The sequence below is a fragment of the Eumetopias jubatus genome, unplaced genomic scaffold, assembly GCF_037043125.1.
Source record: "Eumetopias jubatus isolate StellerSeaLion01/CBP00866 unplaced genomic scaffold, mEumJub1_p1.0 scaffold_4, whole genome shotgun sequence".
NCBI classification, from domain to species: Eukaryota; Metazoa; Chordata; class Mammalia; order Carnivora; family Otariidae; genus Eumetopias; species Eumetopias jubatus.
In genome coordinates this window covers 104,942,043-105,009,861 of record NW_028274810.1, presented here as the reverse complement: position 1 = coordinate 105,009,861, position 67,819 = coordinate 104,942,043, and the positions used below count along the sequence as shown (strand labels likewise).

The window sequence follows — 67,819 nt, the reverse complement described above, 5'->3', positions numbered from 1 at the left end:
GTCAGAATCCTTGGGTCCAAATCCCCTCTTCTCCACAAGGCAATGCCTGGCGTCCACTAATTGGGCCAAAAGTGATGGCTGTTGATCCTGAATTGGGAGAGCCAGGAGCCTGGGGGAGGGGGCAGCTCCGGGTGGCCAGCAGATCTCCCCGTGGAGGGAGGGAGCCGAGTGGCTGGCATTGAGGCAGGAATCTGCCCAGGGCTTGGGCGGAGGCTGATGGCCGCTGTTAGGGGCACTGGAGTGAGGATGCCTCGGTTCAGGATTTATTTATAGAGTATGCCCCACCCACATCCAGAATGGATTTATTATAACATTGAACACATGTAAACGACGCAGCTAAAATAGAGGTGGAGAGTCTTTGGACTTAGGGAGAGAGGCAAACATTCACCCCAAGGTTCTGACACCCAAAAGGGAACTCATTTCATTGGTGGGTGGATAGAAGCAGCATGTTTATCCACACGGGAGACTGTTTCAAGGGGAATTTATCCTCTAGATACTTATATGACAGTCGTTGCTAAAATAAAGTAAGGGAGAAAAAAGCCATTGCACATGGTGCATTGCACAGTGAACTTCGGGTTTGCAAAAAAAAAAAAAAAGCAGAAGCATTTTCCAAGTGTATTTATTCTATCCAGCCCCCATGAAAAGAGAGGGCACACCTTTATTTCCCAATTCGGGCATTTCTGTGGGAGTGCTGGGTCGATATTTTAAAATATGTTATTTTCTGATGATTTAACTTCATATAGCAAAAAAGGGGAAAAGAAACAAAGGAGTGGTTAAGTAACGCGGAGCTCCCCTGCTACCCTAGGGGTCACCTCTCTAGGTGAGAAAAGTTTTATGGCAGGACCCGTCCTCCCTACCCCCACCCGGTACACTGTGTGATCATGTACCCTTGCCAAGTGCATCCAGTCCTGCCCAGACTTCTTTAACAAGCACAGAACACACATCTGTGATTAGCAGCATCTACCTGTGTGTAACCAAAACACGCAACAACGTTGCCTTTGAAAAGTTTGCCTTCTTAAGTAAGTTATGTAGGATGCCTGGAAAATCTTTTCTTCGTGTGTTCTGTAGAAGAAAATGGGTTCTGGTTTATAGAAGCTCCCTCTGCTCATTGGTTATAAACTTTCCGTCTTCCCCCTACCCCCCACTGTCTGCCCACTATCTGGCCTGTGTTCCTTGGCAGAGCAGACATTTGCTTGTCAAAAGTGCTCTCTTTTCCCCGGACATGCTGCCCTAAATCACACACCCAAAGAGAAAAAAAAGAAAAAATTCAGCCAAACAAGTGTTGGTTGAGCACCTCTGATAATAGGTAACATTTCATCAGTGGTGGCTCAACCTGGTGTTTAGCTAAATACTCCATATACTTTTTTCCCTGCAATGCTCACAACAGCCCGCAAAGTAGATGCTGAGAGTGCCGACTTAACAGAGGGGCGGGGAGGTTTCAACAGCTTGCATACTTGCCCAAGGTTCCAAGCTGCAGAGTGCCCCAGTGGGGGCTCCCTCCGGACCTGGACCCATGCAGCGAGAACGGGAGACGAGAACGGGAGACGTGCCCTGACCCTGGTCCCGGGACCCATCTAAACCAGAATGTAGAATTCCGGGGTGCTGTACACTTGGGTAGCTTCCTTCGTGCTTAACTGAAAAATGAATATCAGCATTCCCTCCGAGTATGAGTGCAGGCAACAAGCCACGATTTTAGTGGTGCCTGTGATTTTTTCTCCAAGAGGAATCGCCAGTATTTTCTTTGTGCATGACCCTTGCTGCAGAAATCTCAAAATTTCGTCTGTGCTTGTCACCAAGTTGAAATTATGAGTTCTTAGACCTGGGGGGCCTTGTCATTTCACCAGTAAAGAAGCACAGGCAGAACTGGATCACAAACTTGCATTTTAAGTACTTTGATAGCTATGTTAAGTTTCCTGGGGCGCCATAACTAATTTACCACAGGGTGGGTGGTTTAAACAACAGAAGCTTACTCTCTCTCCCCGTCTGGGGGCCAGAAGTCCCACATTATCGGGGCCTGGCCCGCCTGGGGCTGAGCGAGCAGCCGTTGGGGTCCTGTGCTCCTAGCCCAGATCCCAGCTCTGCCACGCACGACCCCAGCGCGTCCCGGCTCTTCATCTGTATGGGAGTTGTGGGCCCGCCTACCTCCCTGAATTGTGCCCTGTCTCTCTAGGGAGGCCCTAGCCTTTCCCTCCTGTGAGTTGCCGTGGGAACACACCTGAACCCCGGAGGGCAGACACAAAGTGCCCAGGGACTTCAGCTTCCTCCTACCTCCTCCACCAGCCAGGCACAGAATACCTGGGCACTGCCCATCCTGCCAGTGCCACCAGCCAGGGTGCAGGGGCCCAAGCGGGCAGGGCCGGGCTGGGTACCCTGTGTAGCCGGGGGCATCTCTCCTTTGTGATCCTGCTCAGAGCGGCTGCAGGTGGCAAGTTCCTGTCCCTGCCGTCACCACCCAGTGCCAGCTGGCAGAATCACTCCCTGTGGCCCTGGGTGCCTGTGGGGAGGGGGCAAGGGGCTCTAATTGCTCACCTGCTGCTCCAAGGTGCCAGGCAGCTGGGGAAGCCTTTGGCTAATTGGGCAGGTAGCTTCTCCTTGGAGGAGAGAGGGTTGCACTGAGTCCTTGAAAGTGGGCAGGAAGGATGCCCCCTCACCTGGCCTGCCCCATTTCCTGGGATTTCAGAGGTGACTTTCCTGGGCTATGTTTTCTCCATTGTTCTGCACAACATGAGCAAGACCCAGGGGTTTCTCTTTTGCAGGCTCAGGGTTCACCTGGGCAGCGCACGCTCCAGGCGGGCTGTAGGGGGACAGGGAGGGCTGTGTAAGGTCCCGATGTGGGTCCTGCCCTCCTGTGAAGTGATGTGGGGTAGAGCAGCTTGAAGAGTGTGGGCTGGGGGCACCTGGGTGGCTCAGTCGTTAAGCGTCTGCCTTCAGCTCAGGTCATGATCCCAGGGTCCTGGGACCGAGCCCGGCATCAGGCTCCCTGCTTGGTGGGAAGCCTGCTTCTCCCTCTCCCACTCCCCCTGCTTGTGTTCCCCTCTCTCACTGTCTCTGTCAAATAAATAAATAAAATCTTAAAAAGAAGAAGAAGAAGAGTGTGGGCTGGCCACAGAGACAGGTGTTCCTCCTGCAGAGGAAATGGCAGCCCTTACTAGCTTGCATTGGGGCCACAAGAGAGAAAGGTGCATTCCCTGTTTAGAAAAGGGGGCAGCTGGTTAAATAAACAGATTTGCCGGGCCAGGCCAGGCGGCCAGGCAGTTTGTGCTCCGAGGGCACCTGCAGTATGCGCATGGCAAATGTGGAGTCAGCTCCGCAAATCACAGCACGGGGGGCTGCTAGTCATTGGGATGTAAATGGAAGGGAGCTCGGATGCTTTAACAGCTGTGATCTGTGACACTCTGAACCGCAAGCTCCCTTTCCCTTAGTGCTCTCTGCTCCTCTCCTGGCCCTCACCACCTACAAAAGCCCCTAATTAGTCATCTCCTATCATTTTTTTTTCTTTCGGAGGAAGGCATGCCTCAACTTGCTCCTGGCTTCTTAATTTTTGATCAGGGATGCTCCTTGACTAATTATTTGGCAGTAATGAAGGAGGAGGAATGGAGCCGGGAGCCGTGTCCCTGAGCTTTCAGACAAAGCCGCAAATGTAAAAATGAGGCATTGGTAAACAGGACGCTAATTAGATTAGTATGAAAATAATGGATTCTGATAAAAATAGCCAAAAGGTCAATTGTGAGATTGAGGTCAATGTAAGTCCAAGAACACGGTCTAATCTCACTCTGGTCGGTTTGATGTTTGAAAGTATGAGAATAATAGAGTCTCCTCTTGACTGGAAAACGTGCAGGTAAGTAATTTGAGGGAACATGTTTTATAAGAAAGGTGCAGTGTGAGGGGTCCGCGCCGGTAATTGGCTGGGAACCCCGGCAGGCTGCTCTTTCAGAGTTTTGGGACTGGCTGTCCCCAGAGTCATTCTGAGCAGCAGAACCTGCGGAGTTACCAGACTGCTGCCGCCTTTACGTTATTGCAGAAAACCGCTCCGATGTGTTTCTGTCTCCTTATCAGTGGAAGCGATGACGATGATGGCCCAGCCAGGTGCAGGAGGCGGGGGTGTGGACCCCTGCTGTGCCCTTTTTGACTTGCCAAATTTTGTACTATTCAATGGCATTTCATCGGCAAAACTTCATGATGGTAAAAGGTGACAAAAGTTGTGGTGAGGGTGGCTGGCTTAGGAATCAGCCAGAAACGGGCTCAAATCCACCCCAGATCTTACTCGTGTGACCCTTTTTTAAAGATTTTATTTATTTATTTGACAGAGAGAGTGAGAGACACAGCGAGAGAGGGAACACAAGCAGGGGGAGTGGGAGAGGGAGAAGCAGGCTTCCCGCGGAGCAGGGAGCCCCATGCGGGGCTCGATCCCACGACCCTGGGACGATGACCTGAGCCGAAGGCAGACAGACGCTTAAGGACTGAGCCACCCAGGCGCCCCATGTGTAACCCTTTCTAAGCTTGGCTTTTGTAAGATCAGAGGAAGAACAGTCCTCCCCAGAGGCACTGTTGGGGAGCTGAGGGGAACCGCCATGGTCCAGGAGCGCTGCCCACGGCCCCTCATCCTGGGTGTCTCCTGGCCTGGTCTGGGGGCACCACAGGCTTTGTAAAACTAAACATAGGCTCACCATCCCTTATCCCATATCCCTGGGCCCCTGGTGTTTCAGAATTCAGACTTTAAAAAAATGTATTTTAGAAAAGTAACACGGTACCTGAATCTTACATTTTATGACAGCACCAGTGGGTCTGTTGGGAACACCACACAGCCGAGCTCTCCCCGTTCCTACAACACAAAGGAATGTTTACCCTATTTTGGGCAGCCAGGGGTCACGGGGAGCTTTGGGTCTGCCTGGAGGAGTCTGCCCTAGACGTAAGGAAAACCTTCTAGTTTTCCAAGCTCTCTGGATTTCAAAATTCACAAAAAGGATGTAGAACCGAGCTAGGCTGTATTTCACTTAAGACTTAATTTGTCCACTCGTGCACGATCCTTTGCTACGGAGCACCTGCCCTTCCCCGGTGCAGACGGTCTGAGCAAGCAAGTGGGGGCCACGTTCAGGGCTCACCAGACCTTAAGCCCCACCCCCACCCCCACCACCTAGGGCCTGGGAGCAGCCTTTGTTCATGGGGGTGGGGACGGGTCTTGACGGTGGGGTGGGGGTCAGGGGGACAGCTGGGAAGCAAGAGGGCCTGTCCTCTCTGCTTCTCCAAGCCCGGTCCCTTGCTCGGCATTTGGAAACCTGCCAGCAGGCGTGCCAAATGTGGCAAAGATTTAGCCAACCTGGTGCTCAGGAGACGCCAGCCCAAGGACTGTATTGGGCTGTGAGAACAGAGACAGGCACAGCCTGGGCCGCCTGGCCGGCTCCACCGTTGGAGCATCACAGTCTTGATTGTGGAGTCATGAGATCAAGCCCCACACCGGGTGTGGAACTTACCAGAAAACAAAAAGAAAAGAGGAAACACATGAGACTCAGGAAGTGTGTGCAGGCGGCGGCACCTGGCCCCTGTAGTGGTTTTTAGTCCCCACAGCGCTCCCCCTCTCACCCGCCGGTGGTGGAGAAGTCACCTAACCTCTGAGCCTCCGTCTTCCGACCCATAAGAGGGAGGTGGGTTTTCTCGTGGGGTTGGCCTGATAGCCAGTGACTGATCTGTGTAGAAGGCAGAGTAAGCAGTGTGGTAGGCTGGAGGCATCCATGATCAGCTGGCTGGGTGACTTCCCAACATGCTGTTGGGAGCCCGTCCCTGTACCGGGGAGGGGGGCTGCTGATAAACTTGGGAGGAGCAGGAAGGGCAGCTGGGCGATGGCGTGCCTGGAGGGGGATGAGTGGAGACAGGCCCTTCAGCTGCCATTCCCCCATCTCCCCTCACCCTTGGCTGAAGCCAGGCGATCTCTGATGGCAGAGAGGAGGCGTGTGCTGTGTCTCAAGGAGCAGGACCGGGAGCCCTTCATGGGCAGGAATGAGGAAACACCAACCCCGGGTGTGGTTGGCATCACAGTCTCCAGGCCAGTGTGAAGCTCGGTGTCTGCTCGGGGCCCCCGGTGGCTTTAGCTGACTCCCACACAGATAGCTCACAGGATGTGTCCCTGAGGGGCTCCCTAAAGCACCCACGTGCTAAGGCCCAGAACCTAGAGTCACGTTATTTCATGTGACAAAAGGGACTGTGATTCAATCGCGGACCTAGAGGTGGTGGCGAGCCCGGAGCCCCCAGCTGGGCCCGTGTCATCACAAAGGTCCCGGTGAGCCCGAGGCAGGAGGGTCCGAGTTGGAGGGGGATGTGGCCATGGAGGCAGAGGCCGCAAGGATGCGCTCCGGAGCCGCGAGCCACGGCGCGCGGGAAACCCTGGCCTCTGGGAGAGGGAGGTACAGGGAAGCAGCCGGCAACCACTTTGACTTTGGTCCCACATGGCTGTCCTGGGACTTCTGACCCCAGAACCCGAAGACAGTCCGTGTGCGTACGCGGGGACGGGGGACTCAGGTGGAGGCTGCGTCTGCCGATCTGGCCTTCTGCTCTCCTCCCGCTCAAAGGACGCACAGGTCTTGGGCAGCGGGTCACACTTGGATCTCCCAGTTTAATATTGGGCCGTGGCCTGGGCGAGTGTCTTGGGAAGAGCCCTCCAGGCACGTGATACAGCGGCAGGAAGGTGTGTAAAAATGCTTGTCTGGCTCCCCACTGAACGCCCCACCCAGAGCTGGCGGCCATCCTCACACTGTCAGCTGTCCTGTGGCCAGAGGCCCGCCTGCCGCCATCACTTGGGGCCACCCACCCACCCTCGGTCCCTGACACGGGGTCTATGAGCCCTCAGTGTTTAGGGCTGTGTCTCCGCTCCAGCTCGGAGGGCCGCGCCCCAGCGAGCCTGGCCTCTCTCCACAGGGGATGGCTGGGGAGGAGGGCATGCCGGGACGTCACCAGCACAGCAGCCCAGGTGTTGAGCCCAGAGTCGCATGGCTTCAGGGAGCGGCCGCTTCCGGGAGGTGCGGGTCATGGGGCCGACCTGCTGCGGTCCACGGCCAGCCCAGGGCGTCCTGGCAGCGCCCCGGGTGAGGGCAAGGCAGTGCCTGGCATCCCACTGGCTTCTTTGCCTCCTTTCCCAGGACCAGGGAACCCCTCCCTCCCACCACCACCCGCTGTCCCGTGTGGTCCTAACGCCTCACGCCTGCACGTGACTCAGGCAGCCTCGTTGCACATGTGCACACATAGCTGCCCGCAAACGTGGGCTGTTGGGCAGCACTGGTTCTGTGTTCAGCAGGAGCTGGGGAGCCCATGGCTGCGGCCTGACCCTTCCCCCAGGAGCAGCCAGGGAGGAAGCCTCTTGCTCTGGTGACTCGCGCAGAATGCCGACCTCCCCCTGCCCTCCCTGGGAGTCAGCTGAGAGGACCACGTGTCCCTGGCATGGCCTTCCAAAGCGTGTGCGTGCGTGCACACAGCGTCTTTGATGGGTGGGGGGCTCGGCTCCCGCGAGGGTGGCCTCTTCAGCTGCCATCAGATGGAGGGGTGGGGGGGCGCCACCGGGGCCAAGTGCCCCGCTCCCCGACAGTTTCTCCTCACGCTTCACGGGGCAGCAGGGCCCTGCTCCACGGGCTCCAGGAATTGGGGAAGCCACCGCAAATGACGGTCCCCAAACTTGCGTTACGTGGACCTGTATTAGTTTTGGCTGCTGCCATAATATTAGCCCCGATGTGGTGGCTTAATGCAGCGTAGACGCACTTCCTGTACTTCTGGGGGTCCGAAGTCTGAAACCCGTCTGCCGACCTGGAGCACGGCTGTGTTCCTTCTTGGGGAGAAGCATCTCTTGGCCGCTCTGGCGTCTAGAGGCTCGTGACTCGTGGCCCCTTCTGCGAAGCCAGCAGGGCAGTGCCTGCTCGCGCCCCTGTAATCGGGACCCCGTGGTTGTACGAGGCCCTCCTGGGCAATGGAGGGTGCTTCTGCCTCCAGACATGGCCCTTCATCCCATCTGCCCGGTCCCCTTGTCTCGTCCATCCAGAGGGCCTCAGCTTTCCATGCTGCTGCCCATGGGGGGTGGGGAGGAGATGGAGATTAGTCTCCCAAATCCAGGCCTCCTCAAAGTCCTCCGACCAGCAGTTAAAAGCATGTGCTTGGGAAATCCAGAATGTGGTGTCAAGGCCGCCTATCACGTTGAGTTATCTGAATTCACCGTGTATGTGCGTGTGCACGTGGGCAGGAGAAAAACAGTTGAATATCAACAATTTCCTGCTCGGACCTAATATTGAAAAAAAGGGGTCCTTGATTGTTCGAATCACCACGTGACCACCTGACATGTCACAGGTGCAATGGTACAACCTGTAGAAATTGCTTTAGCTGGAGGGCCGCCCGAGGTTGAGGCCGGGGGAGAGTCACGGGCTTGGTGCACCGTTCTCTCTGCTTCTGCGTGAGCGTGGATGGACGCTTCTACAGCGAGGAGCAGAAGAGAGGCGTGCGCACGCGGGCCGACGCAGCCGGCTCCCATGCCGTACCCCCCCCCCCCGGCGGCCAGGGGCCTGTCACCGGGTCACTGTGCAGAGGGCATGGCATCGCCTGCCCGCCTCAGGGCTCCCAGCCATGCTCCGCCCCGGCCGCCCCGGGCTCCAGGCTGGCCTCCCTGCTTCCTTGGTTCCAGTGTCATCGCCTAGGTGACCAGGACGCTGCCACCACCGCCTGCCTGCCCAGCCACGGGCTGTGGGCCTCCCAGCTGCCTCCCCTCCACACCGACCTCGACCCTCGGGGCCCAGGCTCCCGCCAAGGTAGGCTTGGGCTCAGCCAGGCCCAGCTCTCTTGGGCCTGCACCTGGGGTCCTGTCACCGCCTCCCTGCCACACAGAGGCTCAGGGCCACCCCAGGGGGCAGGGAGTGGGGGGCCCCGGGGCACACGTGGCAGGCAGGCAGGCTGGTGGCCAGGCCAGAGCAGGGAGGCCATGCCTGGGCTTCCCCTGATGTGGTGAGGAGCACCAGCCACTACGGGGTGGTACTTTGCAGAGCCACCTGCTCCCAGGGGGCCGTGGGTGACTCAAGTGGCCCAGGCAGGGGGGCCAGGCTGGGTGGGGGCAGAAGTCCTTCTTGTGCCTCCGCCTGCACCCTGTGGGCCTGCTGGGAACTCTCCACTTCCTGCCGGGGAGGCACTGCCGCCTGCTCGAGGAGGACACCACTCCCTAGCTTCTTGGGGCCAACTCAGCCTTGTTCCTCCAGGCTCACTCACCTGCACGGGGCCCTAGAGCCTGTCCAGACCCACCCCTCTGCTTCGCCTGGCTGCCTCTGTGGAGACCCGGACAGCAGGGCTCGCTCCCTATGTCGGCGCACCTGCCACCACGGTCCTGCCTACACAGCTGGACTCCTGAGGTAGGGGGTCGTCAGGGTCCTGCCATACCTGCAGAGGGACGGCTATGGGGGGTTCGAGGTGAGGAAGGCAGAGAGCGTGCACCGTGGGTGAAAAGGTGTGGGGCGGCTGAGCAGCGGTCCCGTCCCCGCCCTGCATTAAGGGGAGTGGCCTTCTGGGAGCGCTCATGCAGGTGTCACCCAGAGATAACTCACTTGCAGACGCGCAAACGGCCCTGCAGCCAGACAGGCAACCACGCTTTGTACCCCTGAGCCAGTCCAGCGGTCCTGCCAGATGCTCGTGCATAGCTCAATCGTGTGTGAGGGGTGTGACCATCACTGCCCCACAGGCCGGACGAGAGAAACCCCCACACGGGCATGAAGCTGGTAGCAGGCTGGGGCACCTGGATCTCTAGCTAGGTGGAGGTTTACTAAAGAGTGCATTAAGCGGCGGGAATCGGCTTGTAAGAGGGTCCTGGGGCAGGCCCCGCGTCCTTGCCCCTCCCTGCCCCTCTGTACCCCAGCCTTGTCCACTTGTTCTGTGTTCCTCCAGCTTACCTGGATCCGCCAAGGCCCGCCTCACTGACCACCTGCCTCTGGGTTCCCCGGGCCCATGTGTGCCTGCCGGGGTGACCTTCCCACGAACATCCCACTGTGCCCCACGTGAGCTGAACCCTGAAGCTTGCTCCCCGGAGTCCATGGGCTCAGGGCCCTTCATGTGGCCTCCAGAGGGGCCTGTCCCTTCTCTAGCCCGACTTCCCTCCTCCCCCGACCGAAAGGCTGCCAGGGCCTGTCGTTGGCCGAGCCCCACTCCACTGGTGCCCATCGTCCCGTGGCCCCCCAAGCTCAACGTCAGCTTGGGAGACCTGCAGATGGCCATGCTGATGTGGGCCTTCATGTGCCCTCATGCTGACCTTGGCCATGGTCCACACCCGTTCCAGGCACCCCTTATACTGGGCGGTGAAAGCTGGTTTGCTTGTGTGTCCCCCAGTAGCAGGGGCTCCTGGAGGGCAGGGCTGCCTGGTGGGAGCCAGAGCAGGCTCCAGCCCAGCCTTGGCACTTCCAAGCTGTGTGGCCCAGGGCAGGTGACCCACACTCTCTGTGCTGCCGTAAGAACATCTAGAGAGTAGGGGTGCAGAGCTCTTCCCTTCCTACCATGTTACATGGAAGATTGAGGTCAATAAATACAGAGGTCTCCGGGCTGGGGCTGGGGCAGAGGGAGTGTGCAGTGGATTCTGGGTGCCATTATCAGAAAGACACCCCCAAGGCTAGGGGACAGGGGGCAGGGAAGGGGGCAGCGGCAGCTCTGTGGAACGCTGATGGATGTTTCTGGAGGGAGGGATGGATGGACGGACCAATATCGTGGCACCTTGGGTGAAGTCAGATGTGTGGCCGACTTCAGAGCACGGAAGGGACAGAGTGCGGGAGTCAGACTGAGCGTGTCGGCAAAGGAGCTCGTGTCCCGACTGGGAGAGGGCAGGGTGGTGGGGGGAGACTTCAGGCAGCGTGTTTCTGGGCCCAGAGCAGGCACCGGGGGTACGGGAGGCACAGGGTCTGCACAGGTGGGGACACGCCTGGGGGGTCTCCTCCGAGGAATGTGCAGGTGTCCAGAGAAGGGTGCTGGGTGGGGTGATAGTTTGGGAACCGTCATCCAGAGCACGGTTGAAGGAGCTCACATGCTTGCCTGGCAAAGAGAAGATCCCGGAGCATAGAGCAGCACCTCCAGCGAGGACACGCTGGCCTGTGCAAGTGTGACCCCCCGGGGCAGAAGCAGGGCCAGGGAGGGGAGAGTGGAAGGAGTCACAGGTGGGAAGGACCGCAGTGCCTGGCAGCCCAGCAGGCAAGAGGGCGGGGTCTGGCCATTGGCCCCGGGCCCATGGCGACTCTGTCCCAGCGGTCCTCAGGGCAGAGGCGCCTCCAGGGAAGGCAGCTATTTACCCTACGCAGACGGGCACTGGCTGCCCCCTCAGTGTTCCGCGCAGCCACGAGCCCTCGGGGAGGGGGCCTCTAGTAGAGGGAGCTGCTACGGGCGTTCTGAAGGTCTGTCTCCAGACCGGGACAGGGGTCTGTCTCGTTCTGCCCGCACCTCGTTCCTGGACAGACCAGGGCAGGGGAGCGTCTGCTAATGAACTAGGGACAGGGCAGCAACCTGGCCCGGCCTCTGTGCTTCGCTGCCCCCTGAACAGGGCTTGGCTTCTTCTTCCTCCACTGACACCTGATTCTAAGGAACCGTTGGTCAGCTGGTAATCACTGCTGTTTCTCAGGCTCCTAGGATGTGTCTGGGTCAGTGCCCTGCTGAGCACGTGGCAGGAAACAGAGCCTCCGGATGGGCAATATACCTATCCAGGGGCTGTAGAGCCGCAGAGGGGGGCTGCGTGGGCATGGACGGAGAGGGAGAGGGAGCAGGGGGTGTGAGGCAGTGCCGAGCCGCCGAGCGGAAAACCACGGGACAGGAGCTGTGTGGCCGGGCATGACCTGCACGTGTTGGGTTGGACACTGGAGGAAGGATGCTGCCAGATCGGCAGAAGGCAGGTGGGCCTCAGGGCGGGTCGGACTTTGAGATGCTGGGTGAAGAAAGGGGTGGGCAAGGGGCTTCCCAGGCACAACGCACAGTGTGCAGGCTGGGGAGGGTCAGGCCAGGTGGAGGGCGGCAGGGTCAAGAGCAGGGCTGCTGGGGGCAGGCGGCTGGGTTTGACCTTCGGCCCCAACTAGCTGTGTGCCCTTGGGCAGACGACCTCACCTCCCTGGGCATGTCTCCACGTTGACGTTGACAGTAAAATGAGCTGCAAATTTGCTGGTCTCACTACTCCCTCGGGGATGCTGTAGGTGGTTAGTGATGCTCGGGTGTTTCTTGGTTTACTTCCTCTGCCAGGAGCTGCTCTGTGACAGCCCTTTCCTGCCGGGTGTTGGGGTATTCACTGGTGGGTTCCCAAAACTGCTCCGCCGAACGCTTCCCCCAGCCAAGGCCCGAACCCGGAGCCCTACGGCCCTGGGCGGCTTGCTTTACCACGGTTTCCTTCCGCAAGTGTGAGAAGCCCACGTGCTCAGGGGGCTGACGCCGTTGCCCTGCCTCACATGGGTGCTAAGCCAACCCCTAGACTCACACCCAAAGTGCTGGCGCCCTCACAGTCCGCAGCACTGGGCCCGGGCGCCGGGGGAAGGCCACACGACCCTAGCCTGGCTGCAGGAGGCCATTTGCCGTGACGGAGCCTAGCGGCCGGGGTAAGAGGCCGGCAGGTGAGGAGCAGCAGGGCCAAAGGGGCTCTGGAGTCTGCCCCCTGCCCTGCGTCCTTCGAGTGGGCCCTGGCCCAGGAGGGAGGGCGGGAGGGCAGCTTAATCAGGCCCCTCCTGCTGTTTTCATATTTCACAAGTGCTCCCTGGCCCGGGGTGGGGAGGCTAAATTTGTCTCTCATTGCCAGCGCCCAGTCTCCCCCGGCATGGGCAGCAGGCCAACTGCGAGCCGTCTCAGGGTGACCGGAGGCCCCTGGCCACGTCCTCCTCACCAGGCCCTGCAGGACCCTGTCCTTCTGCAGGAGGTCCCCGGCGCAGATCTGGCCAGCCCTGGCCTGACCCACCCCACCCCACCCCTCGTGGCCAGGGCTGCCCAGCACTCCCGTGGCCACATGGCCTGGGCCACAGGCCGGAGGGGCGGGCACAGATGGCCGCTGCCCTGGGTCGCTGAGGAGGGAGGCACTTGGGGCCGCTCCGGCTGCACCCCACAAGGTGAGGGCAGCCCCTGTTCTGGGGGTGGTAGGGACAGCAGAGGCCCCTCAGCGCCGAGGGCCCCGGGAGGCTGGGCCCCGAGCGTCCTGCTGGAACTCGGCTGGGGGAGAGTGCTCTTTCCAGAGGGTTTGCCTGCCCCCTGTGTCCTTCCCTGCTGGCCGCCTGAGCCCTCCACCCAGGTAGGGGGACTTCTGGGCACCAGAGCATTCTCAGTCCCCTCGAGGCCACAGGGCTGATTGGAAGGGGCCCGGGAAGGCCCAGGGGTCCCTTCCTGCGATGGTCTGAGTTTACTGAGCAAAAAGGGGACATAACGGTGGGAAGGAGCCCGGTCATACCCGTGGGGCGTCAGAAGAATAGTGGAGATGGAGTGTTTGGGGGTGAGGGTCAGGATGGAGCTCTTTGGGTCACTTTTCCCCTGAACTGAAGGGTGCTGCCTCCCTCCCTGGACGCTGGTTTCCCGAAGGCCTGGGTGCGGGCTGTGAGCCCCGCATTGGCCGTCCCTGCGCTCTACAAGCAGTGGGAGGGGGTGACAGAGGCTCGGGCAAGGAGTGGGGACTGCCATCCCCATGAACAGCGTGATGCTCTTTGTCGGGGGGGTCACAGGATCCCCAGCTTACCGGAGGTGGTTTTGGAGCCCGGGGCCAGTGGAGCGGACAGGAACACAATCCTACCTACCCAGCAAGGCTCTCCTGTGAGGCACACGGAGAAACCCGCGCTCCACCACCTGGGAGGCAGAGGAAGGGGGTCCTGATTAGGGATCAGGGAGGACAGTGGCTTCCTGGAGGAGGCTGGGTCCTGGCCTGGCCCTAGGAGGACACAGATGGGGCAGGGGGGCAGGGTAGGCAGCAGGGAGGGGACACGTGGGGACAAGACGGGGGCAGGGGACATGTAAGGACAGGGTAGGGAGTGGGGAGGAGACATGGGGACGGGACAGGGGGCAGGGAGGAGACACGTGGACTGGGCGTGACGGGCGGTGTGAGCACCCGGAGGCCCCGTCCAGGGCCTGGCCAGCAGCAGCTAGAAGCAGTGGTGTGGCCCCGTGTCTCCCCTGTGGCACTGAGCCCTGATCTAGAACATTCTCTGCTGTGGGGGGACTGCTGTGAATTGTAGGGTGCTGAGAAGCATCCCCTCCCCCACCAGTGGTGACAACCGAAAATGTTGGCAGATGTTGCTAAGTGGCTCCATCAGAGACCGTTGGGTTGAGGACTCAGAAAACCCCTGAGTCAAAGCTGAAGGGGTCGTGGTGGGCGGGGGGGGAGGGGGTACGGTCTGCACCTCCACTCCGGCTCTGGGCTGCACGATGCCTACAGCCCACCTGAGCTCTGGGGGTCCTGGAACCTCACCGGCAGCCCCGCGATGCCCCCTGAGTCACAAAGATTTGCTCGAAACTCCTTGAGGTGCTGCAGGGTCAGTGGTGCCCGCAGCCCGGCCCAGCACCCTGAGAATGGGGATGCACATGGCACCCTTTCTGGTGGGAGCCTCTGGCTTGGTGGTTCTGGACAGGCCCATGCATGCCCAGCGGTGTCTCACCCCACACTTCCTGCACCCACAACCTTACGCTGCAGGGCCCCCTGCTCCTCGAGAGGTTGAGCGCACTTTCCCTCCAGAGCAACTCACCCTTCATCGAAGGGCCCAGGCAGCCAAGGGCGCATCTGCACTTTGCACCTCGGTTATGACCTAAAGAATGTTTCCTTGGGAGTCTGTCTTTCCCGCACTAACATGTGATCTTTAAGATGATCTGCCACGTTTGCAAAAGCAATCGCCATTAGGTCCAGGAGCCAAGTTTCCACTGAGTGTGTTTCCAAACTTAAAAATGCAGGTCATCGGTGTTCCCTATGAGGAGCTCTTCTGTGTCTCACCTCTGCTGCCCTCCGTCAAAATGACACGGTGGGTCCAGGGTAGGTCCTGCCCCTGCCCTGAGGACAGAGGAGGGGGGCCCATGGGGCCGAGGGGCAGTGCCCAGTGAGGGGCCCCTATCCTCGACCCGACGTCAGCATTTCCTCTTTCTCATGCCCTGGCAGGAGTCCCCAGGGCCTACGGGAACAGGGCATACAGCTCCCTTGACTCGTGGTCATGGGGCCTGGGTTCACTGCAGCCAGCTCTGGGGAGCTTCCCAGGGACCCTGGAAATCATGGAGTCAGTGGCCTCCTGGCTCAGGCCCCACAGCATCCTGTAAGTAGGACAGAGCAGGTGTCTGGACCCTCATTTTGCCAAAGTGAAGAACCTGAGCAGAAGTCACCAGTGGAGGCTGCTGACCACCCTCAGAGTGGACAAGGAAGGGCCCCCACGGAGTGGGGGAGCTGGGCCTGCGTGATGCCTTCTCCCTGAGGGTCTGTCCCAGAGTGCTGGTGAATACCCTGGTGCCAGTTAGAGGTGCAGACTCCTGAGCTCCGCCATGGGAGCCCCTTGGCGTGGGCCCTGGAATATGCGTTCTTTTTTCCTTTTAAGACTTATTTATTTATTCGAGAGAGAGAGAGAGAGAGAGAGAGAGCGCGCACAAGCGGGAGGGGCAGAGGGAGAGGGAGAGAGAAGCCCAAACAGGCTTGATCCCGTGACCCCGAGATCACAACCTGAGCCAAAACCAAGAGCCCAACCGACTGCACCGCCCCGGCGCCCCGAGAATATGCATTCTGATCAGTGTCTCTGAAGCTGGAGGCCCACCGCCGATCTTGGGGCAGTGGGTGAAGTCCCTCCAGGCCTGTGTGGCAGCTGTAGGGGCCTGTGCCCGTGGCTGAGTGTGGAAGCCCGGACAGGCTTCTGTGTCTGTCTGTCTCTCTGCGTCTTTCAGCTTAGAGCCGCTTTGCAGGCAGACAGAGAAGGAAGCAAGATAACGCTGGGTAGTGGCAGCCGGTTTGACCGGGCACCCGGATGGTCTCTCCGAGACGGTGGCCTCTGAGCTGAGCCCCAGGTGCTGGGCAGGGGCCTGAGGGGGATGAGGTGGGTGGGGGTGGGCTCTGCGGTCAGGGCCTACTGGCCACAGCGAGGCACTTGGGGCTTCATCCTAAGCCCAAGGGACAGCCCACTGGGGCGGGTGGTTAGACAGGGAGGGGACAGGTGTGGGGCACTTCAGGGGCCAGGGTGGACCAGGGAGGGCCTGGCCTAGGCAGGGGTGTTGGTGGAGCGGTGGACATGAGGTCCTGGGTTTGGGGATAGTTCGGTGGAAAAGCAGCAGGATCTGCGGAGCACAGAGTCTGATGACCCCTTGGAGTTCCTCCCTGCCCCTCGCCAGGGCCCCAGGGACTTGAGTATCAGTTTCCTGCGGCCGTCCGGTGTGGCCGGGCCGGCTCTGTCTGCCCTGCCCCCCGCCCTGCTGTCACAGCAGGTGAGTGGTCCCCAGGCCAGAGCCGGGCTGACTGGGTGCAGCTCGGGGCACAGCGGCAGGGCGAGGGGGGAGGGCAGATATGCTGGCTGTGTCCCCTGGCGGTTGGGGGGGCTGCTCTGGAGTGCCACCTCCCTAGCCGTTCCCTTGGGAGGGAGGTGCAGGGGCTGGAGGCTGAATGTCTCCCCTTTCCCTGTGCCGGCTCCTGGACGCTGGGCTTCGGGAGGGACATGGAGGGTTTTGCCTTCTTTGCAGCTGGTGAGGTAAGTACCTACCATGTGCTCTGCAGCACTGAGTCTTTGTGTTTTTGATTAATTTTTTTTATGGAGTGAAATTCACGTAATATAAAACTAACCCTTTGAAGGTGAACCGTGCAGTGACATTTCGTACAGTCACAATCTGTGCAACGCCTCCATCCAGCTCCAGAACATTCCACCGCTCCCAGAGGAAACCCCGTCCCCCTTCGCAGTCACTCCCCGGCCCCCTCGGCCCAGCCCCCGGTACTGGAGACCTGCCTTCAGTGCCTGTGGGCTTGTCTGTGGTGGGCGCGACGTTTGCGCAGCCCCGAGATGCCTGCTTCCCTCGCTCAGCAGGATGTCCTCAAGGCTCACGCACGCAGAAGCGAGCCCCCACGGTTCGTTCCTTCCCGTGGTCGACCGATACCCCGTTGTGCGGATGGACCCCGTTGGTCTATCCGTTCGTCCGTTGGGGCTCATGTGGGCTGTGGCCTCTTTCGGCCGCTGTGATTAGACTCGCAGGGTCTTGCTGACCGTTCGCTGTGTGACATTAGCCAAGTGTTTTCCATCTCTGGGCTTGGATGGTCCATCTGCAAATTGAAGAGGGTGGGCCCAAACGGGGCGAGAGGAGTCTCCTGTCGGCGCACTCCCTGCACACCCCAGGGCCCCTCGACTAATAATCCCTGCTCGCCCAGAAAGGGCCAGCCTTAGGGAACGGCTGGGGGAGGGTTTCTGCCGAGCCTCAGCTTGGCGGCTGGCTCCACAGCCCGGCAGCTGGTGCTGTTCTACCAAGTCCACCCCCTTCCAAATGACTGGGTGGCCAGCTCCACGCCCAGCACTCCGCTCCACTGGGCTTTGGACAGCTCAGCCCAGGGGGGGAGTGACCTCCCCAGAACAGGAGACATGCAAGGGAGCATTGCCCAGCCTTGTTAAAGCCCTTATGGGGTTTTAGGGTTCAGTCTGTGGAGCGTCTGACTCCTGGTTTCAGCTCAGGTCGTGATATCGGGCTCCGCGTTGGGCTTCCCGCTCAGCACGGAGTCTGCTTGAGATTCTGCCTGCACACGCACACGCTCGCTCTCTCTTGAGTAAATAAAAAACAAACAACCCCGTGGGTAGATCTTGTGCTGAAGGTGTGTGTGCAGTGCGGGGGTGGGGCGTTGACTGAGTTAATTCTGAATTCTGAGGAAACCACTCAGTGATTTCTGTACATACAGTTGTGCTGTGTGACCTCAGCGGTCACTTAACCTCTCTGAGCCTGCAGGAGAGTTGGTTTGGGGCCAGTGCTCTCTAAACTGCCAGTCCCAGGCCGTCCTTGCTTGGCCCGCCTTAGCGCTCGGGCCAGCCCCTGGCGCAGCCCTCCTGGCCCGTGCCACTGCTCCGGAGACCAGTGGCCTGGCACGTGGCAGCCCCCGGGAGAGTGCCGCAGACCTCCACTAGCGCCCGCCTACCTGGGGACAAAGTGACAGATTGCAGGTGCGCCCTCCCTCCCCAGGCGGCTGCGGGCAGGTCTGGGCCTGCCCGCTGGGGCACCGCCAGGCGGACCGTGGCCAAGCCAAGGACCCGGAGGCCGGCTCCAGGGAGACACCATCTTGGCCTGGGTGGGGCAGTGGGCAGGGGGGGCTCTGGTTTCCCTGCCCCTCCCCACCACGGGAGGACAGGGGCCCCGGGTGTGCCTGGCCTGGTCCCAGGATGGCAGGCCCACTGTGGGGTGGGAGCTGGGTGTGGATGCTCTCGGGAGAGCAAACCCTGGGGACAGAGGCCAGCCTGTCTGGGCACCCCGGGCCCTGGGCATCTCCTGTGACAGGGGGACCACCGTGCAGTGATCCCACTCCAGGGACAACTTCACAGCCTTGGCCCGGGGTTGCCTCCTGGGGTCCAAACTGCTTTTGTGTTCAGGCCACAGGGGAGGAGGGCCCGGTCTCAGAGGTGGATGGCTGGCTGACATCCTACAGCCACGGGGCACAGCCAGCCTCAGACCCGGGGTTTGGCTCCAGCCTCTGGGCCTGCCCTGTACATGCCCTTCCCAAGAGGGCGTGACCCAGGGTCTGAGCTGTCCTCATGTCCGGGGCGTCGGCAGCTCCCAAACCTGGCTTGAGCCCTGAAGGCCGAGCCTAGAGACACAGTTCATAGTGATAGAAACCCTTGCGGCCTGCGGCACCCCCGACGCGGTAAGCGTGAACCACACTGACTGTGAGCCTGCAGAGCCAGGAAACAGCTTCCTCCATAGGTTTGTCAGGACGTTTCAGTGGCAAAGTAGAAAATGTGTCAGCTCAGGAAACCGTTCGTCCAAGGGTAGGACGTGGGTCTGGAGCCAGGCCTGCCCCTCTGCTAGGTGGGGTCCTGCCTGGGAAAGGGGAGGATGAAGTGGGGCGGAGGCCATCCTTCCCAAAGCACCCACTGTCCTTCCTTCCTTGCAGAGTGAGCCGCCCTCCGGGCTGGGTGCCGAGAAGATGTCCCAGCCCACCACCGTGGACGAGGGGGCCACGTTCGAGCATCTCTGGAATTCCCTGTGAGTATTTCCTCCAGCTGGCAGGCTAGACTCAGGCTGGATGAGGGGGAGGCGGGGGATGCTGGTGTGGGCTCCCTCCTGGAGATTCAGAGTCCAGAGGAGTCGGGGCCAGGAGAGGTCCAGGCGACAGAGCTCAGGTGGGGCCACGCCTCCCTGGTGGCCTAGCCCTGGAGAGGCCAGTGGAGGAGGGAGGGGGGCAGAGGAGACAGCCGGCGGGCTGAAGGGCAGGCCCCCTCTGAGCTGAGGGCCAACCCCGAGCCCCAGGCCTGGGCGGGGCTGATGGCTCTCTTCCTGTATTCCCAGGGAACCAGACAGCACTTACTTTGACCTGCCCCAGTCCAGCCAGGGAAATGATGAGGTGGTGGGCGGCGCAGAGGCAGGCATGGACGTCTTCCACCTGCAGGGCATGACCACACCTGTCATGGTGAGTGGGGCTGCTGTGTGTGGAGGTCTCGGGGTGGGGGCGGTAAGCGTGGACCATGCTGACTAGGAGCCTGCAGAGCCAGGAAACAGCTTCCTCCATAGGTTTGTCAGGACATTTCAGTGGCAAAGTAGAAAATGTGTCAGCTCAGGAAACCGTTCTTCCAAGGGTAGGAATGGATTCAGGCATGGCTGGATCCGGGTGTAGGAATGGATTCAGGCGTGGCTGGATCAGGTGTAGAAATGGATTCAGGTATGGCTGAATCTAGGTGTAGGAATGGATTCAGGCATGGCTGGATCTGGATGTAGGAATGGATTCAGGCATGGCTGGATCCAGGTGTAGGAATGGATTCAGGCATGGCTGGATCCGGGTGTAGGAATGGATTCAGGTATGGCTGAATCTAGGTGATCCAACAGCTGCCTCTCTGTCTCTTGCCCTGCTTTCTCCACGGTGGCTTTGTGCTTAGGCAGCCTTCAGTTTCTGTGGAGGGGTACCAGGCTCCACCAGCATCACTCTCCCTGTGGGGAGGACCCCTCTTTGATGATTGTCCAACAGGCCTTCCTCTCACTGGTCTGAACATGGTTTGGTGGCCACCTCTGAGCCATCCTTGTGTCTCTGATCAGCCTGGGTTCCATGGGACAGGGGCAGGATGGGATGGAGTGGAGTGGGAAGAGGGCCCCGAGGGAAGACTGAGCTGCTGTTTCCAGAGGAGGGACTGGATGGGGGCGTGCAGGGACCACTGAGGCCCTGACACCCTGTTGCTGTGTCCCAGGTCCTACCGCCCCTGGCATTCCTCTTGGCAAGAGGGCAGGGCTGTGGGAGCTGGGTGCACCACCCGTGGCAAGGCCCTGTGCATCAGGAGGAGGTTGCCGTAGACGGAGCACGAGAAGGGAGTGTAAGGACCGCCGGCCCCAGGGAGGCCTAGTGCTGCCTGCCATCCCCAGCACCCCCTGAGTTGCCTCCCAGTTGCCTCCTTGGGACAGGCACTGCTAGAGTCCCAGGCTGCCCCATCCCCCTGGATGGTGGCTGTGCTGGCCACTGGGCTCCCCACGGCCCAGCACCAGGCCAAGAGCCAGGGCGCAGGGAGGAGGCAGTGCTGGGAACTCCGGAGGCCAGGAGGGCCTGGCCCCCTTTCCCTAAAATAGTTGGAGCCCCCCACCCCGTCTGAGGAACGCTGAGCCCTTGGCAGCCAGCCAGGGCCATGTGGGCTCCAGGCGTGTGAATGAGCCAGGGGGACGCCGTGGGGGGGGCAGGGGGCAGGAGGGCCCCCCGTGTCCTCGGTAGTGTCTGTCGAAGACACTGGGCTGGCCCACACATGACTCGGGCAGTTGCCGCCCGGGGGTGGGGGTGTGGTGGGCAGGGAGCCCCGTGATGTCCGTGCCTCTGAGGAACGTTTCACACTGGGTCTGAGAATCTGACTGCCCCTGGCCCCGGCCTCCTGCCTCGCTCAGGAGGCCGTCATAGTGAGAGCAGCTCGTGGCGTCCAGCACCTGTTGATTCCCATTATACAGGTGGGGAAGCTGAGGCAGACGCTGGGGAAGGGTGGGCCTCGACGGGCCGGGGTGCTGCGTCCTGCCCCCTCAGAACGTTCCCTGTCCCGCCAGCTGCTTCCCCGGGGCCAAGGGCCCTGACCTCTCCCCTCCCGGGTCTCCCTCCCGGACACCAGTGTCCCCCACAGCGTGTGAGTAACGCCGCTGCCGGCTGGCGGTGTCCAGGGCGCGAGCTCCCGACGGAGCCGTGCCGAGCCTGGGCTGGCCCTAGTGCTTCGAATGACGGCAGGACGCACGTCGGTGATTTTGAAAGAAAACGTTCATCACTCTCAGGGCTGGAGGGCACGTGGCAGGCCTGGGGCCACACAGCCAGGTGGCAGGGAGAGAGTGCAGACGGGGGGGGGTTTCTGCCTTTATTGGGGGGGCAGGGGGAGGGCCTGGGTTTTCGGGGGCTCACTCTTTACCCAGAAGTGGCTTTAAAGGCCGGGCAGGGAGAGCAGGGTCCACTCGAGTGGTCCGCCTTCCAGGTCACTCAGGGCTTTCTACCGGGGAACCGCCTGGCTGGGGCAGCCTGGCTCTCTCTAGCTGGGCAGCTGGCTGTGCGATTACTCGAGATGGGTGTCTGTGAAGTGGTCACCTCCCGATCAGAAGCCGACTGTCAGGCACTCACGCCGTCCACTCTGTGGAGGGGCAGGAGCTCTGGGGAGGAAGGACCCCGAGTGTGGTCTCCTGAGAGGTCTGTCTCCTGAGTTTGGGAAGCCGTGCCCCCCAGCTGCCCAGCCCACCCCTTGAGGGCGGAGGGCCCTGGACACCCCGCAGCCCCGGCGTCAGGAGGGGGTTCTGCACTCCAGTAGTCAGAGGGGGCGGCTCTCATCCTCCATGGCGTGGGATACACTCCCCCATGTCCACCCGGGAGGATGCTGGGTGCTGAGAATGTCTGGGTTGGGAATGGGGGGCTGGGCCTCTCAGCTGCCGTAGGGTGGCGAGGGTGTGGCCCCCCACCTCTGCAAACAGCAGGAGGGCCGAACATGTCAGGTGGGGACCCGCCTTTTAGTGAAAGTCACACAGGAACAATCTGTGTGCAAAGCTCCATTCACAAAAGTGGGGGTTCCCTGGAGCCACCTGGTCGGCCTCACGCTAACCCCTGCTGGGCCCCGTCGTGGGCACCGTGACCGGTCTGAGCGCGGTGACCGTGCACACGACTTGCCCACCCTTCACCCTCGTGAGGCCCCGACGCGGCCCAGACCCACAGAGGGAGGTAGCTCAGCCTCTGGGGCAGAGCCCGCTGTCCGGCTATCCCACCCAAGGGCCTCGGCCATGTGCCCAGGGGCCCGGAGCCAGGCGTGGGGGGGAGCCCCCGAGGCGCGCTACGCAATGGCGCTGTGACCTCCAGCCTGGGCGCCCGAGGGCACGGCTCCCTCCCCACCCAGCGGCTCAGGGGGAGGCAGGGCAGTCCCCACTCCAGGCTGGTGGCCTTGGACGAGAGGCTTCCCAGGCCAGGCCTTGGGGCGAGAAAGCGGTTGTGCAGTTCTGTATTCCCGGGGCCTGGCCAGCCCCGTGGCTGTGACTCAGCACATGGCCAGGTGTGAAGGCGGGCGCATACACTGCAGGCCCGCCGTCCTCTGTGCCGCTGGGGACCTGGCCCCCCAGTCGTGCAGGGGCCCAGCAACAAGGCCCGGCAGGCACAGTCCTCGAGTGGGGGAACACTGGCCCTCTGGGGCGGCACATCCCGCTGTCTGGACCTTGGGTCTCCTCTGCTCTTTGGCCCTGCAGGTGATGAGGCAGGTTCCTTCCCATGGGACGGGCAGGTTCCCACAGTCAGACCGCCCTCGGAAGAGAGGACACTGCAGGCCACTGCTCTCGTGGCCAGGGCAGAGGGGGTGCCGGCCCACCTGAGGGGCCAGTCTGTCCTGGGACCAAGTCCCCCGCGACTCTGGGTCCTTGCTTGTGACACGGAAACGTCAGCATGTGTGGGGCCCCAGCCCGGGGCTCTGCCCAGCCCTGCGGGAAGGACTGGTCGTCGTCCTCGGACCTCCCTCCTGCCACACTGGACTGGCCGAGGAGCCAGGTCGGGCAGTAAAGAGGACAGGGCCCCAGTAGGCCATCTGGCCCCTGGGCAGGCCTTGGAGGGGTCCCAGAGCAGATTCTTGGGGGGGACGGTGAGCTTCCTGAGGTCACTGCCGCCAGGGTCCCAGCACCCTACGCGGCTGAGGGGGCACAGAGGGGGCCTCTGGGCTGGGAGGCTGCCGTGGGTGTGGGGCGCTCTGAGACCCATCCCATCCCTACGCCTCTTTGCCGGGTGACGCACGCGGGGTTACTTAATGCCCCGGGCCTCAGCTCGCTTGTCTGTATGTTGAGCCGGTAAAAGCATCATCGGGATGTCGAGGATGAGGGGTGGTGGTTGGTCCATGGGGAGTGTGTGACAAAGCTAGACGTCGTGTAGGAAGAGGTGGGGGGAGGCAGGGGCGAGGCTCCGTGTTGAAGAGGGACCAGAGGGCCTGGGAGCAGCTGTGCCCAGGAAGGACCCGACGCCCCAGGGCTCCTGTGGCCACCTGCCCACCTTGGGGTCCCTGTAGGAAGAGCCCTGGCCCTGGGTGGTGGCCGTGGCAGCCTACCCCACGTGGCTCACTGCCCAGCACCAGCAGCTCTCAAGTAGCTTCCTGCCTCCTGCAAGGGGAGTGAAGCCTAGTGGGTCCCTGGCATCCCCAGGGGCTCAGGAGGAGGATGGTCTGGCGCCGTGAGAAGGGCAGTCCTGTGGGGTCTGCGCTGGCCCTGGAGGCCCCCCACTGTCCGGGGAGGGGGCACAGACAGGATGAAGTCCTTGGCCGTGAGTCCCCCGGGTTTCCAGAGCAGGCAGCAGGAATCCAGATTCCCACCTGGACTCGGCTGGTGCTGGGCCTGGGCTAAGGGCCTGCGTGCCCCCTCTGAGTTTCAGCGTCCCCAGGGACAAAACAAGGGCCAGGCTCTGCGGGGGAGCCCCCTCCCAGCTCTGATGATGCAGGAAAGGCAGAGACGGTGGGTGCTCCGCCGAGCCTGGCCGGCTGGCCTCCTTCCACCCACTCCTCCCAGCTTCCCTGACAGAGTCCGTGGAGCTACCTGCCCCCCCGCCGCCCGCCCATCCAGAGTGCCCTCCCTCCCTGCGCCCCTTCCCGCCTCACCTGGCGCCTTTCCCTGGTGACAGCTGTTGTGGGCGGGTGGGCCACGGGGTAGGGCTGTGGCCGGCAGGGGCAGCAGGTGCCCACAGAGACTGCACAGCCAGGCAAACGCCTGGGGTTAGAACCTGCAGATGCTCCGGGGGCTCGAGACCCCAGCAGTCTCCCAGGGCAGACCTTCCTGGCCTGGGGAGGGGTCCCTTCCGCCCGGGTGCAGGACAAGCGAGGGTACAGCCCAGTGTAGACCTCCGGGAGTAGGTTCTCGGAAAACTGGGCTGGCCCAGAGAAGGGGACAGGCATGCAGGAGGAGGGAAGGGGCGCCCCCTCCTCAGGGAGGCTCTGCAGCCCCAAGGACGGCGTGGGGGCGGAGCTCAAGGTCATGGAGGGGCGCAGCTCGCCACAGTCCTCAGCTCCAGGACCCCAGCCCGCCTGCCCTCCACAGTGCGCCCCAAGCTCACTTCCTCCTACAAGCTGCAGTGGGAGTTCCTCTGGGGTGCACAGAGCTGAGCCCCGGCCAGCGCCAGGTCGTGGAGCCAGCTCCGCGACATCCCCCGTGGGGTGAGCAGAGCCACCTGCCTGTGGGTGTGAGGAGTTGGTCCTGAGCCGGTGCATCACTGGTGCGCTTCTGGTGGATCCTGTGCCCGTGTGAGGTGGAAGAAAACCCCACTGTGTCTCTGCGGGGCCCGACGGAGGGCAGAATCTCTGGGGAGTTAGAGTCAGGGGGGTAGGTGCCGTGGCCCAGTGAGGCCACCTGGGAGGCCACCTGGAGGAAGCAGCTGAGGGCCAAGTGAGGTTCTCAGGACAGAGTCCCCAGCCCCCGTCCCTGTCCCCAGGACGTAGGATAAATGCTCAGGAAGTGGGTGCTGCTCCGGAAGACACTGGGGCTCCGGCACATGTGGACACCTGCTCTCGGTCTGTCTGGGACCTCAGCCTGGCCCCGGCTCACAGTGCGGGGGACAGTGCTGGTCGTCAGGCCCAGGCGCCCCGAGCCTCCTCTGTGGTGCCCCCGCACTGTGGCTGGGGCGTGGCCCCTCTGTCCTTGACCGTGTGTGTTTGGTGCTCCCGCCAGGGCTCGAGAGAAGACCTCTTTCCAACCTGATGCCCTCCCTCTGGGCTAGCCAGTGTCTCCTGGGTCAGCCTGTGCCCCCAGGCCCTCCCAGTGGCCTGAGCCCCCCCCCCCAGAGCCCTGGCTTCCTCTGCCCAAGGTCTCACCTGGTGGCTTCAAACAGCACTCGCGGCCTCATGGTCTCTGTGGGTCAGGAGTCTGGCCTGTTTCCCCCGGCTCCCCCGCTCAGGGTCTCCCGGGCTGCTGAGTGTCATCTGTCCCGGGCCACTTCCAGACTCTGCTTGTTGGCCGTCTGCCCTGCCGTGCCTCCACAGCCTGGCCGTGGGCTCCTCGAGGCCAGCCGGAGGATGTCTCCCGGACCTCTTTGAAGGGCTTACCTGACCAGGCCTGGCCCACCCGTATAGTCTCCCTGCTGATCAACTCAGAGTTGACTGGTTTGTAACCTAATCCCAGGGGCTGTCTTCGCATTCACAGTACCTCCCAAGGAGAGGGGGGTGCAGGGCATATGCCTGGAGTGGGAGTCTTAGGGCCACCTTGGGGGTCAGTCCCCACACTGGGTCCTCTGTGTGCCAGCCTGGGCCAGACTCCCAGACTCCTGGGGTCTCTCCCCTCAGATCCTTGTTTCCTTTGCTGCCCCCCTTTCGGCCTTTACAAACCCAGCACGATTAGGAAGACAGCTGAGCTGCCCCAGCTGCTGTGCACGGAGCTGGCCTGACCGGCAGGGACACCCGTCATGAGAGGCTGGGGAGGGGCCCAACCTCACCCAACGCCCCGTGGGAGCTCTGTGTCCCGCCAACCTGTCCGCCTGTCCATCTGCCTCCAGCCTCTTCCAAAAGCCTCACTGAAGGATAGGACCCCGGGGGGTGGCGACGGGGCTCCCCACCCCAGGCCTTCCTGTCTTCAAGCATTCCGGGTGAAGAAGGCCCACCTCAGCTCCCAACCCAGGCCCCTCTGCAGACCCCCTTCCCTACCTCTGCTTTCCTCCGTCGGCTCATGATGAGTGGTGCCCCAGCGCGTTGGGAGCTGTCAGCCATGGGGTCATGGGAGTGAGCTGTGTCTCTGCCCCTGCCCCCAGGACCCCGGCCCCGGCTCTCCCTCTCTGGGGCGCTGGGCTGGTCAGCGCACGCCCTGGTGGGCCTCGGGTGGAGCCTCCCTCTGCCCTGAGCCCCGCTGCTCCCAGGCCCCCAGGAGCCTGGAGGTGGTCAGGGAGGTGGAGAGAATGGACTGTCCTTCCGGCACCTCATGGTCTATAAGCCCTTGTTGGGGGGCTTGGAACTTGAGGGTGGCACATCCAGGGTCACATGACTTATCTGTGTATAACCAATGCCCTGCCTTTTCCAGCGAGGATCCTGGCCCCAACCCCAAAGCAACGTTGTGCCACACATGGTTCCATTAGAGTGGACATTCAGACTGCAGGAAGGGAGTCGTGGTGACCACCGCGAGCTCCCTGCTGGCGGGCCACCAATGTGCAGGCCCCGGCCTGGAGCTGCCGAGGCCTCGGGGTCAGCGCAGTGTGGCGGGCGGGGCCCAGCCGTCCTCCTTCTGGGCCACATCGCTGTTTGCAGGGGAGCGACACCCGTGGGGACACAGCCAGTGTCAGCCCAGGTGGGGCTGGAGCACGTGGACTCTGCGTCCCCCGCTCAGTCCCTGCGTTGGGCCATGCCTCGGCGGCTCATTCCAGGAGGGAGGCTCCCTGCAGGTGGACCAGGAGGAGCAGTCTCCTGGGGTGCTTCTCCTCTCCGTTCGGCCCTTTGGGGCGTCCCCGGTGGACCACCGTGCTCTCGGCAGGAGGGAGTGGTTCTCCGCCCAGGGCGCTGGGGCTGCAGCACCCTCTCTTCCCTTTGGGGTGGCCCCAGCCTCACCTACGGAGGTCTCAAGGGCCCCGGGCCGGCCCCCCGGTGCTCGGGGCAGAGGCCTGCGGCCCTCCGAGCCTCCCCTGGGCGGCGTCTCCGGGGGAGCAGGGTGTGGCCCGATTGTGGAGCCGACGCTGGCCCGGCGCGCCGCCCTCCCCGGGCGCCTCCGTGGTGCGGTCCGACACATCGGTGGGCAAGCCGAGGCCTGCCTGGACTGTGATGAATAGGCATGAGGGATAAAGGGGCGGGCCGCCGGTTTTGTTGTTAGATGCAGTTGGTTGACAGAACTGAGGGAGAAGGAAAATGCCAGCAAATAGCCCACATGTCCCGGAGCATCCTCGGCTCCCGCCCCACTAGCCACGGAGTCTCTCCGCCTGGCTGCACCCCGCCGCGTGGCCAGCACTGCAGCCCTCGCCCCCCGGCCACCCAGACCCATGCCTCGTCCCGCAGCACGCCAACTCCCCGGCGTGTGCAGGCCCCCGCGCACCCACCATGCTGTACGTCAGTGACCCCATGCAGCACTTCACCACGGTAGGTGCGGACCCGTCTCCATCCTCCTTGGGGGGCCGTGCTGGGGCTTTCGCCAGGATGGAGGGCGAGGAGGGGCATTCTCTTGTCTGCCTCCCGGTCAGGCGTCTGCTGCCGGTTGGGGGCCACAATCCAGGGTAAGCTGAGGCAGGCAGGATGCAACAGGGTTTGGGGCAGGTCCTGGGCGCAGGGGCAGATGCCTGCCCATCCTGGAGAGGTTTGGGATGAGCGCCCACGGGCTGGGAGAGGAGGGTGGGTGGTTTTCAGTCAGGGCTCGGTAGTCGCCTTGAGATGTGGGGGTTTCTGAGGCTCCCCAGCTTTGGGCTGGCGGCCCTGCCCTGCCCTGTCCCCGGCTGCCAGGAGCTTAGGGGACCCTGGAGGTCGTCCTTCCCCCGGGGCTTGGGCTAGGAGGCTGCCCCGCCTGCTCCCAGGTCAAGAGCATCCTCTCCTGGGAATCTGCTCATTAGGTCTGGGCTCAGGGTCAAGGACTTGCAGCAAGCTGGCCTTGGGGTCTCACGGAGGGGTAGCGGCCTGGCAGAGGGGAAGGAAGGGACTGCAGCTTTTGCTTGTCCCTTGCAGCCTGGGCCTTGGGGACCTGGGCTCATTTCCAGACTTGCCAGGTCCCTGGGGCCAGGCAGGCACCAGGCGGCTAATTGAGCAGGTGGAGGGCGGAGCCATTTTTCCTGCCAGGGAGGCAGGTAGAGTGGGGACCACCGGTACCCTGTGAGACCCAGCGGCGGGCAGAGGGACGGGCCGGACAGCTGGACAGAGTGCAGGCGCCGCCGAGCTCCACGGGCAGAGGACAGGAGCCTGGGGGCGCGGCAGCCTCTGGAGCCTGCGTGTTCTCGGCAGCGTGTGTGGGTGCACAGGTGTGCTTGTGTGCAAGAGCGTGTGAGTGTGCACATGAGAACGTGTGTGTGCATGTATTGTGTGCTGGGACAGGCATGTCTGTGTTTGTGCCTGTGGCCGTGTGTCCCCAGCAAGGCCATGGAAAGAGAGACAGGTGTGTGTGTGGCCCACACCTGCGGGTGGTGTGTGTGGGTGACCCGTCTCTACGGCCCGACTCCGGCCCCGGCTCCATGCGCTCACATTTGGAAACTCCGTGGCCTCTCCCTACCCCCGACATGAGCTTTTTGTCTGAAACCCAATGTGGGCAACTGCTGGGCCGGGGGGGGACATCTTTCCTCCCCGTGCCCTCTTCAGTCACTCACTCTGTCACCGACTCATTTCCCCACGACACGTGTCACAGGGCTCACGCGGCACGCAAGCAGCCTCAGACCCCCAGACTCTCCATGCAGGTAGTGTGGGAGCCAGGAGGGGCTGTATCCCTGCCACTGGGGTTCTCACCCGAGGCAGAGCCAGGGACCCCGGACTCTGGAGGCCAGCATGCCCGCTTGGCCAGCCGAGGGGCCTGGGCACACGGGGCTCATGGGGACTCTGGTATAACTTTTCTCTCGGTTAGGGCAGCTGTCACAGTAAGAAACGTCAGGCAGGGCTGAGCATGGCCCCTTTCCCGGGGTGCGGGGGTGAGGGGTACGGGGCCCTCCTTGGCACCGTGGAGGGAGCATCGCCTCCCCGCAGGAGGGGTGGGCAGCAGAGGGCCGCTGGCATCCACTCTGCAGCTCTGGTCCATGCCCCGGGACCAGCAGGGTCGGGCGCGTCATCCCTCGGTTCTGTCGACCAAGGACAACTCCGTCAGCGAGTATCTGCCGAGCAGCCCGGGTGTGTCTGGGCCCAGGGCAGGTGGACGGCGCCCGAAGCCTCTGCCCCCAGGGGAGGTGGGCTGGGCTGGTCACGCTGATTTATAAAAGTGTCTACTTCCTGTTTCTGTCCCAGGAGACAGAAGCTTCCTGCGGCATGCAAACATCATAAAAGAGGAAGGGGCGTTTGCCCCAAACCACCTAAAACCCTAGCATGAACAAATAGGGATGTACCGAGGAGCTCGTGTGGCCCCCTCCCTGGCTGCTGGGGCCCTTAGGGCAGTCCAGCCCCAGGGAAGGAGGGCGCAGCCGGGTTTCCTGCGTGGCCCATGAGCACCGTGCTGCCCACTGCACCTGCTCAGCCAGCCTGTGCTGGGGTCGGCTCGGGGCGCTGGGGCACCCCCTCTCCCTGCAGTCTTAGCCATACTCAGGGTCTGCTTCTCTGTCAAGGGCCGAGCAACCCTCGCCTTTGGTGGCTCCACGTACTGGAGACATTTGGCCGGCACTGGGAGGGCTGGGGGCTCTGTCTGCAGCAGCTCCTCCCCGCGGCAGCTCCTCGCCCCCGCAGCCCGCTAGCCGCCCCCACTCAGGGGCCCTCTCACCTGGGGCCACACTGGACACGACCCGGAACAGGCACCTGGGACTGACCTTTCCCGATTGGAAATCTCGAGATTTCCCATTCACTAGTCTTTGGGGCTGTTTCACTATTTGGCAAACCCGTAGAGTCTCAAGAGATAAGCAAGGTCAGTGTTAGACCCCACTGGCTCTTTTCACGCATGTGTGTTGACTGGGGCCCAGGGCTGTCTGGGCTGCAGGATCATCGTGAGCTGGGTCATGGGTGTCCGGACCTGACCTCTTCCCACTGTCCGCCAGTCTGTGGCGGGGGCTGGCAGGTGTGTGCCGGGAGAACGCCGGGCTCCTCTGTCCTGGAGCCGCACGGGTGGGCACAACGCTTGGCACCCCCCGTGCCGCGTGGGTCTGGTCACTCTCTGTTCCTGCAGACAGCGCAGCCTCTGGGCAGGAAGGACCCCAGGTGGGAAAGGCCACCCAGCGCATGAAGGAATAGTAGGAAGCGCCTCCTGTATCCAAGGCACGCAGTGGGAGGAGGGAGGAGAGGGCGCAGGGGTTCTGGGAGGAGCCCCTGCTGCAGTGCTCGGAGCAGGCCACGGGAGGGCAGGGCCGAGGCTGGGAGCCCCGAGGCCCACTGGATAGGCCCACTGGATAGTCCCGCAGAGCCATGGCACCTTGGGCCAGGTGGGAGCCGGGGAGGCGCGAGCGCCTGGGGGGGGAGGGTTGCCGGCCGGATTTGCTCGGGGTTGGGGGACAGGGCAAAGGAGACCCCGGTTGGACCCAGGAGGCTGGGTGAAGTGAGTCACCACCTGTTTGTTCAGATGGGAAACTGTGGGAGGGGAATTTGAGGTGAAGAGTGAGCTCAGCTGTGACTGCTGTGTGTGACAGCTGTGCCTGGGCTGAGCGGCAGGGGAGGAGGGGGAGTGTGAGCCCCGCTGAGGGAGCGGCCGCTCAGCGCTCGGGGCAGGTGTTGGTGGAGAGGCCTGGGTGAGGAGTCCCGGCTTGGGTGGGGGCTGCACGGGGGAAGAGTAACGAGATCAGAGAGAGACAGCTCCCAAGAGACAAGAGGGGCCACCTGGGAGCCAGGAGAAGGTGCCACGGGGGACGGGAAGGGGGTGGCGGGGGCGGGCCGCAAGGTCAGGCCTCTGGGGACCAGGCGGGAGGGGCTCCCGTGGCTGGCCGGAGCTGAACCCGCGTGGCCGGGGGTCTGGGCCGCAGAATGGGCTGGCAGCCACAGGTGTCCTCTCCCTGACCTGGGGTAGCGAGAGCACAAGGCTCTGGGGGCCCCAGGCAGGGATGGAATGTCCCAGAAGGGGAATACCAGAGCCTGCCCCGAGGGGAGGGATCACCCCCAGCCGCCAGGCTTGCTGAGCTGACACTCCGCTTGCCCGGGCTCCTGCCGCCTCGGCCAGGCTCTCGGTCTCTCCCCGCAGTTCCAGGCCCAGCCGCCTGTGCACAGCCCCACCTCCACGTAGCAGCCCACACCGAGCTCCCACCTGCCCCGTGGAGGGGCGAGTCCGGCCTCAGCGAGTGGAAAATCCGCTCGTCCTTGGCTTGGCCAAACCCTGGAGCTGTTCTTGACCCTCCTTTCTGCAACACCCAGCGTCCGCTCCATTAGGAGCCCATCGGCGTGTCCTCGGGACGTGCCAGCCCCCTGCTCCAATCCATGGCCGATGTCACAGCTTTTGACTTGGGAGCGAGGGTCCCTTGGCTGAACCGACCCCCCTCAGCCCTTCCTCGGGCTGCAGGCACTGCTTTCTAGTCTCCAGTCTGGAGGCTTCCCTGTGCCCTGCCCATCCCTCACTGCCCCCCACCCAGCTGTGTTTGTGTTCAGCCTGTTTTGAAGCCCAGAGCCCCCAACACACTCACTTGCTGGTTTGCTCGCCGCCATGCTGGCTCCCGGCACCCCGGACGGACGGCACCCGGGAAATGTGTGGGGAGGGGATGGGCTACCTCACCTGCCAGGAAGCTGTCAGGTAGCCGAGCTGGTGGGAGGGACTGGGGTTGGCCCGTCTGTCCACCCCGGAGCCTTGAATTGGGGAGGGAATGGGCCAACCAGCGGCTGAGCCCCTCACTGAGGAGGCGCGTAACGGTTTCTCCATCCCTGGGTCCTGGCCATCGACGGGGGTGCACTCATGACTCTCCCTCACCCTCCCTGTCACCTTCATCACACTTGTCACCGAGAGGAGCTGCAGCCCCCCGGGGAGGTCTGGTGTGGGCAGGGCCTGATCAGCACCTGCAGAATGGACAGACAGGCAGACAAGGGAGACATGGGCGAAGGAGTTCAGGGCAGATGCCTGGGTCAGGGCCAGGCTCCGGGGCGGCAGGCAGGGGGATGGGAAGGCTGACTGTCCCCAGTGGTGCTCAAGCGCGAGGGGTACCCCATGAGCTGTGCCCCAGCTTTGCTCGAGGCCCTGGGCACCCTGGGAGGTGGGGCCTGGACAGGGCTGTGTTCTGGGGGTTAAAATAAAGTCTGTGCATCTGTGGGCCACCTGCCTGTGTCACGGGCAGCCCCACAGGGGCCGGCAGGACACATCCCAGAGAACCACGGGGACCCTGCCTGACCCCCGGCCCCAGGCTGCTGCCCCCGTGCTGCTCTGTGCAGGCGGAGGCGGGCAGGGGCGTCCTGCAGACACACGCCTCGGCAGCTGCAGGAGCAGGCTTCTGGGGGCACGTTTCTCCGGCGCGAGGTGTGGAAAGTTCCACATGGCCCTGGTGTAGGATTGGGCAAGGCCTTGCTTCAGCCCCGGGTGAGGAGAGAGTGTAAGTGCATATTTTCAGGAGGAGAGGGTGCCTCCCCCCGGCACGAGTCCGGTCTTGTTGGCGTTTCCACCCGTTTAATCACAGACTCCGGGAGGTGCTGTGGGAAACCCCGCGGGATGGAGGTCCTACTCCGAGTGGGTTATCTCCCCCGAAGCCCAGATGTGCCAGTCACTCACCTCTGGGTGAGGTCACACCCGAGCCCAGACATGCCTGCCAGAGAAGAGCAGGGGGCTTGGAGTTTCATACTCTACAAAAAACAGTCTGGTCTTAGTATTCTCTGGGGAGCTGGGGGACACGGGGGTCAGAGCAGACACCAGGCAGAGCCCTCCGAGATCAAAGGGGTGCCCGCAGCGGGGGGTCAAGGGGCTCCAGGTCCAGGCTCAGAGCTCCTCCCCCAGTGCGGGAGACAGTGACCCGCACCCCGGGTCAGGCGGTTCTGGGTCCCGGGAGTAGAGAGCGCTCACCCCAGGAGGTGATGTCTGAGTGGGGCGCAGGGAGCCTCCCGTCCGTGGAGGTCTGGGCAGAGGGCTCAGCAGACTGTCAGGGGCTCCGGTGACCCCTCCCCGAGCCGGTCGCAGTAAAGACCCTTGCACCCACTCCTCCAGTCAGATCCACGCTGGTCCCATGAGGAAGCCGCCGTTCACCCATTTTCCACAAAGACAAGGACCACACAGCTGGGCCGTGGTGAAGCTGGGGCCCCAGTCCCCTGATGTGGTCCCAGCTGTGGAGCACTCCGACCTGGGACAGGATGGATCTGTGTGCCTTGCCAGTTGGGCTCAACTCCAGCCCCAGCCCCTGGCCCGGAAGGGCAGCAGGGCCGGGAAGCGTCCTGCGGACGTGGGCTCTGTGCGGGGCCTGGAGGCTGGAGGGCAGAACCCGGCCGAGGGGATGAAGAAGGGGCCAGGGAAGCCGGGCAGCCCACCGTGGGCTGGAAGCCAGGACGGCTGTCTGCTAAAGGCTGCAGGGTATGGCCTTGTGCTGGGCCTGCAGCGGGCAGCTCAAATGTGGGGTGCACAGGGGCTGACCTTGGGGGGAAGTCACGAAGACCTTTCCTTCAGACTGTTCACTCGCGGCTGTGAAGGGAGACGTGTTTGCAAGGCCCTAGGGCCGCACGGGACACCCATGGTGCTGCAGGCTTGGGGAGCAGTGGACACAGCATGGCACCAGGTCCCAGCAGGGCCTGGTGGGGAGGGAAAGAGGGAAGGAGTGGGGAGAGAGGAACCCGTGAAGCCTCCGGCCAGCTGTGTCACCACCTTCCACATCTGGGAAGGTCAGGGGTGGATTTTGCTCGGAGTTGCATTTGGGCCTCTCAGCTTTCTTGGGAAGGGCTTTGGAAATGTCCTCAATCCCCATTGTCATGAGCCTCAGGGGACGACGGATGGAGGACTCTGTTAGTACCAACCCGCCAGCCACGCCTCGCTTTCTGGGCACTCGGGGATCCCCTGCATGATCCCTGTGAGCCCGGCCAAGGTTACAAAGCAGAAGAGGGTTGCTCCCTGCACAGGGTTAGAGGGCGATGGGCTTTCGTGTCCAGGAAGAACTTCCTGGGGGTCGAGGGCGTAAGGAGCTAGACGGGCTCAGCCAGGTCAGCCAGGGAAGCCCTTTGCTGCAGGTTTATAAACCGGCAGGAACGGAGACGGCTGACCCGACCACCACGAGCTCGAACTGCTCGGGTCCACTTGTATGCGGACTTTTGTTTTATACATACGGGGCAGCCCTGAGATGGGTTTCCTCTTCTTGTGACTCCCTTAATGAGATTTCCTTTCCTCCAGCTTACCTCGCTGTGTGAACGTCATCTATAACACCCACAGCCTTCAGCATCTGTGTTAACTGACTTGATGTTATCGATAAGGCTTCCGGGAAATAGGTTATCAGTAGTAGTTCAGTTTTGGGGGACTCAAAAGTTATACTTGGATTTTTGACTGCACGGGGTGTCCACGCCCCTAACCTGGTGTCGGTCAAGGTTCACCCGTATTTTAGAGGTTTATAGCCGGGGGAAAACGGACACCCCATGGTATATGAACCCCCAAGGGCGTGCATCCTGATGTCTGTTATTCTACCCAGAGAAGTGGGAGAGAAAGCCCCAGAGCACAGACCACAGGCAGGTGGAGAGCCTGGAAGCTTCTAGAAGGAGGTGAGCCTTCAAAGGCTCCACAGGTGGGAGGAGACAGTGTTCCAGGAAGGGGCCGGCGGGAGCAAAAGCCCTGTGGTATGGACACAGCAGGTGTACAAAGGAGGCTGGGCACGGGGGGCCCTCTGGGGGACCCCATATCACCACCCGAAGGTGCAGGAGCTCTGTCTTTGGGATCTGTGTGTCCTCGTGGCAGGGACAAACATGCTTCCTGATCCAGGGTTTGAGCCCAGTGTCCCCGGCTGCCCCCGCTTGGCCCCGTGCAGGGACGGGGCAGGAGATGTCCTCCCTCTGCCCCCAGAGTCCCCTCCACTAGTGAGTGAGAGCCTGGAACGGAGCCTTTGGGGACATACTAAGAGGCGCTGTAAATTTCAGTGGCAAGGTTTTCTGTCCCGTCCGGAGAGAGCACGTGGGACACACACCTGCACACACACCTGCACACACACCTGCACACACACCTGCTGCGGCCGCATGGTCACAGGCCACCTGTGCTCTTGCTTTTCCTATCTCGATCGCCTGGAGTCCGCCAGAGGTGGCCACAGACCACCTTCCCACCCTGGGAAGCGAGCGGGATGTGAGGAGGGAATCAGGGTACAGGCTTTTAAAAACAATCTGTTTTCCATTTACATCCCAAAAACTCACTTGAGAGTGCTTATCAGTTTTAAATAAATAAACACATGAAATAGGAATCTTCTACAACTGCAAAATCCAGCTCACAGTGAAGGGAGGGCCTGACCCAGTGTGGCCGGAGAAGTCCGGCCCCTGAGGACGGGTGACGGGGCAGACGAAGGCACAGGGGCAGGGGGTGGCCGGGCCCCTGGGCAGGGTGGGCTGGCCACACGCACGGTGGCTGCTCCTGCCAGGTGCTCCTGGAAAGGCTGCAGCAGCTGCTTTCAACCCCAAAGAGCAAGGGCGGGTGCCATGGTCCACATGGGCTTTGGGGTCCGTTTGTGAGTTCCCGGGGCTGTTTCATTCAGCCCAGAGTTTCTGAGCATCCCGTCTGGGGCCGGGCATGACCGGACTGTGGGAAGTGACCTCTAAGCGACGGGCTGAAGGTCTGAGGCTGGCCGGGACTGCTTCGTCATCGTCTGCAGCCCTTTCCTCGTTGGGCTTTTGTGCAGACGAGGGGAGATGAGTGCATCGTGCATGGTGGGCTCCCTGGATCTGGGGAGTCTCCTGGGCAAGGGTCATTCCTCCTGATGGGAAGTCACGGGTTACAGCCTTTCTGGACCCTCCTGATCCCCACAGCCGACCTATGGCTTCACCCCTACTTTGCAGATGGGAAAGCTAGGGCCGAAGAAGGTGGATTGCCCGGCTGGGTAACACAGGCGGGGCTGGGACCTCGGCCTCTAGGTCTCCTGACCTCGGAGGCCTGCTCTGCCCTGCTGGGCCTGGGAAGTCCCTTCTGTTCCTCTCTTTTTGCCCCAGGACATGGTCCTCGTGGGCGGTACTCATCCCAGACCTGGACACACAGAGAGGCCTGTAGGTGGGCAGTGGGTTGGCCAGGAACGCCCATTGTTCTGGGATAGCCAACCCAGCACCATCTCCTGATCAGCTGCAGGGACCCCCAACACTGGCTTGGCCAGCAAAGGGTGCTGGGAGCTTGTGGGGCAGGGGCTGCGGGGCTGGGCTGAGCTCAGGTTGCTGGGCAGGAGGACAGGTAGGCAGGCCAGACCCTCTGCTGCCTTGCGGGGGGTGCAAGGTGTGGCTGGGGAGCTGGGGCCTCTGAACCCCCACCCCCTGGGCACAGGATGGATCAAAGCAGCAAGGTCTGGGGATGGGGTTGAAAGCTGAGCCGGACCAGAGTGTCCCCCGGGCATGCACGCAGGCAGGTCTCCCCAGCTCACTGTCCCCAGGCGGGTGCTGGTCTCTGCAGCTGCCTGGGCTGGGAAGGCCCCCAGTGGATCTGCAGAGGAGAGGAGGGCCCCAGGCTGGAGAGGTGGTGACGAGGTGGGGTGGGCTGGAAGCTGGGACCACTCCACCCCAGGGTGGTTCGCTTCGTCCTTCCCCTACTGGTCCTCGGGCAGCACCCTCCTTCCCTGGGACTCCGAGCCCTGACAGTCCAGCTCCTTTCCCAGAGGAGGTCAGGTGCTCAGACACAGTCCAGGTCATCCACCCAGGGGCGGGGCCTCTGCTCACCCTCATCGCATCAGGTGGCCTTCTCCCTCTGCAGCCTGAGGTCTAAGCCCCTTGCCCCATCCCTGCGTGTGTTTTGAGCCCTGCTGTGCGAGCACATGTGTGCATGTGGCCCCCAGACCGACGCGTGCCCTTTCCTGAGCAGAAATGGGCGCCCCTGGGGTCCTGGTCCGAGAGGTGCTGACCCTGGGAGCAAGCCCGGCTCCCTGTGGAGGCTGGACACCCTGCCTGCGTCCTGAGGGCAGGTTGACCCTCTCTGCCCCACCCAGTGTCCCCTCCAAGTTGGCGGAGAGCAGCAGAAAACATGTTTGTGGAACAAACGCACAGAGAGTGCCTCGGGGAGCCTGTCTCGTCTTGGTGGAGGGAGCTCCCAGGCCATTGGCCACCGACCCAGAGCCAGGAACGGCCTCCGGCCTCTGAGGCAGGCCGGGCTCATCGTCTGCCCCGGACCTAGAGGGGAGGCCACCGCCGGCTCCTTCGCTCCCGCCCGCTTGCTCGCAGCCCTCCTTGGGTTGGGCCCAGGAGCTCTGCACGCACATGTAGGCACTTGTGGGCCGCCTGGGGCCGGGCATGTCCTAATTAGCCCACTCTCTTGGGAGTTCTGATTGAAAGCAAAACAAACCAAAAGAGTCTTGCTTTTGCCCGGGTTCCTCCTGCTGCCAAGTGGGTCTCACCCCAGCTTCCAGGGACCTCTGGTCTGGAGGAGCTCTACCCCAGGCTTCTGTGTGGCTGTGTTGGACCAGTTTGGGCAGAGAGATCAAAATGGGGGTGGGGGCTGGCCCCCCGCAGCGCTCCCCATCCCCACTTGGAAGGAATGCTAAGGGAGGGAAGGAGGGGCCTTTGGGGAGCCACATGCAGAAGCTGCCGCCCAGCATGGACCAGGAGCTCCTGGGGGTGCAGGACCCTGAGAAGGACTCGCAGGGACGGCTTCCCCCCGCCCCCCCCCCCCCCCCCCGCCACAGTGGCCGGACACAGGGCCCTGTGCTCTGCTCCCCTGGGGAGAGGGGAGCTCCCAAGACTCCTGGACCGCAAAGTGCCCCGGGGCCAGAGGCCGGAGGGAGGGTGTGCTCCCTGCGGGCCGCTGGCTCGCTCTGTGGGCACCCGTGTTCGGGTGTTTGTGTGTGCCGAGCACTTCCTTCACATCTCCCCAGGGACCTGCCTGCTGGAAACCTCCCGCTCCCTCCTGCCCTGTGACTGCCGGGCGCAGAGATGCTATCAGCCCGGCTCTTTTGGTTCAGTGACTAATTTCCTGGCACCCGCCTCAGATCGGTAAAGAATGTGGACAAGTTAAAATCTGAACAACGTTGTTGTCGTGGGCCTGCCTCTCATTTCTCCTGAGTGGGGGGGCCCTTTGCCCTGCTGGCCTGGGCTGTCCTGTTGGGGATGGAGCGGGGAGGACAGACCTGAGCCCGGTGGGGCTGTCCTCACGGAGCCCCGGAGGAGGGAAGCCTCCTGCCGCCCCTGGGTAGCCCAGGGAAGCCGCTCACTCCGGGGGGCTGTGGCTTGTCCCTGGAAGACAGAGGTCATGGGGACTCGACTCTGGGTGGGGAGCAGGCTGGCACCCCCATCCTCCCCACCCCAGGACCCATGGGGCTCTCAGCCTGGTTGGGTGGGAGGACCGGGTTCATGCCCCGTCCACGTTCCCGGGCTTCGGCCCGGGGGAAGCCGTCCTGCTGCCTGGCGCACCCTCCCTCCCTCCCTCTCTCCCTCCCTCCTTCGTTCCTTCCTTCCTTCCCTCCCTCCTTCTCTCCTTCCTTCCTTCCTTCCTTCCTTCCTTCCTTCCTTCCTTCCCTCCTTCCTTCCTTCTCTCCTTCCTTCCTTCCTTCCTTCCTTCCCTCCTTCCTTCCCTCCCTCCTTCCTTCCTTCCTTCCTTCCTTCTCTCCTTCCTTCCCTCCTTCCTTCCTTCTCTCCTTCCTTCCCTCCTTCCTTCCTTCTCTCCTTCCTTCCTTCCTTCCTTCCTTCCCTCCTTCCTTCCCTCCCTCCTTCCTTCCTTCCTTCCTTCCTTCTCTCCTTCCTTCCTTCCTTCCTTCCTTCCTTCTCTCCTTCCTTCCTTCCTTCCTTCCTTCTCTCCTTCCTTCCCTCCTTCCTTCCTTCTCTCCTTCCTTCCCTCCTTCCTTCCCTCCCTCCTTCCTTCCTTCGTCTGCTGGGCCACCACTCAGTGAGGATCCTGGAATGCGAGTCCTCAGCCCCCCCAGGAGCTGCGCCAGCAGCCTTGCTGATGACAGTGAGGCTGGGAGCTGGGATGATGCCTGAGAGCCTGGGGGCCAGACACTCGGGGTCCAGCGCCATCCAGCAGAAACGCAGCGCAAGCCACAGGTGTGATTTTGCATTTTCCAGTAGCCACATAGAAAAACAGTAAAAAGAAACCCGTGGAAATAACGTAATTAATAATTTACCCTTCTTATCGGAAATGATGCACATTTTGGTGCGTGTTCAGCATGAAACAGAATGAGATCCTTCATTTTTATGTTTTTCTCGTGGCACCGGGTGTGTGGAGTCAGGGTGCCGTGCGCCCCCCAGCACCGCCTCACTTGCCGCGGCTCCATGTCCCCATGTGGCCGGTGGCTGTGTATTGGACGGTCCCAGGCTTGGGATCATGTGACAGCCCCTGTGGGGCCCGCAGCAGTCCTGTAGGTCCAGAGACGGAGGGGGGCGGGGCATAGGGAAGAGCCCTCGGGATGCAAGAGTGCGCGGGGGTCCCCCATCCCAGCCATGTGGAGTGCAAGGCTGGTTTCTCTTGCCTCTCTGTCATTTTGTTTTAAATAGCTTTATTGAGCCACGTTTTGCATAACACACAACTCACCCATCCAAAGTGTGCATTTCAGTGGTTTTGACCATATCCATGGCTCTGTGCTCCCATCAGCACCGTGAATCTTAGAGCACCTTCATCACATCCAAAGGAAGCCAGGCTCCCCTTAGCTGCGGCCCCAGCCCCACCCAGCCCCTGGGCCCCGCAGCAGGTCCCCACAGCAGGTACGCTTCTGCAGCTGGCTTTGTTCTCTGAGCAAGGCTGTGGTCCCCTTGGCTGTTTCATTGCTCCTTAATGGGGGGTGAGCACTGTTTCCACCCACGGACCCAGAGTTTGTCCACTTGCCCGTCATGGTCGGTGGGTGCTAGGGCCTCCCCAGGGGACAGGTGAAGCCACAGGAAGTTAGGAAGGTGGTGGGGAGCCAGACCAGGGAAGAAGTTCTCAGTGGTGCCCTGCAGGGGGGTTTCCTGTCCCGCTGGTGGAGGACAAGGCCCCGGCCACACGTTTATGACCACCGAGGGGCCCCTCCGATAGCAGCTTCCGCCAGGCCATCCCCGGGGGGGCTGACGCATCCGAGGAAAGCAATGGCCTGGGCTCCAGGAGGCACGAAGCCAGGGCTTCAGTAAGAATCTGTCACCTGTCACCTCCCTCCTCCTGGGGCATCACTTGTGCTGAGGCTCCAAGGAAACTTTGTCCCAAGCAGGCAGCCCAGGTGTTGGGGGGGGGACGTGTGCCTTCCAGGTGGATGCCGAGCTGGAGGGGGGACGTGTGCCTTCCAGGGGGATGCCGAGCTGGAGGGGGAACGTGTGCCTTCCAGGGGGATGCCGAGCTGGAGGGGGGACGTGTGCCTTCCAGGGGGATGCCGAGCTGGAGGGGGGACGTGGGCCTTCCAGGGGGCTGCCGAGCTGGGTAGGGGGGGCCGTGGGTGAGGAGCACCAGCCTCCTGACGGAGGAGACGACCCAGCGCTGAGCAGCCAGTTGCCTCCCAGCCTGAGGGATGCACTCCTGTGCTTTGCAGTTTGGAGGAGGCAGGCTGCTGAGGGAGCTGCAGGGCAAGCCCCCCCATCCCCTCTGGCTGCTGGTCCACCTCTGCCCCCCTTGGGGACCCTGGGCCCTTTGCCCCCGGTTCACTGTCCCCTCCTGTCCCCGGGGCTCTCCGGGTGACTGCCTTGAGGGTGGCTGGTGCCCCCACTTTGTCAGAGCCACCACCTCACCTCAGGCAAGTCACTCCCCTACATGCCTCAGTGTCCTCATCTGTAAAACGGGATAATAGCAGTGTCTGCTTCAGGCCCAAAGAGAAGATTAAAATAAATCTCATGGGAAAGGGGTCTTCCCGGCCGGCCCTCCAGGAGGGATCTGGTCTGTCTCCTCCCTCCTTTGCTAGGGCCTCCTTAAGCTCCAGGCAGGGGCTGACCCCAACAGGGTGGCCTGGGGATGCACCCACACCATGCAGCTCGCAGCTCAGAGTCCCTGTTCCTTCAGGGTGTGGCCCCGGGGGGAGGGGCTGGGCTCCTAGGGCCGGGTTAGGGCAGAGGCTGTGGCCCACGGCAGGAGGGGACTGTGGGCCCCCCACACTGGGGCCACCCCCTGCCCCTGTCTGGCTCCCTGGGCCCGGGATCTCCCTACTTTGGGCTGTGCCGGAGGACTGGGGACGGGGACCCTGCCCCAGAGCCCAAGCCCCTCCTGCGAGCCTGCCAGGAGGTCCAGGGGCAGGGAGCCTCCCCCTCCACCAGCAGCTCCCCTCCAGGTGCGCTCCATGGAACCCCGGAAACCCTGGCACGGGGAGGCTGATGGAGAGGGGAGGGCGAGGTGAATATGTCAGTTTATCCCAACACAAGTAGTGACCTGTCGGGTGGGGGGGGCGGGAAATATTTGGGATGACTGAGCTGCTGGCCCTTTAAGGCTCCTGTAACAGGACACCTCTGGCCTCATGCTTCCACTCTCCAGCCTGACTGTGTGTCCCCCTCCCTCCCCCTTTCCACGCTAGTCCCAGTTCAATCTGCTGAACAGCACCATGGACCAGATGAGCAGCCGCGCGGCCTCGGCCAGCCCCTACACCCCGGAGCACGCCACCAGCGTGCCCACCCACTCGCCCTACGCGCAGCCCAGCTCCACCTTCGACACCATGTCGCCGGCACCGGCCATCCCCTCCAACACCGACTACCCTGGCCCCCACCACTTCGACGTCACCTTCCAGCAGTCCAGCACGGCCAAGTCCGCCACCTGGACGGTGAGTTGCGCCCCTGCTCCCAGGGGCATCTGCGGGGTGTGGGGTGGGAAGTGGCGATCGCCGCCCCCCCCCCCCCCGCCCTGTGCCGTCCCGGCAGTGAGGGAGGGAGGGCCGGCCAGGTGTCCGCACAGGGTTCCATCCTGGCCCACTGCTGCGGGAGGAGCGTCGGGCAGGAGGCGGGTCTGGGGCTGGGCAGTCTGGGCGTGCCTACCCCTCGGACGTGCGGCCAGAGCGGCTGGCCTCCGCGGGGCCCCAGAGGGGCAGACAAGGCTCCGCAGCAAGGTCCACGGGTCCACGGGGCGGAGGCAGACCACCGGCGTCCCTGCCCCGAGGTGGGGCTTGAATCCTGTCCTGGGTGAGCGGGACACGCGGCTCGCTGGGCTGCCTGCTCCAGGTAGTGCCATTGGCAGGGGGGTCTGGAGTCTGGCGGTTGGCGGGCTGGAGCTTTGCCTGCCCGGACTCTGGGCTGTCATCTACAAGCATGGGTGTGAGACCGGGAAGTCATGGGTGGGGGGTCCACAGCGCTGCAGACTCAGGTCCCACCTCGCCCCCTGCGCCCGCCCTGTGCTCGCCCTGTGCTCCACAGCATTCTGGCCCCTGGTGGGGGTTTCGCCGATTTGGATGACGGCCGCGCACCCGTGGCCTCCCCGGGGTGCTCTGAGTTTACGCTGACTCTTGAGACAGCCCAGCGACCCCCAAGGTAGAATCTGTGACCGTCCCATTTTATAGCCCAGGCCACAGGCAGCGGAGGGGAGGGGAAGCAGCTCGCTCAGAGTGACGCAGGCAGTAAGTGCTTGCTGCGACCCCGCGGCCGGGCTTCCGGGTCTGGGGGCTCTAGCTTCCTAACCGCGGTGCAGCCAGGAGAGGACAGGGCTGCCGGACATGCCCGCAGGGTCAGGGGGGCGCTGCGACCCAGGAACAGAGCACAGGCTCCCCTCTGAGGGTAGGGCACGCAGGGCATTGCAGGAAAGGCAGCCCCAGGGGCACTCCAGGTCTCCTGCCTGCACGCAAGAAGAGGACAGTGAGCCTTGCCTGGCACCTGCCCTGGGGATGCCTAGCGGGTCCCGGCCCTGGGGCAGGGTCACCCCCTCCAGGGAACAGCAGTTCCGTGGTCTCCCCCAGCCCCTGGAAACAGAGAAGTCCACGCAGCGTGGCCGAGCACCAAGCAGGTGACCCTGAGGCTCTGCCGCTTTAAGAATGAAGTCTCACGATCCCCACTGTCCCCTGGCCAGGTGGTGGTTTTCCCACGCTCCTGGGGGGGCCCGAGGGGGTGCAGATCCACAGGCAGACTCCACAGGGAGACGGTCCGGCTCTCTGCAGGGGCTGGTCCGGGTCTGGGATCCAAGGCGCGGTGCCCCTGCGGCTATCTCTGGTTCTCGCTCTGGCTGTGGGTCCCCAGCCGCTGACCCATCGCTGGCTGCCCTGAGCTGGTACCTCGTCCTCACTCGTGAAGGCTTCCTGCAGTGCTCCTTGTTGTTCCTTAGAGGGGGTGTTGTCCATACAGCACAGGCCAGCGCAGTAGGAGCGGTGTGTCACATTACTATTTCCTTAGCAGTAAGGCTGGGGATGGGGTGCCCTAGAGCTGGTCCTCCTGGGTGAGGTTGTTGGGCAGCAGCTGTACCTGCTGCAGGACTCTCTTATTTCCTGTGGGGCCCTGGTCCCCCGACTCCAGATTTGAGGTTTGGCTGTGTGACTGTGAGCCAGGTCAGGAGGCGCCTGAGACATCCCACCCTTGCACACCTCTGGCGACAGGAGGCTCACTCTTTCTCCTCTTCCATGTTCATACTGTTCCCTAAGCCCTTTCTCTGGCCTTTCAGGGGAGGGTCCCAACCCCTCTAGTACCAATACTGTCACCAAGGCCTGAGCTGCCAGACCCCTAGGAATCTTGACAAGCCTTGGAGGGGGGTCCTGGCTCTCTTTCTCTCTGCTGTTTGAGGATGCTGGTGGGGTCTCTGCAGTGTCTTGGGGGACTTGGAGTGGCTTAGATGGTCTGAGCTGGTCCTCAGGGAGAGACAGAAGCTGTCCCCCTGCTGACTGTCCCCCCACTGCCCGCCTGGGGCCTCTGCCAACCGCCCCCCCCACTGCTTCCACCTCTCTGGTCAGAGGTGCAGCGTCAGGTCTAGAGGGCCCATGGCGGGTCACAGTTGTCTGGCCCCACGTGGCCCCATGGAGTGGTCTGTCCTGGCCAGCCGTACAGAGAGGGGAGGGGGGACGAGCAGTGGAAGAGGCTCACCTGTGCTCAGTGGCTCCTACCACCCCTCACCGCAACCCCCCCCCCCCGCCTGGGCCCTCTGCTCTCTTGCAGCTGTGCTGGGGGGTGTTGCTGCTGGCCTGCCCGGTTCCCCTCCCCAGCCCCCATCAGTGCAGGGGGTACAGGTGGGACAGACATTGATAATGAGATTTTTGACACCTTGGCTCTCTGGGAGCAGACCCCCCGCAGGCTCCTTTCCCTGCCCGGGGAGGGGGCGGGTGGGCTCATGGTGCAGGGTGGGGACTGTGGGCAGCCCGCCTGCTCACAGCTCTGGGGGTCCGGCTGTGCGGGCTCTGCCCAGACTTGCTTCCCGGGCGTGCTATCTGGGCCTCTGCACCACGCCATGCATGGCCCCCGCCATGCCAGCCGGCTGGTAACTGATAGATAATTCATATTTTTCTCAAGTACAATTCCAAATTGACTGTTGCCTTCACTCCTCTCCTCGTTTGGGAAAAACACCCTCACCAGTCCCCACGGGATCACAGCTGTTAATGGGGTCTTTGGCCTCTGCCTGGCCGAGTCCCCCGGCGAGTGCCCCCAGCCCCAGGTGGTCCCTCTGCCCCCAGATCTCACATGTGCGCTCCTTGGGCACCGAGGGGAGCCCTCCGCTCACAGGCGTGTGCGCACACACGGACATACACACACAAGGCACCTCGCACACACGTAAAGGTGTGCACGTGCTACATGCATACATGCACACAGACACGTGTGCACGTGTGCAGGCCTCTTCTGGTCGCTACCCAGGGCGTGACAACGCCTGCTCCCCCACAGGAGGCCAGGACGGATGGGTCGGGTGTAACCGAGCAGCCAGAGGAGGGGTGTGTGTTCAGCCTCCAAGATTCTAAACCGGGGACCAGGGACCAGACGTGGTGGGAGTTTGGCTGGCAGGGTCCAAGTCCCAGATCTGCTGCAGTCTGAAAGTGGGCTGTAGCCTGAGGGGTCAGCAGGGACAAGTGCCCTGGATCCTGGGACCACTGTGAGCAGGGCCCGGAGCCTGGGGAGCGCCCCACACATGGCTGCTTTTGAGTCACCTGGCCGGAGCTTGTCCTGTATCAGGGGCTTTGGGGCTCTGGGGGCATCGGGAGGAGACACACGCTGTGAGGTCAGAGCTGCGGGTAGGGGCTGGCCCCCCTGGGCACTGATGCTCTTTGGCCTGGTGGGCGGTGGAGCCCAGCCAGGGATGGCAGTGTTCATGCCTTTGTCCCTGTCCCCAAGCCCAGCACACTCCAGCCTGGCCTCTGGGCCCTGACGGCCGCTCCTGTCCTGGGCCCCCTGCCCAGGGATTGGCAATGACACGGCCGGCCGGTCCCAGGAGCCCCAAGGAGCAGCCCAATGCGAGGGACATCTGGATGCTGTCCAGCCCAGCTCCATCTCCTCCAGCTCCCAGGCTGGGCCTTGCCAGGGAAGGGGACTGTCCTTGGGGTTTGGTAGGTTTGGGAGGGGGCTCCGAGGTCACCCAAGAGGCTTGGTATGGCTGGAGCCCTGGCCCAGCCGAGCAGTGTGAGTTAGGCCAGTGAGGGTGTACATGGGCATGAGGGCTCAGTGAGCCCGTGGCGGGGGCCTCCACACGGCCGGCTGGCCTGGACACAGCCCCCCGAATGACCTCCAGCTGCCCCACACACGACCGTGGGCGAGTGCCAGTCCGTCCAGCCCGGGGGCGAGCCAGCGCACGTGGGGTGAGTGCCACCCTCCTGGCCGGGGAGGGTCCTGTGGAAGGCAGGCGGGGAGGCACAAAGACTCTACACGGGGTTCCTGGTAGAATGTGGCTGAGTCAACACTAATGGATTCGGGAGAAAACTTTCCAGCCCCTCGGAGGTTTGCAAGCAGGAAAATAATAGTGGAGGTGTCCCAACATGATCACGGTATCAATTGCGTTATCCTAAAAGTTTATGGAATGCATAAGTGGAATTAATACCTTTTACTGGCACCAGAAGCAATTACTCGTATTTGAGGCCAGGGAAGAGCTCTAACAGTGTCTATTGTGGAGACAAAACGAGGAGTAAGCCAGGGAAATTGCAGTGATTGCTTGCATTGTGGGGAGCTCCTGAGGCGGACCCGCTCCCTGCAGGCCTGCCTGAGCCGGGCATCCCCTCTTCTCTCCGACCTCTGCAGCTGGAGACCCAGGTCACAGAACTTGGCCTTGGAGGCCCCACTCCCTGAGTCCCGGGGGCTGAGGGGTGCACCCGGGGTGGCCTCCGCCTCCCCCCACCTGGGCTCTTGTAGGGGATGTGAGGGACAGCCCCCTGGGGGGGTAGGAGTCTACGGGTTTGGATGCAATCAGTGTTTTATGAAGAATCCTATTTTCTGGGACTCGTTCCCAAAATGGGTATGGTTCCATAGATTCTAGAATGTCTGTCTGGCGGTGCTGACTGTGGTGGGGCCAGGCCGTCACCCCCACCCCCCACCCCAGTGTGTGGGAGAGGGCCGCCCTCCCAGCAGCCTTGATGGTGACGACACCAAGGCTCAGGAAAGGCAGGAGGTGCGGGTGTCCTGAGCCCTGGCTTTCGTCAAGCAGCGGGTGGGGGGAGGCCATCTATGCACCCCCTGTGAGTGTAGGGGCGCTCCGGGATGCCCCGGGACCCCAGGGAGACGCTGGGAAGAGAGGCTGACCCTCGGAGGTCCAGAGCTCCCGGGGCCCCAGGAGCCTCGATTCCTGTTTGCCAACGAGTGAGTGACAACTCCCACCGCAGGGGAGAGTCGGCCGCCCGCCTTCGCTGCCACTACGGATTGACAAATGACCATCCCTCAAGAACGCTTTATGGTTAGAACACTCCCGGCTGACCAGCAGAGCAAGAAGGAGGGGCTGGGGCCTGGAGTCGGGAGCAGACCCAGGACCGGCCCCTCCCCGCCTCCCCCTGAGCGTCTCCCCGGCCTGGCCCCCCACCCGGGATCAGTAGCCCCTTTATGGGGGGGAAGCGTCTCCTGGGCATCCTGCACCTGCGGCTCTGTGCGGCTCTGGGTGAGGGTCTCCGCTGAGCAGCCAGTGAAACTTTTCCGTGGTCAGTTGTGGGGGAAATCTGTGTCAGGATTTTCTCAGATCCCAAACTTGGAAGCCAAGCTCAAGTTCACAGACCCCAGGTCTCAGAATTCCCGTGGCCACACCCCCTGGCCTCCAGGTGGAGAAGCCCCCTGGCCGCACCTGGGCTTTGTCCAGGCAGCCCCAGGAATAGGAGGGGCAGAAATCTAGGGTGTCACAACTGGAAAGAGGAGCAGCTCCCTTGAGGGGGAGGGGCAGGTCCGGGCTGCGTGCGTAAGCCCCCCCCAGGCCCCCCCATCAGACGGGCCGCAGGGCTGTGATGCTCCTGTTAGGGCAGGAGAACCCCCCTTAAAAAAGTGACTAGCACTCCGGCTTCAGTGAAGTGGACATTCAGAGGTTGTTGGGGGCCCCACGGTGGCCTAAAGCCCAAGGTCCCCCAAGGATCGCAGACCTGCCTCCTCCACCATGGCCGTGCGCCTTGGGGCGCGGCAGCCTCTCCCCGCTCCTCATGGGGGGGATGAAATGAGGCCACGTGGGCACCAGGAGCCACTGCCCTCTGTAGGGGGATCAGATGTTTAGGAGCCAAAACTCTCCTTGCCCCACATACTTCGCTGGATATTTACAAGTTTCAGGGAAAACTTTGATTCCAGCCAATGGTTGCCTTAAGAGCTGGAAAATGACACCCCCCCCACCACCACCGCCCCCGCCGCCCCGTGTCCAGGGTGTCCCGGAGCTCACTAGAGATGCAGTGGGTTTCTCTCCTGCTGGCTGAGAGTAGAGTTTATTTAGAGTGAAGAAACTAAGTGCACCGCTCCCTGGCCGGAGGGCACATGTTAACTGAGGTCCGGAACCAGAGACGTACCTGTAGCTTCCAGGGCAGAAAGATCAGAGGCAGGAGAGCCTGTGTGCGCGGGACTCCTGGGCCGACACAGCTCTCAGGCCCATCCCGAGCAGCTGCCCCCCCTGTGGCCACAGCCTGGCCAGCTTCCCCCGCTCCCAAGCCACCTGCAGCTGGACCAGCTCCAGCCCCAGGCCATCTGGAAGCTTCAGGGCACTGGGGGAAGGAGCTAGCCCATCGTGCCTGCGCTCACCAGACCAGAGTGGTGTCCGGAACAGTGTGCCCACAGGCAGAGGATCCCAGGGCTATCCTTTGAGCAGAAGATGCTGCTGACCCCAGTGCCTTGCCCAGGTGGGCTGACCTTTATGATCACTGCATGGACAAGGTCAAGCCTACTCTAAGGCCACAAGTCAGGTGGGGGTGAGGGCCATAGGGGGCTCTTTCTCCTGGCAATTGAGGGGACGCTCTGTGGTGAGCAGAGCCCGGTGGTTGGCCAGCCTCCCTGCTCCATCCCCACGCCGTGCAGCTCTGTGGGCTGGCTCTCAGCCCTGCTTGCTGGGGCCTTGCCAGAGCGTGTTCCCCACCAGGCCAACCAGTGGAGTGTCTGCTTTCTCCAGGAGGCCGGGACAGACGGGCACGGGCTCTCCAGCTGGCAAAGTCGGAAACCAAGTTCATGGGCAGAGGAACTGGTGTTTGGACCCGGCCGAGGTAGATCTTGGTGCTTCAGATGCAGGGGAGATTAGTGCCCTTGGAGCAGGAGGGTGGCTCCTGGTGGGAGTGCTGGTGCCCTCTGCAAGCCCAGCTGTGTCCCCAAAGACATGTCCTGCTTACCCACCCCATCCCAAGGTCCCCTCCTTGGGGTCCGGGGGAGGCCGGATGGCAGGCCTGGGTTACAGAATAAGGGCGGATGGAGGCCCAGAGTTTCCCACACTGCCCGGCCCAGGTCACTGAGGCCAAAGGCAGGTCCCCCCACTTGGTCCCCTTGCCCCTGACCCGAGGCATGTCACATCTGGCACCCATGTCCTTGCTTTGTCCCCCTGCACGCCTCTTTGAGTCTTCCTGGACCCGGGTCAAGCCTGGTGGTGACAAAGGGAGCTTAGGGGTCCCAGTGCTGCTTCACCCCTGCTGCTGAGCCGGCAGCTCCTGGAAGCGGCGCTCTGGTGACAGTGCATGACCTTGAGGGTGGAGACCATGTGTGCGTGGACCTGGCGCAGAGGAGGTGTCAGTGTGAGTGGTGGCCTCGAGGGTGGCCCTGGGGGCCCTGTGGAGAAACAGGGTCACTGCACCCCGTCTCGGGGCTCACTGTCTCCCAGTCTGTCCTGCAGCCCTCACCGTGTCCCCAGACCCCCCGGGGCCTCCCCTCCCCTCTGGGCCCACTGTGTCACCCACTGCCCAGGCTGCTGGTGTGGGCCTCCCCTCCCGACCCACCAGCCCTCCCCGGGCCTTCCTTCCCTCTGCACGGCAGACCTGGTGTCCATCCGCCTCTCTCCTGGGTCAGCTCCACACACAACGGCTGCCCACCCCCCATCTTAGCCCAGGACAGAAGCCACGGGGGGCTGTCCCTGCTGGCCTGCTGCCATGTGTGTGACAAGGGACTGAGTAGGCCCAAGGCCCTGTGGTCTGGGGGTGCAGCTGAGAGGGGGACACTCTCCTTCCAGGGCACTTCCAGATCCCGCGAGTCCCAGGGCCCCCGCCCTCTTGTTTGGGACCTGGCTCTAGGATGTGGTGGGGCAAGCTGCCTGGCTCCTGAGGGGTGTCCCCGCCAGCCCCAGGTCCACCTCTCCAGATAGCAACTTCTGGGAACGCCCCTGGACAGTGGTCAGGGTCACTGGGCACCTGCAAAGCCTGTTTCTGCCTCTAGTTTATCCTTCTCTGGGCTCCCAGCGAGGGGAGCCCCCACTGTCCAGTCTGTCAGCGGATGCATCTGTCCCCTCCCCCAGCCAGGAGCTCGCGGGGGATCACGGCAGCTTCTTCATCAGTCTGCAGGCACTGGCTGCGGCTGAGCTCCCCGGAGCCTCCGACCAGCAGGCCTGAGGCCAATGTGGGGTGTTGGCTGTGGGTTTCCTTGTGCCCGGACCCTCACTGCTTCCTGACCCTGGGTGCTCCAAAGTGGGCTGGGGTGATTGTTACAGGCTGGTAGCTTCCCAATTGTCCTGCCCAGGCCTCCCTGACATGTATCAGAGCCCACCCCATGCTCCCAGCAGCCCTCCGCGGGGTGGGAGAGGCCACGGGGGGGGGGGGGCGGTGCAGCAGTGTGGCTGTGTTCCCCCCCCTGGAGGCCCCTCCTTACCTGGAAGGAGAAAGGGACCCAGCAGGTCTGTCAATGGGGGCTGTGGGCCTAGGCTCCCTGTGGGTCTCGGGGGTCGCCCTGTGAACCCACAGAGCTTCTCTAGGAAGAGATGGGTCTGTGGCCTTGGATAGGTCCTCAAAGGGGCCCATAACCAGAGAGAGGACAGAAATGTGCCCTGCACACTCGCATGCACGCACGGGAAGCAGATAAAAGTGGGCTATAAAAAAAAAATCATTTAAAAAATAAAAGCTCCCCCCCCACCCCGGCAGGCCCCATCTTCCAGAATCTGTTGTAACAGATTCGCCCAAGCTGGTTAACGGTATTTGCGGTTTGCAAGATGCTACACGTCCCTGGAAAATGACAGACAACTTATTATCACCTCCCCACTCTCCTCCTGTCCAAACCTGCCCGCGCCGGGCACCCAACTGCTGGGGAGCGGGTGCGAGGAAATTAACAGCCACAGAGCCGAGGCGCCTGCCACCCGCCACCCCCGCCCAGCCCTGCCAGGCCCTGGGCTCCCAGCCAGACCCGGCCCACCGTGGACTGTGATGGGGGGAGGGAGGGGGAGGGTCTGAGTGGGGGAGGGGAGGGATGGGCATACACCAGCATTTGGGCAAACCGTTTCCTGCAAGCGCGGAGGGATACACGCATCCCGGAGCAGGCAAGTCCAGACGGTTCTGTGTCAACAGCCGAAGATAAATAAGATTTTATCAGCTCAGAATCTGTTGAAACACATCCATCTAGCGGTTCTAGGAAAGGAGAGGAAAGAGGGAGGGAGGGAAAGGAAGCGTCTTCCAGTGACCTTTTCTATAGAAGAGATGGGACCCAGGAGTCTTACCCCCCCCTGCCCAGGGCCTGGGGCCCAGGAGCTACGGGACGAGGGACGGAGCTGGTGGAGCTGTAGGGGCTCATGCCCCCGCCCCTGCCCGTGTAGCCCAGCCAGATGCTCCAGGTATAGGCAGACCTCAGGCATCCCTCAGCCGCGATGCTCAACCCCAACCGCCCCAACGGTGGGCTTCTGTGGGCTCAACCCCTTGCAGGGATGGGGCTGGCCGGTGCACGCGCCCGAGGCCACATTAGCAGCCAGCTGGGGGTGGACCTGGGCTGGGGACACCCCTGTGGGGAGCGGGGTCAGGCCCAAGGCTGGTGGTGGCCTTGCCAGGGACGCAGAGGGAGGAAGCCGCGCGCACTCTCCTCGCCCACCCCAGGCGGCCCCGCGCTCACCGCCCAGCCCGCTCCCGGGCCGGTACCGCGGACAGCTCCCTGGGGCTCCTCCCCGGGGCGGGGCGCCCGCCGCCCGCGCCGCCGCGGGTTCCGCTGTTCCCCCCACTCTTCCCCCCGCCCCCGGACCTCGGGCCCGACTCCTGACACGAAGAGCACCCCATGGGCGTCCCCGCCCCGCTGGGCTGCAGGACCTCGAGAGAGGGGCTCGGAGACCCGGGCTGTGCCTGGAGTCCTGCTCCATCCCTGCTGGCTGGTGAGCCAAGGCGCCTGGCCCTTGCGGATGGTGGTGGGGAGGCTACAGACCCCATCTCGGGAGGCGGAAGGAGCAGGAGGTCGAGTGACTAACTGATGGGAGCCGCTGGGTGGTCGCTCTGGGGAGGGGACTGCAGGGCCTTCACGCCCCTGGGGGCACTCTCCGCCTGCTCACAGAGGGGCCAGGAACCATCTCACGTGGGAATGACCACGGTACACTAATAAGTCCACTGCGAAAACCCTCCAGGGGTATTAAGTGTAGTCAGTTACTGCGCCCCTCCCCCGCCAAGCCTCGGAGAGGTTTGTCCAGTGGCTTACAGCCTCCCAGGGGCCAAGGACCAGAGCCAGATCTCAAAGGCCATGCTCCCACTGCTTACCCGTGACTATGACCTGCCCCTCCCAGGCCAGGCCTGTTTCTCAGCGTGTCTGCCCACCCCCACCCCCACTTACGGAGGAAGCAGGCCACCTCTCAGCCCCAGGTCACCTCACTCACTGGACACCTCTGCGGGCCCTCCTGGGGTCCTCGCTGACCCTGCAGGGGACAGGGATGCCCTCTGGAATGTACCAGCTGCTGCAGAAGGGCCCGGTCCCACTGGTCACTAGCTGAGGCCGGCCAGTACCAGGGCTGCGTGGCTTTGAAGTGTAAGCCTCCAGTAAGTCTAGATTCTTCTGTGGCTTGAAGGGGCTCTCAGCCCAGTTTCCAGTGAGTCTAGGGCATGGCAGACAGTAGGCCCTCAACAAACGCTTGCTGGCTTCGCCGTGTCATTAGTTGTGTTTGGGCCCCTGCAGTCCAGCCAAGGCTCATGGTTCCTGTGGGGGCCTCCTCCACCAGGGAGACCCCCTGGGTGACTGCTCTTGTGCTCAGCCTCTCGGTGTGCCTCCAGGATGCTTGCCAGGCAGTTCCCTGCCGGACACTCTACCGGCACATTGTCTGAGGGTCAGGGACCAGTTCTGAAGCCTCACTTGTGGGCAGACCAGGGAGCTGGGTGCTGAACTGGCTGGCGCCTAGTGTTTGCCCTGGGCTGGGCTATGGCTGTTCTGGGCACAGTCCTTGGGGTAGGGTGTCCAGCTTATCCCCCACACTGCTGCTTTGGAGAGTGAAGTGGCAGCATTTATCCTGATGGGGGCAGCAGAGGCCAGCGGTCACCCCCTGGGAAGCAGGACTGACCCCCACAACAAGAAGCAGGGAGCCCCCCTCCCCTTGGGGCCCCAAGCCTGCCCTTAGGCAGTGCCTCACCCCCACCTTCAGGGCTGTGCGGGATCATTCTTTCCTGCATTTTATTTTATTTTATTTTTAATATTTTTTATTTATTTATTTGACAGATAGAGAGCACAGGTAGGCAGGGGGCAGGCAGAGGGAAAGGGAGAAGCAGGTTCTCTGCTGAGCAGGGAGCCTGATGCGGGGCTTGATCCCAGGACCCTGGGATCATGACCTGAGCTGGAGGCAGTCACTCAACTGACTGAGCCACCCAGGCGTCCCTCTTTCCTGCATTTTAAACAGGTCTGGGGACTCTGCTTCCCCCCCAGAGGTGAGGGTCCCAGGTATGGGGTGGCAGGCTGCACTGGGCTCTGGGGACCCCGGTGAGTGGAGCACCTGTGAAGGGGTGAGCCCCAGGGGCATTCATTTCCTGTCTGTGATGGGGGTGGGAAGGGTGCATACTGAATTCTGCGCCACGGGAAAGTTGAACAGGGTCCAACACCCCAAGGACACCACTAGGGAGACCCCAGCCCACTTGTCCCCCAAGCCTCCTTGGACTCCACTCTGGGGATGGGTGAGTGTTTCCGGGACGGAGCCCCTGCCAGCTCATCAGGGGAGGGATGGCTCATACTGTGGGACCAAGGGCTTTGAGGGCTCTGGGGACCCCTCATTCTCGGGCTGTGGGTCAGCCCCATCTCTGTGTTTGCCACCCCTTGGTTTTCGTATACTTGCAGTTGCTGAAGGTATGAGTCCCTGAGGGTCCATGGTGTCCCTTGATGGCCAGAGAGGGAGCTCTGGTGGCTGGTGGGGGCTTTACCTTTGCAGGATGAGGGTGTCAGGGTCCCCCAGCCTCCTTGGCAAAAGTGGGCTGAGACCAGCTCTGGCTCTGCTGCCCGCTCTGGCATCCAGCCTCAGTTGCCCTGACTATACCATGGTGGGTACAGTTCCCGCTGTGAGCCTAAGCCCCAGTCTGTGCTCCCCAGTCTGCTGAGATGCACCACGTGGCGGGGGCCAGACCCCAGCTGGACACCTGTCTAGCGGTGTCCCTGGTTCAGTATGGTTTCCCTGGGTGTACCGCGGTGGGGTGTGATGGGGCTCCCTCCAGGCTTTGTGGCTGGGATAACTCCAGGTCACTGGGGCTTTGTGGGGGGCATAGGGATTATGGGGCGGGGACAGGAAGTGTCCTGTGAGTCTGAGGACAGGAACACTGCCCAGTGTGCCTCAGGGAAGGAGACATGAGGAGCACAGATGGGTCCCCAGAAGCCAGTCAACTTGAAACCAATGGGCACCCCTGTGGCCACCGTCAGGGTCACCTTTGAACTCATGAGAGCTGGCCAGGGTCCTTAGGTGGGGTCCCCTGGGCGCTGATCCTCCCTGGGACAGGGTCCCAGGCTGCAGGGACCAGAGCTTTGAGGTCAGAGGACACCCCCAAGCCAGTGGTCCATACCAAGCTGCAGAGCTCAACCCCTCAGACTTGCTGTTCTAGGGAGTTCCTTCCTGAAGCTTCGGTGCATAGGGGTACCCAGGCTGTCTCACAATTACACATTTCTCATCAAAATACCAGAAAAGCCTAACTCTGGGTTTTTAAAAACTGAGATACAATGCTGCAAATCCCCTGCTTCCAACCACTGCGGGTCCCGGGACTGAAGGTTGATGGTGGGAAGAGCCGGGCTTGGCAGGGCAGACCTGGCTCCCAGTCCCGCTCTCCAGAGGCAACTCGCTTCTCCAGCCTTTACTGTCCTCGCCCATAAGATGGACGTAACGTGCTAACCTCTCCAGCCAGTGAGATCCAGAGAGCCCAACTGCTCTCCCTGCACCCAAACCGGCCAGGTGCTGCCATGTGTGTGTGGGGGGGGGCGTGGAGGGGGCCACTGGAAGGACGGCTGGAGGTATCCAGCAAAGGGGCAGGGGCGAGCAGGTCCTCGGAGAGCTGGGGGCGGGATTCCTGACTGGGGTGGGGGCGCAGCCGCACCAGGGTGCTGAGTCGGGGCTGGGCCTGAACCCTGTCCTCCCCCCACCACCAGTACTCCCCACTGCTGAAGAAGCTTTACTGCCAAATTGCCAAGACCTGCCCCATCCAGATCAAGGTGTCCACCCCGCCGCCCCCGGGCACCATCGTCCGCGCCATGCCCGTCTACAAGAAGGCAGAGCACGTGACTGAGGTCGTGAAGCGCTGCCCCAACCATGAACTCGGGCGGGACTTCAACGAGGGTGAGACCTCCAGCCCCCGTGCCCAGCGGCCAGTGCACCCTAGGAAGGGGAGGGCCGGCCTCGGGCCTCCTGTCTGGGGGGTGGCAGTGGCCGGTCGTGTGGGCTCGGCATCTCCCCTCCCCAGCCCCCTTCCATCCCAGCGGCACCTGGGGCCTCGGGGGAGGGTGCCCACGGGACCACAGGCTGCTGGCCTGAGTCCCCCCACCGTGGTCCCCAGCTGGCTGCGACAGGGGTGGCCAGACCCCAGCTGGGCACCCCTCTGAAGCGGTGTCCCCTCCCGGCAGGACAGTCTGCTCCGGCCAGCCACCTCATCCGCGTGGAGGGCAACAATCTCTCGCAGTATGTGGACGACCCCGTCACGGGCAGGCAGAGTGTCATGGTTCCCTACGAGCCCCCGCAGGTAGGCAGGAGGAGCACTCAGGTCACCTCAGCCCGCCCTGCTGGCCCCAGCATCTCCAGTCCTGCCACGGAGCAAACTCCTCGCCCTCACCCGCCCACCCCCTGGCACCTGGCACCCACTTCTGACCGCTTGTGTGCAGGTCTAGGTGGGACCCCCTCGGGCCCTCTCCCGCTGTGGGAGAGAGGCCGGTAGGATGCACGCAGGGTCTGGAGGTGAGGGATGGGGCCCGAGTGGGAGGTGGGCAGGGTGGAGAGCCCCCTCCCCAGGGCTCTGCTGTGACCCAAAGGCCGCAGAAGTTTCTGCTGAGGGCCCAGCTAGAGTGAAAAGCTGGGGGTGGAGTCAAGTGGGGGTGGGGGGGTGAGCGGGGATGGTGGGCTGGCGGTGGGATGGGGGCAGGGGCTGTGCCGCCCGCTTGGGCCCTGTGTGCCATGCTTCCCGGGGTGAGTGGGCACAGTGAGCCTCCACCTTTCCTCTATCTGGGTCTGGCCCCCAGACTGCACTCAAAGCCCGTCCCTGTACCTGGCCCCTCGGGCGTCCCGGGCCCCCCCTGCCGGCCCTCCTTCCCCAGCCAATGCTCACCTGCCAGAGTTGTCCAGGAAAGCAGGGCTCTCCCGCCCCCTGGTGGCTGCCATGTGTCAGCAGTTTTGTGAAAGGCCGGGTTTGCCTATGCCGGCAACCGAGTTTTAGCTCCTGACCCAGGGAGACCATGACAACTGCCCATTTTGTGGTCCTGGGATGCCCAGGGGTCAAAAGTCCTGGGTTCATGCCTCAGCTGTCCACAGACTCCCTGGGAAACGGCACATGAGCTGGAGATGGGGGGCCACTCAGATGGCTCTGGTCCATCCCTCTGCCAGAGCCGTGCACCGTTCTGCACAGGAGATCCCACAGCAAGCAGAACACACATTTGTGCCCACAGAAACCTGTGCACCTGCCCGCTGCCCACACCCAGCCTCCAGGGCTTGATCTCTAATCTGTGTTAGGGGAGATGGCTGGAGCAACCAGACCACAGGACTCTGTGCCTCCGAGAGCGAGCATGGTGCATGGCACTCCGTGCACGCCTGAATGGATGGATGGACGGGCAGGCGGATGCGTGGATGGTTTGGATGGGGGGATGAGTGCATGCAGGTGAATGGGTTGGAGGGATAGAGGTGGATGCATGCAGGTGGATGGACGAATGGATGGATGAGTAGGTGGGTGGGTGGATGGAGGTGGATGGATGGACAGATGGATGAATGGATGGGTGGACAGAAGGTAGATGCATGCAGGTGGATGGATGAATGGCAGGGGACCGCAGTGCCGGGGCTGCCTCCACCCCATGCCTACTCAGAGTCAGGACCCAGCCCAGGAGCCCCCACCTCAGTGGTTTGGGGCCTGCAGGCTGACAGCACAGCCGTCCCCCCCCCCCCCCCCGTGTGCAGGTGGGGACAGAATTCACCACCATCCTGTACAACTTCATGTGCAACAGCAGCTGTGTGGGGGGCATGAACCGGCGGCCCATCCTCATCATCATCACCCTGGAGACCCGGGAGTGAGTCTGCTGGGCGTGTGGGGTGGGGGAGGCTGGACTGGGGGCTTGGGGCCTTGCTGCTGGGGGCTGCGCATGAATCTGGGGCATGGTAAGGGATGGTGCTTGCCCTGGAGGTGAGTTTAAGGAGGGACAACCCCCCACCCCCACCCCGGGCTTCAGTGGCTACCTGAGCAGGAGCTGGGCTTTGGGAGGACGGCAAGGGACCTGGTGTCCCAGAGTGGCTGGGAGCTCGGCCTTCACCCCCTGGCTCATCAAGACCCCCCTGTGCGAGGTGGGTGGGGAGGGTGAGCAGGGCTGGCAAGGCTGGAGGTAGGCCCCTGAGGCTCATGGTTCTGGCTGTGCGCCCCCGCGGCCCCCCGCCAGTGGACAGGTGCTGGGCCGCCGGTCCTTTGAGGGCCGCATCTGCGCCTGTCCTGGCCGAGACCGCAAAGCTGACGAGGACCACCACCGGGAGCAGCAGGCCCTGAGCGAGAGCGCCGCAAAGCACGGGGCGGCCAGCAAGCGCGGTGAGCGGCCTGGGCCGGGGCGGGCCACGATGGCAGGCAGCGCTGGACCCCTCGGGGCGCGAGCCCGTGGCCGCCCTGGCCCCAGCTCCATCCAGCGCGGCCCCGCCCTGGGTCGGCCCCCCTTGAATGGGTTACTGGTCTCTGGGCAGCTCAACCCCGGGTGGTGGGTATCCTGCCGGCCTGACCTGCGTGTGGCCTGCCTTCCCTCCAGCCTTCAAACAGAGCCCCGCTGCCGTCCCTGCCCTGGGCACCAACGTGAAGAAGAGGAGGCTCGGAGACGAGGACGTGTACCACATGCACGTGCGTGTCCTCTGTCCGCAAAGCCCGTGCTGGGGCAGCCGGGGGCAGGCGGGGAGTGGCCCTGGCGTGCTCCGAGCTGAGACCCTGGGCTCTGCAGGTGGTGGGCGGGGTGCCCAGGAGAAGCAGCTCCCAGGCAGCCAGACCGTGCAGGGAAGTGACTCTGTGTGCTGCTTCCCGCCACGCAAGGAGTCCCGCTGCGACGGGGGGGGGCAGACCCCTCCAGGGGGACAGTGTGTCAGGGGTCACGGAATCCTGAAGTCTGTGAGCCCAGCTTATACGGCTGGCATGTGGGTCAGATGACCCACCAGCTTTGCTAGGACGGCTCTTCCATTCCAGAATGAGCCCGATTCTCAGAGCCTCGTGTTTGGTGGGTGCCCCCGCCCCAGCAGCCTGCGTGTGCAGAGCCCGGGGGATGGGAGGAATGGTGGGCGCTCACCGGGCCCCAGACCTGCTCCTGGGGAAGAGGGGAGAAGCGGACGTTCCCTGGCCGCAGGGTCCCAGAGGCGCCTGTGCAGAGGGCCCCCCGTCTGTGCTCAGGTACGGGGCCGGGAGAACTTTGAGATCCTGATGAAGGTCAAGGAGAGCCTGGAGCTGATGGAGCTGGTACCACAGCAGCTGGTCGACACGTACCGGCAGCAGCAGCAGCTCCTGCAGAGGCCGTGAGTGCACCCCGCCCCCCGCCGCCGGCCTGGACCCCCACCAGGACAGGCCCCCAGCGCCCCCGCTTGGCGGCCCTCCTCCTGGGAGCCTTCTGTGCATGGCTCCGCCCCTCCCACGGGGCCTCCTAAGTGTCCACTGACTGCAAGGCGGCGGCGGGAGGGGGCGGTGAGAGGGGGATCAGCAGGCGGCCCCACTGACGGATTCCAGCGGTGGGAGCTGGCTCTAGCCTCCCTGCTGGAGGGCAGGCCAGGGGCTGTCTGGCCCAGGTCTGGGTGGGAACATGGGTGAGAAGGGAGGCCCCCAGCAGGGCGGGGTGTTGTGTGGAAGTGACCGGGAGCTGTGGCTGTCCGAGCAGGAACCACCTGCAGCCTGCCTCCTACGGGCCGGTCCTCTCGCCCATGAACAAGGCACACGGGGCCGTCAACAAGCTGCCCTCCGTCAACCAGCTGGTGGGCCAGCCGCCCCCACACAGCTCAGCGGCCGGGCCCAACCTGGGGCCTATGGGTGAGTGGCCCGGGTCGGGGGGTTGCAGAACGGGCTGGGGAGGCACAGAGGGTAGCTCTGGCTGCAGACACTGCTGCCCAGCTCGGGGCTCTCGATGGCTGCCTCCCACCGGCAGTTCCTGTCCCCGGATGGGAGGCACAGCCGCGGACAGTCCCCTCTGTCCACTCCCCACTGTGGGGAGGTCTGCACCATGCTAGCTTCCCGGTCGTGCAGAGCGGGGGACGCCCGACCCGGCTGGCCCCGACAGTCCGGCTTGCCCTCTCCTAGGCCCCGGGATTCTCAACAACCATGGCCACGCCCTGCCGACCAGCGGCGAGATGAACGGCAGCCACGGCGCCCAGTCCATGGTCTCGGGGTCCCACTGCACCCCACCACCCGCCTACCACGCCGACCCCAGCCTGGTCAGGTATGTGGGCTGCTGCTGGGCAGTCGGCACACTGTCCTGCCCGTCCTCAGGCACGTCCACTCTGCCACCTCGAGCATGGACAGCAGCAGCAGGGAGGTCAGGAGTGAGCACCCAACGGGTGCTCGGGAGAAAGCACGAAACGCGGGGCTTCCTGGAGTGGCCACAGGCGGGCAGGGGTGCCAGGCTGCACAGCTGAGCGCGTGCTTGGAAGTGAGAGCCGCTCCACCCCTGCCTTCTCCCCGCAGTTTCCTGACAGGACTGGGGTGTCCAAACTGCATCGAGTACTTCACGTCCCAGGGCCTACAGAACATTTACCACCTGCAGAACCTGACGATAGAGGTAGGCGCCCTGCCCACAGACCAGAGCCCAGCGCCCTGGCCCAGGGCACGGCCGTCCCCCACTCTTGGGACTCTGCTTCCTGCTCTCACCGGGGGAGGGGGAGCGGGAAAATCTGCAAAAAACCTTCTTCCCGAGACCAAACCCAACGTCCTCTCTCACGTCTGGCCTCCTACCGAGCCAGCTCTGGAGGCACGGGCGCAGTCGGCTGCACAGACAGTGGCTGAATGGGACCCCCGCCCGGGGCCCTGGCAGTGGACTGCTCACGTGGACCCAGCGGCCCGGCTGCCTTTGATTTGGGGGACAGGCTGTTCCCAAAGCACAGAGAGTTGCCAAGGCCAGAAGGGTCTTGGAGCTGGGGCAGCTCTCCACTTACATGGGGAGAAACTGAGGCCCACAGAGGGCAAGACACGTCCTGTGTGTCCTGGGTTCAGATCATGCCAGGCCAGAAGCAAATGGCATGGCTCATCTCTGGGTCAGACAAGATACCAGCAGCGAGTCCCTCCTAAACCATGAAAGACGTCACTTGCTTGCAGCCTAGGGCTACCTTGAGCCATAATGCACGGTTAGCCAAGGGAAGCTCAAGCCTCGAGAGCCCTGAGACGCAGGGGCAGCCCCAGATCCCAGGGCAGGTCCAGCTCAGCGGCCGGGAGCCTCCTGAGCCCCTGCTCCCCAGCCTGGTGCTCAGCTCCCACCCAGGGCTGCAGGCCTGTTGCAGGCACTGGGGCCAGTCACTGGGATGAATGCCCTCCCCCTCCCCGTCCCCACCGACCCCTGCCAGGCTAGTTCAGTGCATGGTAAGTGCCCCTCACCCACACGAGCCCTGTGCCTGGCATGGAGGGGGAGGGCACAGGGGCTCGATGATCTGCTCTGGTCCCTACGGGGCCTGCTGTGGAGGGGCTCCGCCGGTCACTCTGACGGTGATCAGGGCCGCAGTCCGCAGAGCCCAGGAATGGCTTCACCCCTACACGCACACGCCCATTCTTGGCTCTCGGTCACAGAAGGCCACGGCCTCATGCATGCAGCACTAGCTGCCCCTGCCCCGGCCCCGGCCATGGCTGGGGGGTGAGGGGGCTTCTGGGCCCGGGCCGGGGCAGGGCCCGCTGACGGTGGCACGCCCGCGGCTCGTGCAGGACCTCGGCGCCCTGAAGATCCCAGACCAGTACCGGATGACCATCTGGAGGGGCCTGCAGGACCTGAAGCAGAGCCACGACTACGGCGCCCAGCAGCTGATCCGCTCCAGCAGCAACACCTCTGCTATCTCCATCGGCAGCTCGGGGGAGCTCCAGCGGCAGCGGGTCATGGAGGCCGTGCATTTCCGTGTGCGCCACACCATCACCATCCCCAACCGCGGGGCTCCGGCCGGGGGCTCGGGGCCTGACGAGTGGGCCGACTTCGGCTTCGACCTCCCGGACTGCAAGTCCCGAAAACAGTCCATCAAAGAGGAGTTCACGGAGAGCGAGATTCACTGAGGGGCCGGGGTTCGCAGGAGAGTGGGCGCGGAGGGCACGGTGCAGGGTCAGTGGCGGCGGCCGGGGCCCGGAGTCCCTGGGAAGCCGTGTTTGGTCTCCTCTTGCTTTTTGTCAAAGACTGCTGAGGGAGGCAGGACCCACAGGCTGTGCCCAGGGAAAAGGCAAGGTCCACCCGCAGCGCCTTGGACGGCGGGTTAGCTGTGTCCGGGGACTGGAGCTGTACCCGGGGGGGTGCCCCCGAGGGCCGGTGCCACCCCCCACGGGCCTCGTCCTCCTTAGGGCTCTGCTGCTCCCCAGCGAGGTCCTTCGGAATACAAGGCTCGCCTCTGCTGACAGACTGCCGAAAAGTATTTCTCTAAGTCTTTTGGTTCCTGGCAATGAGCGGCCCCGGGATTGTATCTAAAACATGTTTATCTTGGGGTCGATGCTTCAGACCCTGTGTCTGCTCAAGGCTGGGTCCCTCTGCTGGACTTGAGGGTCAGTCTGTCCCTCTCACTTCAAACCACTGCAGCTACCTTCCACTTCCTGCCCAAAGAGGAAAGCCAGAACCTCCCTGGAATTGGAGGGGCCTAGGAAGGAGTGCGTTTGCCGCGTGTGCGGTCCCTCCTGGGAGGCAAGGAAACTTCTGGTCAGGTGCCACCAGCCAACACCCATGCCAACACCACTGGCCACAGCCGCCTCCATTCGGTGACCTTCTCGGCACAGACGTGGACAGCGTGCTCGTTAGACTACTGGAAATTGTCAATATTTGATAAAATGATACCCTTTGTACTTGGTGGGTCAGCTTTTATTTTATTTTTTGCTTTCATTCTTGACATTCCCTTCAGGGTTCAACCCGTCGGCATTCCTGGCTTCCCAGTAGAGGGCAAGCCAGGCAAGGGTCAGCTTCTCGCTCCCAGATGCTGGATGGGGCCGTGGAGGGGCAGGGCAGGTCCGCCCGCTGTTTGGCTGAGAAGTTCTCCACTTGGGACAGCTCCACTCCGTTGGCGACACTGGCAAACTGGGAGCAGGGCAGTGGGTCACCTTTCTCAGGGCTGTGGGGAGAGCCCCTCCCAGGCAGGGGGAGCACTCGGCAGGAATGTGCACCCGTTGGGGGCTCAGAGGAAGGCCCGGTGCTGGGAGGGCCCTCCTGTCCTCCTAGGGATGGCAGGGGGCAGGGGGCAGACCTTCATGAGGCACCCCGAGGCATCAGCGGGCTGGGGGCAGGCGTGGGGCCATTTTCATTTGCAAGGAACCTCATGAGCCCTTGTGGCCAGCACACTGACAGACTGAGCGCACTGTCCAGGGCAGGACACAGGGCCCCAGAGAAATGTGGGCAATGGGTAACGAGGCAAACCACCTTGTTCCAGGCAGGCGGGATGAAGGGAGGCCGGCCTAATATGTCAGCAGAGACTTGCCCTGCGTGCGGGCATGTGGCACCTCCCAAGCACAGCCTGCTCCCTTGCCGCGCCTGCGGAATGTGTGGGTCCTCTACCGATGTCCCCACTGAGGCAGGTAAGCCTCCAGGCCACGGGGAAGGTGTAGACACAGCCCTCAGCACCCTTCAGGTTTGTTCTTGTTGCCCTGAGCCGCCCCCGGAGAAGCCTTCCTCTCTGGAGAAGGCAGGACGGACTCTTCAGGCCACGTGTTCAGAGGTGTCTGTTCAGAACTCCAGCTCCGTCCCTTTCCACGCTGGACGAAGAGTGGGTGCTAAGTACCGGCTTCCTTCTTCCATGTCAGCCCTGGGAAGAGGGAGCGGTGCTCCTTGCTGCATGGTGGTTCAGAGACTGGCCAGCAGGGGAAGGAAGCCCCAGCTGGCCTCAGGGCCATCTCCAGACCAGGACCTCACCTTGGAGAGTCATGCCATTCTCATCCTCAGTCTACACTGACGTGAAAGCATCATTTGTGCTGTGAGCGCCGCGTCTGGGATGACGCGGCCATCCCTCCCCCTCCACCGCGCACCCAGGAGCTCTGAGCCCCAGCCAGGGCTAACCGGGGCAACAGAACCAGCTCGTTCCAATGGGCAGCAGGCTCTGCTCACTAGCCCAGAGGGGCTCCGTGTGCACGGGGATCTGCAGTTTCCCCAAGGTATGCGCTGCGCAGAGGCCCACAGTCACAGGCCGCAGACTCAGGGCCACTGGGGGCCATGTGCAGCTGCCCATGCCCCCCCCCGTTTTCTGTCACACACACCACCCCCCACACACACACCGCAAGGCCAGGGAAAGATGTACCCTGCTCATGCCGGTTTACCAATGAGCAAATAGGAAAAGTCCTGCTTCTTGGGCTTCAAGGCTGGGCTAGACTCTGGCACTTGCTCTTGCAGCCACACGCTGGGGCACCCCAGTGGTGCCCCCTTGTTCCACCTCAGGCACTGGGACCCATCCCCCAACTCCCACGGACCCGGCCGGATGCGGGCAAGCCCAGGCCCCCGTTTGTCTCCGAGGCACGCTCCTGTGGGCCCGAGTCCAGCAGGAAATGCCACAGAGGCCCCCCCAGGTGCCCTGGAAAGGGCTGGTGCAGGGCAGGCAGAGCCCCGAACATCGAGGAGGGAGGGAGGAGGTTGTCCTCCCATGGGGGCCCCAGGCTGCACGCGCTGTCCTGGAGCCTTTCTCCCACTGTGCTGGAGGGTGAGGGCCTTTGGGGAGAACAAGCCACAAGAATCAATTGTGTAGAAACTTGGCCCTGCTTAGGAGAACGTGCAAACTGACGGGAGCAACACTCCATAGGTTTGAAACTCTGGTTCTACAGAACTCAAGAATCAAGAACGAATAAACCCTGAAGGTGTGGGTTTTCCAGCGGTGAAGAGGCAGGAGGGAATGCTCTGGATGGGAAGCAGCCCAGAGAGTGAGGTGGACCGTGCGTCCACACCGACACCAGCAGGCCTGAGCTCAGGCCAGAAAGCGCGCTGCTGGGGGGTTGGGGGGGGGGCCTGTCCTGCCCCACGCCCTTCACTGCCCCCACAGGCTTGGCTGTGTGCAGAGCTTCGTTAGCAGGGCTGGGCTGCTGGGGAGCGGTCATTTCCATGGCCCAGGCCCTCAGCATGCACGAATCAGGGACAGGTCAGCATCTCCGATGCAGACAGCCAGTTCTCTGTTTCCATAGGGTAAAGCACTTTAACGCTTTAAGGTTAAAAAATATATATATATCACCCACATTTTTAATGTAATTGATGCATCTTCAAGCAGTATTAATGGATCTATTCCAATGATATTAACTTTTTTTGGTAATGTAATCTTGGGAAAATGTGTTATTTTTTTAGCTGTGTTTTGGTGGGAAATTTTGTTTTTTGTAACATAATAAAGCGCACGTTCCGAAGGCTGTCTCTGAGTAACTCAGATAAGGAAGATAACCTGTGCACGCAGGCAGCTCCCGGCAGGTGGGGGGACCTACAGCCTCCACGCTGGGCTTGAGCAGCCCCACTGGGCTTCTCCTGTGTTTTCAGCGGAATGAGGCTGTGGGCACTGCAGAGCCAAGAGCTCAGGGCTGCCTGGAGTCACAAGAGCGAAAGCTGCCTGACCTCACAGGCCTTACTTCGGCCTCAGCCTCTGGAACCCTCATCCAAGGGGGGCCGGAGGTCTTGACTTCAGAAAGGTTACACAGGACACGGGTAGACCACGAATACCCTCCCAGCTGCCTGGAGGCGAGCACATTCACGTTTCTCTGCAAAACTTAGAACACAGAAGACAGGAGAGAGCTTACGGCCGCTCAACTCAGGCCGGAGGCCACATGAGCTTCCGTTCTTCCAGTTCTCAGCTTTCTGGATTTCCAGGCTGTGGGACACAGGGGCCCTGCCCCAGCAGAACAGGCCTCTTGAGTCTGTTCAACCTGGAGGGGGGCCCAAGTCATTTAGACATCGGGCTGAAACTAAGCAGAAGAGAAAACACACAAAGGCCAGATGGAGCCATGCCCACACTCTCCGGCACTCACTAAAGCAGGGACAGCTCTGCGGGGACACCACATGCAGGCAGGCCAGGAGAGGCCAGGAGGGGTCATGAGGGGCCAGGAGAGGCCAGGCAGGGCCAGGACAGTCCAGGTGGGGCCAAGTGAGGCCAGAAGAGGCCAGGTGGGTCCAGGAGAGGCCAGGCGGGTCCAGGAGAGGCCAGGTGGAGCTGGGTGTACCAGCCGGGGCCCCAGCCACACCTTTCTGGTTGGGCCCATTCATTCACACACTCGCCTCTGAGCAAAACCTGCTCATCCCTTTCCCCAGAGTTGTTATCTATCCCTGGCCCACGTCAAGGGCTGAGCAGAACATGCCCTGACCCTATCACTGAGACAGGAACCCCAATCGCAAGCACTCCGACACCTCTGAACCAGATGGGAAACAAGGAAAGGCAGCCTCTGAGGAATGAACACAGTCACACTTACAGCACAAGGGTGTTTTTTGTATCTTTGTTCAGAAACATGTTTCTTTAAGTAGGGTACGAGCAATACAGCCAATTCCTTCAAACATGTAAAAACATCTCCCATCTGTTGCACTCTAAGGTCAAAAGATGATTTGGGTTCAAAGCAGACCGGCCACTTTGCAAGGCGCGCTTGTTCTGGGAGCATCCTGGCGATGACCCCGTAGCTGCCAAAAGGAAAAGAGGAGGCCTGGCTACATGTTCCATGCCCCTCGGGAGGAGAAGGACGTCTGCTCGTCTCCCCGCTGACCTCTGAAGACCAAGTCCGCAGGCCGGCAAGAACACGACGGGCTAGTGGTGCATCAGGACACCCCGCCGTACCCATAACAGCGCTGTACCCGCGCCTGCCTCCTGCACGGGTTCTTCCAGACAACTGCCTGGTTTCTAAATACCGCTACAGCTGCCCCAAATGCCCGGCGGACCCTGCAGCCTGCCTCTTGCACATGACCGTTAGTTTCCAATGTGCTCCAGCCACCTCTGGCTCTGCTCCTCCCCTGGAGACAGCTTGCAGCCCACTGAGCCTACATGGTCCATCCTGCCCTGACCCCCAGTCCCCACGCTGAGGGGGCTCCTGCCAGAAGCATCTCCCTCACGTACCAGGCCGTGGCTGAAACAGACCCCAGCCTCTGCTGTCAAGTCCTGAATGAGCCATGACACCAGGACGGAGCCCCCTCGGCTGCTGAAGCCTCCCCTGTCCCAGTCTGCAGTGCAGAGCCTGTCACCATGGGCTGCACCTCTCGTGGGAACAGCCCCCATGGTCAGGCTGTCAGATCCCTGGCCGGTCCCGGCTTTGAGCTTCAGTATCGCTCGTGGTGCTCCTGCCTTGACCAGAGGCCTCCACCACTTCGTGTGGCAGGTCCGCAGCCAACGGGCCGGCCCCACCCACAGGGCCCCAGGAACCGCTCTTTGCGGGGAGGAGTGGAGGCGACCGCTAAGTCAGGGTTGGCAAGAGTCCTGTGGGGTGACATCTGAGGAAAGCCCCAGCGGGCCGGAGGAGCCTAGGACAGAGCCTGGGATGGACGCATCCAGGCAAAGCCCCGAGGAGGGGCAGTGCCCTGAGGACCAGCGAGAAGGGCCGCAGTCAGAAAGGAGGGTGACATCGACCTTGAGCGAGGGGAGCCTGATCACCTTCCATCCTATCGGGCTCGCCCTGGGATGAACTCTGCGGGGAGCCAGGCAGCGCGCGGGAGCTGCCGACGACAGAGGATGTGAGGTGGTGACGGAAGAGGAGCCAAAGGTGAGGGCGGGCGCAGGAGGGAGGGCGTGGCCGGGGAGGGGAGCCAGCTCTGGGCGAGCTCGGCCCCAGCTGAGCATGTGAGCGTGTGCGCGTTGTGTGCAGATGCCCGGCAGGCAGAGGGGACGTGCGGCCGGGGCTCAGGGCGGGCATGGAAACAGACAGTCAGCAGAGCCGGTGGCGGGAAAAGCTGATCTGGGGGGTCACACAGGACTCGGCGTGGGCTACTCCACCCACCGTGGAGATGGGAGCCCCGGGAAATGAGACGGAGCGCCTCTTGCAGGGTTCTTCCAGGCAGGGGCAAACAGGGGCCAGGCCTGGATCTGGCCCCTCAGGGTCAGTGGGGACGTGAAGCACACAGGCAGAAGAGACCCCAGAGAGAATGGGAGGAGGGATGCAGGACCATGAGAACAGACGACTCTGGAGGCCCTGCTCTCCAGGCAAAGTCCAAGGGGACTCGAGCCCAGACAAGGAACGGACTTCCTGAGATGGAGAAACAGCAGGCCCCACACGGTGGCCTTCCCCACCCCTGGCCTGGCCTCTCACTCCTTGTCCCAAACACCCGCTCACCGCCCAGCACTGGTGGGCGTCACCCACCAGGTACCTCCAGTGAGGGCTTGAGAGACCGAGGCCTCATCACCCCCACTTAGGCACAGTCCTGTGGTGCCCTGCCCAAGCCCCCCTTGTCCCCCATCCCACGAAGCTCGGGATGACACGGCGGTCCATGCCTCTCTGCCCCTGGGACACCTTGCCATCCACCGCCTCAGTCCTTGGCCCAGACCCTTCTTTCCGTCCAGCTGCCCCTGCCTGGTCCTGTCTTCTCCCTGTGGCCCCAACAGCCGTCAGCGGCCGCACTGATGGCATTGAGGGGGAGTACTTCCAGAACTTCTTTCCCATAAGCAATGGTCAGCCCACAGTTTCTGAAAAGAGATA

The 67,819-nt window shown here is 62.7% G+C and overlaps 1 protein-coding gene across 4 annotated transcripts; it reads left to right on the top strand.

Moving 5' to 3' along the window:
• Nucleotides 1-8,520: 8,520 nt before the first annotated feature.
• On the top strand, nt 8,521-64,567 carry TP73 (tumor protein p73). Of its 4 annotated transcripts, XM_088022635.1 has the most exons (15): nt 8,521-8,777; nt 9,219-9,368; nt 19,040-19,131; nt 19,435-19,555; nt 41,678-41,920; nt 54,975-55,161; nt 55,446-55,561; nt 56,980-57,089; nt 57,453-57,595; nt 57,807-57,895; nt 58,433-58,554; nt 58,911-59,059; nt 59,327-59,465; nt 59,711-59,804; nt 60,935-64,567. In XM_088022635.1, exons 2-15 carry the CDS (start codon nt 9,318-9,320, stop codon nt 61,271-61,273), a joined length of 1,995 nt encoding a protein of 664 aa, XP_087878761.1. In that variant the 5' UTR covers nt 8,521-8,777; nt 9,219-9,317; the 3' UTR covers nt 61,274-64,567. The 4 variants fall into 4 exon arrangements, with proteins under 4 accessions (XP_087878761.1, XP_087878764.1, XP_087878763.1 ...); XM_088022637.1 differs by lacking the exons at nt 8,521-8,777; nt 9,219-9,368; nt 19,040-19,131; nt 19,435-19,555 and adding exons at nt 39,050-39,257; nt 39,805-39,914; XM_088022638.1 differs by lacking the exons at nt 8,521-8,777; nt 9,219-9,368; nt 19,040-19,131; nt 19,435-19,555 and adding an exon at nt 38,136-38,210.
• Nucleotides 64,568-67,819: the final 3,252 nt, after the last annotated feature.

Bases quoted from the DNA above. Each gene is read 5' to 3' on its own strand.
- TP73 (XM_088022635.1), top strand. From the start codon at position 9,318: ATGTCGGCGCACCTGCCACCACGGTCCTGCCTACACAGCTGGACTCCT. The intron at 19,556-41,677 runs GTGAGTGGGGCT...TTTCCACGCTAG, and splicing joins GCATGACCACACCTGTCATG to TCCCAGTTCAATCTGCTGAA. The intron at 57,090-57,452 runs GTGAGTCTGCTG...GCCCCCCGCCAG, and splicing joins ATCACCCTGGAGACCCGGGA to TGGACAGGTGCTGGGCCGCC.